The 72089-nt window shown below is 34.0% G+C and overlaps 1 protein-coding gene and 3 long non-coding RNA genes across 24 annotated transcripts; all 4 read left to right on the top strand.

Annotated features, from left to right (window-relative positions):
• The first annotated feature begins 13568 nt into the window (after positions 1-13568).
• LOC131644471 (uncharacterized) lies at positions 13569-18936 on the top strand. Of its 16 annotated transcripts, none has more exons than XR_009296498.1 (12): positions 13569-13902; positions 14079-14298; positions 14376-14401; positions 14484-14735; positions 14847-15012; positions 15158-15682; positions 16051-16335; positions 16460-16564; positions 16664-17082; positions 17187-17295; positions 17597-17749; positions 18041-18936. It is a non-coding gene; the product is annotated as an uncharacterized LOC131644471 (long non-coding RNA). The 16 variants fall into 16 exon arrangements; XR_009296511.1 differs by lacking the exon at positions 14376-14401 and having other exon boundaries at positions 13570-13902; positions 14847-14887; positions 14978-15012; XR_009296504.1 differs by lacking the exon at positions 14376-14401 and having other exon boundaries at positions 13571-13902; positions 15158-15416; positions 15600-15682; positions 18041-18935.
• A 23909-nt stretch (positions 18937-42845) lies between these two features.
• LOC131657499 (uncharacterized) lies at positions 42846-44078 on the top strand. Its single transcript, XM_058926890.1, has one exon. The coding sequence runs from the start codon at positions 42846-42848 to the stop codon at positions 44076-44078; it is 1233 nt and encodes a 410-aa protein (XP_058782873.1).
• A 4228-nt stretch (positions 44079-48306) lies between these two features.
• On the top strand, positions 48307-58490 carry LOC131644469 (uncharacterized). Of its 6 annotated transcripts, XR_009296494.1 has the most exons (11): positions 48307-48819; positions 49122-49235; positions 49428-49764; positions 50780-50948; positions 51043-51651; positions 52004-52135; positions 52285-52390; positions 52479-52555; positions 57355-57511; positions 57640-57728; positions 57935-58490. It is a non-coding gene; the product is annotated as an uncharacterized LOC131644469 (long non-coding RNA). The 6 variants fall into 6 exon arrangements; XR_009296489.1 differs by having other exon boundaries at positions 52285-52555; XR_009296490.1 differs by having other exon boundaries at positions 52285-52555; positions 57932-58490.
• On the top strand, positions 54102-56409 carry LOC131644470 (uncharacterized). The gene is made up of 3 exons (XR_009296495.1): positions 54102-54827; positions 55011-55751; positions 56206-56409. It is a non-coding gene; the product is annotated as an uncharacterized LOC131644470 (long non-coding RNA).
• Positions 58491-72089: the final 13599 nt, after the last annotated feature.

Here is a 72089-nt window from a genome sequence, read left to right as displayed (position 1 = left end):
TTATTCTAAAGAAACAAACTATCCACCAAAAAAAAGGAAAATATTATGTTTGACTTTTCCAAATTCTCTTAACAAGAGCCAACGTGATATGGACAAGTGGTTTCTTAATAAAAAAATTAAAATAAATAGTGATAATAACCAAATATAACAAACAAAAAAAATAGAAAACTCAAAATAAAACCCTCTTTCCTTTACTCGTTCATCTTCTCTTTCACCAACATATCAACAGTAACAAATTTCGGAAAATCAAATAACACCATGGGATCGATTTTAGAAATCACAACAAATAAGCCAACAACAACATAAAAATCGTAAAAAAGTGAAAGCGATTACCGGATCCGTGGATGCGCGTTGGGGTCGGAAGTGGGGGCCGGACAGAGGCTGTGATCTGCGCCGTGGCGGCTGATCGATCACTCTCGTCGGAAGCTTGAGGCGGTCTCGTCGAACACGGCGGTGGTAATGCTAAATCGAGGCAACGTTGGAAGCGGTTGTTGGAATGTCAACTACGGGCTTCCGCGGATTCCGATGGTGAGGTTGTTGTGGTTGTTCTATGTTGAAGGGCAGAGTCACGGTTGCGAGGCTGAAATTGTAAGCTTGCTTGTAACCTGAAAAAGAACACAATAGCAATAACAAAACAATTATAGCAGCAAAGGTTAATCTTCAGATTATATCATGAATTCATGAAGACTTTTCTTGTTTGTGAATTAGTGATTGAAATTGCTTACAAAATTAGTATGAAAATAAAATAAAATTGTACGTGATTATTTTGTGTGTAAGAAAAGTGTTAATATTCTTTACAGCTTGGATTGAAAAACGGTGCAATTGTTATTTGTGAATGATAGTTTTTTTTATGATTTGAATCAATTGGAGTTTTTGATGGAGAATTGGGGAGAAGTTTGGTTAATGGTGATGAATAAAATATTTACAGGTTTTAATGTAAAAGCAAGAGTATGCGAATTTGTGTGGTAGAGAATAAGGGTTGGCCAAAAAAAATTGTTAGTCGTGTGAATGGCCTCACCTTTTTGTGTGTGTTGGGATTGTTCTTATGGTGAAAGAAAAATGCTCAATATGGAATTGGACCAACTAATTTATTACATCAAGAGTCTTGTCCCATGATTAATTCCCTTCAAATTTTTGAAGATTTTGTCTTGAAGTTGTTTTGGAAGGTCATTAATATTGTCTTGTATGTGTTTTTTTTTTTTTTGTTGTGATTTTTGAATGAAAAATGAAATAAAATGATGGTTAATTAAAAAACGAAAATTAAATTGAATGATTAAAAAAAGCTTATTTTTTGTGATTTTTTTAATATAAATAAAAATAAAAATAAAATTAAAATTATAGTTAGAAACAAATAAAATGAGAAAGTGTTAGAAGTGGGGTTTGAACTTGGAACCTTATACTTACAAACCTTACTTTCTTACCGACCGGGCTATGTCAATTATTTGAAATAAAATGACAAGAAAATATATGCGGGCAAATTTTGGGGTATGACAGCTGCCCCTGTTCAATTTTCTTAAACCTGAAGATGTAGAGTGGTTTGTATGCCAGTTGGAATCTGAAGGTGGAAGAGGATTGAACACCAGAATACCAAGAAATTTGCCCTTGCTGAGGTAGGGACTTTTGTCGGAGATGGGCTTGAAGATGCCATCTGTCTTGATAAGTTTTTGAACGTCAGAATGAGTCTCACGTTAGACTATATCTGAACTTGGAGTGTTGAGAACCAGTTGTTTGTATGTTGATCGTATAATAGATGAATTAAATTTTTGGAGAGTTGGTCGTGTCAGCACCGTTCGTAGTCACTGAATTAGACTTTTGGAAGATGATCGTGTCTACACCGTTTGTGATGATATAATTAGATCTTTTCGTTGTGTCAGTACCATTTGTAATAACTGAATTAGACTTAGGAAATAGTCGATCGTGTCCACACCGTTCGTGATGATGGAATTAGATCTCTGAGAGTTGATCGTGTCTACATCGTTCGTGATGATAGAATTAGATTCTCTTGTCGTGTCAGCACTGTTCGTAGTAACTGAATTAGACTGGGAAGGTCAGTGATCGTGTCTACACCGTTTGTGATGATAGAATTAGATTCTTTGAAGGTTGATCATGTCAGCACCGTTCGTAGTAACCGAATTAGATCTTGGAGAGATAATCGTGTCTACATCGTTCGTGATGATAGAATTAAATTCTCTTGTCGTGTCAGCACTGTTCGTAGTAACTGAATTAGACTAGGAAGGTCCGTGATCGTGTCTACACCGTTCGTGATGATAGAACTAGATCTCTGAGAGTTGACCGTGTCAGTACCGTTCGTAGTAACCGAATTAGATCTTTTGTCGTGTCAGTACCGTTCGTAGTAGCTGAATTAGACTTAGTTGGTGATTGATCGTGTCTACATCGTTCGTGATGATAGAATTAGATCTCTTGAGTGTTGACCGTGTCAGTACCGTTCGTAGTAACTGAATTAGATCTTTGAAAATGACCGTGTCATTACCGTTCGTGGTAAATGAATTAGATCTTTGAGCGTTGACCGTGTCAGTACCATTCGTAGTAACTGAATTAGATCTTTGAAAGTGATCGTGTCATTACCGTTCGTGGTAAATGAATTAGATCTTCGAGCATTGACCGTGTCGGCACCGTTCGTAGTAACCGAATTAGATCTTGGAAAGTTGGAGATTTCGTTAATTTGCCGGTACCTTTATCCTGCAATAGGTATAGTTAGCCTTTATGCAATGTCATGATGCATGTATTATGTAATGAATCCCTCAAAATAAATGAGGAACTTTGTATGTTATGGATGAGTTCATTATGAGGTAAGGTAAATATGTTTATGACACATGATATGTGAATATGATTTATGTTATCTTGATTGAGAAAATAAATCTCTATGCCTTTGTGATTTTGATGTCTGATCTTGTTTTGAAGATGCTCAGCTGGGGGGTTTATGATTTCTGCTTGGGGATGATCAGTAACTTGATGCTCCCTGATTGGGGATTAGAGATATTAATAAACCATGTTGGAGAAGAGCAAAGTTTTGGAGAACCGGTAGTGTTGAAGATGTAAACTCTGTTGGGGAGTCCTGTCTTTGTCGAGACGAGTATGTTTGAAGATATCTTCTTGAGAATTGCTCTGTGGGGATAAGATCTTGTGAAATCGAAGCTGTAGGAAGGCATGGATGCCTTGAACATTGCCCCCAGTATTATAGTAACTATCATTCCTGGATTTATATTGATTGGGACACACCAATGAGTGTTGATCAAAGCGTTGAACATGCCTTGCATTGCTTTGCCCCATCTATTAGGGAATTTGAAGAGACTCGCGTTGCGAGGACCTTATGACATGTGTACTACGGGTGACATGCCCCTAGTACTTAGCATGATGCCCCTGATTGTTTTGACATCCTTGAGAGATTCTCGAAATCTCGACTTGGTTAACCCAGATTGATTGGGAAATAGTTTGAAACCCGCTTGGGATGTATGCCTTTGACTATTTGGCATTTGAGGGATTATTCGAATCTTGACTTGATTTCCCCAGATTGACTGAACTATTACTCAACGGAGTATCCAACTGCTTTTGTGCCCCTGAGGGTGATCAGAACTTGAGATATTCTCGCTCAAACTCAATGGAGTTCTGAAGACAACTTGTCTCTTGAAAGGATTAAACTTTTCATCTGCAGTTCATGATGGAAGCTTTCCTGGTGTCAAGTACTTGTTCATATGCAAAGAATGTTTAGAATGAGAAATATAATTCTAATGCAAAGTTCATGTTTGTCTAGAAATTTGAAGAAGATTTTTTTTTTGAAAGGATGTCAAAACATTGATTTTTTGTGAAAGATGGTGTGATACCAACTCAAGCGTTTTAGCAGAACTCCTAGGAGTCAGGTTACCGTATTCTCGTTACAGTATGCTTTCGAATTAACCCTGCTTCAATTAGGACTTTTGAGGGTTGTAACGTGGCCAGGTTCACGGTTTTAGAAAAAAAGATTTTCAGGCTCGAAATTTTATTGGTGCCCACCCCCTTCGTGATGTTCTCCAACCTAAGTTCAGTTAACTCGATGCGAGTATCCATCATTCAAGAGGAGTCTGAGACGACTTAGGAGTCGATGAGGTGTTTGGACATGACAGTCACTTTACCTTTTGTTCTTGGTATCTGATCACACGATCTTGTTCTTTGAATTTATAGTCACACGACTTTGCCCTTTTGTTGAGGATCTCTTTTTTGTTTCCCTAACTTTTGCCTGGACAAATTCTTTTTATTTTGATGTCCAGCGGGATGCCCTAATTTTTGCCTAAGTCGCTGGTTTTCAAGTTTGTTGACTTAGCGGGCTTTCTTTTCTCTCTTTCTTTTCGATTCATTTTTCTCTTTTTTTTTTGAACAAGTCGTATGAGACGTCTTCAATTTATTATCATTGGAAAGATTGTGACTGCCTCATTTCTTGGTTGACGAGGGATAGTCGTTGTTGTACCGTCATATTTTGACCTCCTATTGTGCGAGAGATGACCATTGCGGTCTCGACTTTTTCTCAATCTTTTGAAGGATAACCATTTTTGTTTCCTTAGGTGCGAGCTCCTCCTGAATTTTGAACACCCAATCAGGTTAACTGAACACTACCCTGCCCCTAGGTTAAATGTGAGGGTTTTTTCGTATAGAAAAGAAACTCCTACTTCAAGGCTCAAAAGGGGTTGGTAAGGGATTAACTTCCTTATATCTCCAGTGTTTAGGATTTTGAAACAATGCCTGTACATCATCAACAGGGTTTTACTCGAAAGTACACCATTTGAGATTATTGGTATTATGTGTTCGTCATTCTCCCTTCAGAGTCATCATGCTTTATCACTGAGAGTTTGGTATCATAAGCAAATAAAAACATATTAGAGCGAGAGCGAATGAATTTTTTCAAGACAAACATATCCAATGCATCATTATTATAGTTCAAAAACAAACAAGTATTGCGTATAGACAATATTGAACAAGAACAAGAAAGATTACGCATGAAAATGCATGAGAAATTACGAATTGCCAATATTGAGGAGATTTTCTCCGTATGGACTTATTGCTTCAGAAGGTCCATTGAGTCAAAGGAGAACTTCAAATATGGCCTGCAGGTGTGAATATGATAGCCTTTGCATCAATCAGGTCTTGTACCTTATCTCAGACTGGTTGGCAATTATCGATCGAGTGACCAACTGCCACAGAGAGGAAACCAAACCAAACGTTCGTATCTGAACTACAGATTACTTCCAAGAAGAAGATTCTGACGAAGCCACAAAGGAGTTGTAAGTATCAAGCTTTAGGGATTTGAGGTAGAAAATGAGAAGCTCGTTGTCTGGAAACCTGTTATGCAATGATATGTATGCAAATGCATATGCAATGCTTTCAAGGATCTTTTTGGAACCCAGTTTGCAACATTGACATGTAGTTGCAGCTTTGTTGAAGAACTTCGACTTCCGTCTTTGAACGTCCTTCTTTAAGAATCAGGCTCACCATATCCAGTGGGTCATAGCCTCTGATTCGAGATACCTGTACTTCTGAATTTGAAGGTATATGGCTAAAGGAAAGTGAATCCTCTTGCCCCTTGATAGGAACTGTACCTTTGAGTTTGAGGATGCATGGCCAGAGGAAAATAAATCCTCTTGCCCCTTGATAGGAGTTTGGCTCTCGAGGATGGCACCTGGAATTGCGCGCCCTAAATACTTGAGATCCTTGAAAAAGGTTAGTTAGGTAAAGAGTTCAAGTTGTTAGCGTACACAAAAATCCTGCAAGGAAACCAATCGGTTAGGGTATAAACAAATCCAAACGGTTAGTGTATAAACAAATCCTGCAAGGAAACCAAACAGTTAGATAATGAATACAAACAAGTCACACAAGTAGCCTTAGGTTTAAAGGCTTGCATGAAGTTCAAAGGTAAGTACCCTCCCCACTGAAGTTTAGTTGGTTCAACCTGTCCTAGATAAAGATCGGGTTCTAGGGTGCTCATATCATTGATCTTTCTCGTGGGCATTGTCTCAACATAGCACTCAATCGGCCAGCCAAAAGCATCCCTTGAGTCCAATCTCAATGAGTGTAGCATCGAGTATCAACCGGCTTCAGTCAGGAATCCAAAGCCAGCTATCTCGCTACTTCCTATAGGCCAAAGTCAAGTTCAACTAAGGTTCTAAGGGCGAATTAGTGCTTGTGACACCACGCAATAGCCAAATGTCTCCTCGATCATATTCAAGGGCCATCAGGACAAACCAAAGCGTCGCACTAACGGTGGCCACCAGTTCAACCATAACGATACATGTCGTACAGTTTCCCTGGTCTCATGCCACATACTTAAGGTACACTAGATCCGGGTGTAGGACCTTTCACACAATAACAAACCCAAGCAATTCCCTTAAAAATAAAGCATACAAACAAACAATTAAAAACATTTATAATGAACTAAGCCCTAAAGTAAACCCCTCTTAAAGAATCCCCAGCAGAGTCGCCAGTTCTGTAATTCGGTGAACTGACTTTTATTTTTATTTCGCAAACAATGTTGCGGTGAAGCATGAGTCGCCACCGACTTTTATTTTGTCCAATGTTAGGAAGGGTAAAAAGTACAGAAAAAGACCCTTTTTTTAAAAGAAACGGGCTCGGGGGGTAAGTTATGAAAAGGGAAGGTGCAAGCACCCTTTTCATCCGTAGTTTTCTACGGGCTCTTAACTTGCTTAGCTCATGTTTGTTTGTTTTGACTTGAAAAGAGACATAAGGACTTTAGCGTAAATGCGTAGCCTTAGTTTTGTTTTTTTTGAAATAGTATTGAAAAGATATTTTTATATTGAGCCAGGCAGGTTAAGAGCACTACCCTAACTAATTGGTCTTTTTTCTATACTTTTTACGGTTCCTAGGATTATCCATACTATATAGGAGTAGGAAATCCTTATTTATATTGGACGTACGGGTCATCGAAGGGTCATCGAGGTCGTTGAAGGCAACAGGTAGAGGTACCCTTAGCAATTTCGAAGGGACGATCATCACTTTCCGTAGGCAACAATCGAGGGACAAGATCATATATTCGTAGGCAACATCGAGGGGCATCGAGGGACTTATGATCTTTGTGATGATTTTTTAATCGAGGGACATTGCTTTAGATACCTCTATATTCGAGGGACTCGACCTTTATTCGTAAGGCAACCAAGAGGGGCGTACCCTAGAGGTGCGTGAGTGCGAGTGTGTTATATTCAGATATTTATCTTGATGTTAGTGGGCTAACGGTTGATTTTAGTCTTGCCATACACACCCTAATTAGCATACATCTAAGCAGTTAAGTGGTGCGGAAAGTAAAAGCAGAAATTAAATCCTAACTATTACATGGCTTCGGGGATGGGGGATTACAAATAAAAACCGGGAGTGCGGAAATTAAAGGTCCTAAGTTAACTATTACAAACCAGAGCAGTTACATAACTTATAAAAATATGAATAAATAGTAAATGTACAAAAAATTAAACAAAAGCTTGTAAATGTCCATGAAAATAATTCGGAGGCTTCAAGATTAGTACCTCGCAAAAGAAACAAGAAAGTGGTAGCAATATAACAATGCATAAAATAATATATGAGAGAAACAGTAAAAATATGAACAAATGTTAATCAAAAGAGAAACTAAGGCTTAATACCTAAAACAAATATTTTTTTGTATTTTTCAAATATATGAATAAAATATCTAACTTCAAAGTCTATTTCTAATATTTTTGAATTTTATTTTTTTAATTAGTTAGTGATTATGTACAAGAGAATAAATGAAAATACTTGCAAATTAATGGTACAAAAGTGTTTCTTTTTTTTTTTGAATTTTTATATTTCTTAATAAAATAAAATTAAGCCACTATATAATTTAATTAAATTAATAGTCTAATGTAATTATCCTAATTAAGTGAAATCTAAAATAAACAATAGAATCAATATTAATTAAAAAGTGAAATGAATGAAATAAATATAAACAAAAAAAAATAGAATAACATGGGGATGTCCGCCCCATTTTTATAGTTAAGAGATTATTGTTATTTCTTTATTCTAAAGAAACAAACTATCCACCAAAAAAAAGGAAAATATTATGTTTGACTTTTCCAAATTCTCTTAACAAGAGCCAACGTGATATGGACAAGTGGTTTCTTAATAAAAAAATTAAAATAAATAGTGATAATAACCAAATATAACAAACAAAAAAAATAGAAAACTCAAAATAAAACCCTCTTTCCTTTACTCGTTCATCTTCTCTTTCACCAACATATCAACAGTAACAAATTTCGGAAAATCAAATAACACCATGGGATCGATTTTAGAAATCACAACAAATAAGCCAACAACAACATAAAAATCGTAAAAAAGTGAAAGCGATTACCGGATCCGTGGATGCGCGTTGGGGTCGGAAGTGGGGGCCGGACAGAGGCTGTGATCTGCGCCGTGGCGGCTGATCGATCACTCTCGTCGGAAGCTTGAGGCGGTCTCGTCGAACACGGCGGTGGTAATGCTAAATCGAGGCAACGTTGGAAGCGGTTGTTGGAATGTCAACTACGGGCTTCCGCGGATTCCGATGGTGAGGTTGTTGTGGTTGTTCTATGTTGAAGGGCAGAGTCACGGTTGCGAGGCTGAAATTGTAAGCTTGCTTGTAACCTGAAAAAGAACACAATAGCAATAACAAAACAATTATAGCAGCAAAGGTTAATCTTCAGATTATATCATGAATTCATGAAGACTTTTCTTGTTTGTGAATTAGTGATTGAAATTGCTTACAAAATTAGTATGAAAATAAAATAAAATTGTACGTGATTATTTTGTGTGTAAGAAAAGTGTTAATATTCTTTACAGCTTGGATTGAAAAACGGTGCAATTGTTATTTGTGAATGATAGTTTTTTTTATGATTTGAATCAATTGGAGTTTTTGATGGAGAATTGGGGAGAAGTTTGGTTAATGGTGATGAATAAAATATTTACAGGTTTTAATGTAAAAGCAAGAGTATGCGAATTTGTGTGGTAGAGAATAAGGGTTGGCCAAAAAAAATTGTTAGTCGTGTGAATGGCCTCACCTTTTTGTGTGCGTTGGGATTGTTCTTATGGTGAAAGAAAAATGCTCAATATGGAATTGGACCAACTAATTTATTACATCAAGAGTCTTGTCCCATGATTAATTCCCTTCAAATTTTTGAAGATTTTGTCTTGAAGTTGTTTTGGAAGGTCATTAATATTGTCTTGTATGTGTTTTTTTTTTTTGTTGTGATTTTTGAATGAAAAATGAAATAAAATGATGGTTAATTAAAAAACGAAAATTAAATTGAATGATTAAAAAAAGCTTATTTTTTGTGATTTTTTTAATATAAATAAAAATAAAATTAAAATTAAAATTATAGTTAGAAACAAATAAAATGAGAAAGTGTTAGAAGTGGGGTTTGAACTTGGAACCTTATACTTACAAACCTTACTTTCTTACCGACCGGGCTATGTCAATTATTTGAAATAAAATGACAAGAAAATATATGCGGGCAAATTTTGGGGTATGACATCTAGTCAGATACTCCATCATGAGCACAAATAAAAGGGGGGAGATAGGATCTCCTTGTCTAATCCCCCTTTTAGCCTCCATTCTTCTAGTATATTTCCCATTAATGTGAAATCTATAGGTAACTGAAGTGACTGTCACCATGATCCATTTGATAAACTTAGCAGGAAAACCAAATTCCTCTAAGATTCTCTCAAGAGCCCTCCAGTCCACCATGTCGTAGGCCTTTTGCAAATCTATCTGCATCATGCACTTAGGGGTAGAGTGCTTCCTTTCATATCCCCTAATGAGTTCATAAGCTAGCAGGACATGGTCTTTTAACTGCTGTCCCTTCACAAATGCAGCTTGGTTCTTGGACACAAGATTTGGTAACACTGACCCTAATCTAGCAGTTAAGATCTTGGAAATAATCTTGTATATAGTGGTGCAGCAGGAGATAGGTCTAAAGTCTTTAGCAGCCTGTGCCAAATTAGACTTGGGAATAAGAGAAATCACTGAAGTATTAATGCCTTTGTGAAGTCTACCCCGAGTAAAGAAATTCTCAACAGCTTTGTGAACATCCACACCTACAATATGCCAAGCATTCTTGAAAAATTTGGCTCCAAAACCATCAATTCCAGGAGATTTGTTATCATTAATTCCCTTCAGGGCTTCTATGACTTCCTCTTTAGAAACAGGCCTGATGAGGAAATTCCTTTGGTCAAGAGACACTTGGGGACCATCTCTCATGGCAGCACAATTTACTTCTACAAGGTTGTCAGCAGCAGTGCCCATTAGAGAGGTATAGAACCTCAGAACCTCTTCCTCAATGTCTCTCTTCTCATGCACTATGCTTCCATCTTCTCTAGTCATACATCTTATGAAATTCTGTTTTTGTCTCTGCTTTATGGATGCATAGAAATATCTATTGTTGCCATCCCCAGCCCTAATCCAGTCAATTTTAGCCCTCTGGGCAATGTCCATCTGTTCCATCTTAGCAAGCTTCAGAACCAGCTCAATGTTCTTTTTCACCTTAAGGATAAGATCTGGGTTCATCCTATCAACAGATAAGAGCTTCTGAGCATCAAGGAGACTGCTCCTAGCGTCAATCAAATTATTCCGCAGACCAGATAAAGGTTTACTAAAGTTTCTCAAGATAGGAATCAATCTCTTCAATTTGTGCCATATAACAAACATTGGGTTACCTGAAATATGCTGCTGCCAACTTTGGAAAATAATCTGATGATAGCCCTCAATTTGAGTAACATTATTTCTGAACTTAAAATGTATGTTCCTCTTCCTCTCATGACCTTGTCTACTGAGGCATAAGAGAGTATGATCAGACACATGAGGTTCATGGACAGTAAAAGTTGAATCTAAATTAGCAGTGAGCCAGTCTATGTTGCCCAGAACATGATCTATTCGAGAATAAATCACCCCATCAGAATGCTTGTTAGAACATGTGTAGTAATCTCCCACACTATCCATTGTTGCCAGCCCTGTTTTGTCCATCATATCAATCAAATCTGTAAACTCAGCCTCAGTGACAAGTCTGCCTCCTACTCTGTCTTGGGGCTTAATCACATTATTGAAGTCACCTATCAAGCACCATGGCCCATTCTAATTTGCACTAAGCCTTTCAATATCCCTTCATAAGATTTTCCTCTTTTCAAGTTGGTTTAACGCATAGATGGCAGTAATCCACTGTAGGAAGACCCCTCTATTATCATACATACCACAATGAAGGAGGTGGTCAGTCAATTTTATCATCTTTATAGTGTACTTCTGATCATTCCAACTTAGCCAAATACGTCCATTATAGTGTTTCTCATAGTTGTCTAAGTAAGAATCATGGATCCTCAACTTATTTCTCACACTAGTCGCCTTATTCTGTTTTACTCTAGTGTCAATAAGCACTAAAATATCAGGATTAAGATTAATGAGACGGGAGCGAATCTCTGAAATCTTACCTGGTTTATTCAACCCCCTGACATTCCACGAAATCAACATCAACCTCCTTGGATCACTAACCCCTCATTCACAAGAGTTAGTGGATCAAATAAGTTATCCTAACTAATCTGAGTCGATCCTTCACTGAAGATACCTTTACCCTTTCGTTGTCTTTCAATAGTAGTCCACGTCTCTTCTTCATTTGCAGTTGGTTGTGGTATCTCAGTTGTATTATCCTGAGCTTCAGTCTGTTCCACTGTATCTACTTGTGTATTCTTTGGCTTCCACTGCTTGATTGGTTTCTTCAGGGTGTTCTCAAGGCAATTGTGACCAATTCGTTGACATCTTTCAAAAAATTTGGGGCGCCATTCATATTCCACCAACTGTTTACGTTTATTCCCTTCTGCATCCCTGTAGATATTGATTTCAGATACTAGAGCTTTAGTAATATCCATCTCCACAAGTATGCGAGCATATGAAACTCTCAGTTTGTTTGCTGTGCACTCGTCCGTGACAATCGGATTACCCAAAGCACTACCTATCTTGCTTAAGCTCTTCTGTCCCTAGAGGTGAAGAGGCAAGTGGGGAAGCGTAACCCATATCGGAATAGTACGAAGCATATCGTTCTTTAAGTCAAAATTCGGCTTCCAGTCAGTCAAAAGCATGGGCATGTTGTGTATGGTGTATGGGCCCTTAGTAAGAACCAGATCCTTATCATCCATGGTGTGAAACCGCAAGATAAAATATCCCTCGTCATTGAAGTACATATCAGGTAGCTTGGCGAAATTCCAGTTCCTAGTCATGAACTGCTTGACCGTATTCATACTTAAATCTCCTCCAATCACGTACATGATGAGGGCAGAGTCCCAATACCTAATTTCTTAAGCAATATCTTCCTCGTCAATCTCCACTTCAATTTCTCCATTAACAACCTTTGGAGCCACAAATTCCATCTGTAAACCATTGGAAGGGTTTCTATTTCCACTAATCACATTGACCCATAATTTCTTCGGACTTCCTGGATTCTCTCCTGGTACTAAGATTTCAGCTGCCATGGTTTTAGGTTTATCGACCTTAACATGACTCGGTGTTGCCTCCTGAATAACCTTCGTGCCTTGCTTGCTTTGCTCTTTGGTCCCTGAATTGTTGCTTCCTTTCTCTGTTTCAGCCTGAGAAGACGTCGTTCCACGGTTCGCCGGAGGTAGTGAGGCCTTCTTCGGCCGTCCCCGCCCCTTGCCACTCATGATGAGGGAAACCCTAGTAGAGCACTTTTTGATCTTCTATTTGTTAAAAGAGTTTTTAATCCTAATCCTTAGATATTGAATAGTTGAATTATCACAAAAGTATTTATTTCACACATTTGTTTTTAGTGCAGAATGTGATTGTAATTAGTTATGCAAAATAGCATTTTTGTGAGTGTATCTTGATTGAATTCTCAATCTCAGATTTATCAATGCATTGATTTTAGTGGTGGCAACCCGGCATGCCCGTCCGGCTAAAGTCCGTAAAAAAATGGTGTGGAGCAGGGCGGGCATATTTGAGAGTGCAGGTCTAAAACATTGCCCCGTCCCAAAAAAAAGTGAAGGCGGTGCGGGAAAAATATGCGGGCATTGAATCTTTTAGGCCTAAAAATAATAAAATTGTATAAAAAAACCCATGTCCGCAAAAGTCCGAAAAAAACGAGACTGTGCGGGACGGACATATTAAAGGGAGTGGGCCTAAAATCTTACATGCCTCTTAAAAAAATACGGATAAAACGGACTTTCTCCGCGAGCCGAGTCCATTTTATCACCTCTAATTGAGTTGATGAATCAATCTTGAATGAAATTTATTTTAGTTTTTTCTTTTCTACTGTGCCTTTTTGTTGATAGGTTCCTTATAGTAAGATGATACAAAGAAAAAATAATGGTAATATGGTAAATAAGATATCAATTCTACTACGTTTCAGCTATTGAAGTGGTTGATGTAGAAGTTACTGAATTGATATAGTTATTGTATAGTCATTTTGGTGCAATTTGAATTTCATCATATTGTCTAATTCAATATAAAAATTAATTAGCTATTGATGATGCCTTGAATCTATCATATAAGAAAAGTCTACCATTTGGGACTTTCTTAGGCTATCCACATCAGCAACTCTTCTCTCAATTTTCCACGTCACTTTTCTCAATTTTATGCTCATGCTACGACGGTTACACTTCTCAAATTGCAGTTACTTAAGTATCCTCTTTCTCCTATTCATTTCACGTTACAAACTTTCTCCAAATTCTCTTCATCAATTCATTTCACGTTACAAACTTCCAGCGGTTACTACTCTCCACATTCATCTTCCCCAAATGCTAACCCTAATTCAAATACTCAGTACTTCACACAACCTTTCATCAACCCTTATCACAACCATTACCACAAATTCATCATTGGACCGCAACAGATTCACAACGTGCGGAGCACCGTCATCGGTAACAAATCTTCTTCTTCTACAGCGGTTTCGCAAAAACCGTTTCTCTTTCAAATGCTATTCTCTCCCTTTTCCCATTATCAATCGCATCGCTTCATAAACCCTAATCCATAATTTGTTTTTGTTTTTGTTTCTCACTCGATTCTTTTCTCTCCATATTCCATTCAATTGCATAAGGTGAAAAACAAACCATGGAGCACGGTTGTGACATCAGATTCACGAACAACAATTTGCGGATCCGTCAACAAGCTTCCATTCGCACACTGATTGAAAAACAAACCATGGAGCACGGTTGCGACATCAGATTCACGAACAACAATTTGCGGATCCGTCAACAAGCTTCCATTCGCACACTGATTGAAGCAATTATTGGGTTTTGTCTGAATTTTCAGATAAGGTTTGTTTTTTGATGCAGATTAGATAGATTCCTTTCATGTGCATTTTCTGATCGGTTTTGCTTGAATGGGAAAATAGAGGGAAACAATGTTGGAATTTTGAAGGTGAGATTAATATAGGTATGAATTGGTTCGTTGATTTATTGTTTTTCTTATTTGATTGTGTTTGTGTTTTTGTTAATTATAGGACGGGAACGTGGAAATTGGAGATGAAACGGAGAAATTGAGAACATATAATGGTCCTGTGAAGGATAAGAAAGTGAAACAGCCAAGTGGTAAAGGTGTGAATGCAAGTTTAGTGAGAAAGAACAAAGTCGGGAAAGATGAAGAGGTGGCAGCAACAGCGGCTGTTTCGAATGGTACTTTGAGTTTAGACTCGAATCTGAGGCAGGCGGTTAAGAGCAGACTGTTGAATGACAAGCACACTCGATTGAACAAGGTAATGGTTTCCTTTGATTGTGATTTCTCGGTTTGTTCTTTAGCTTTTTCGATTTGTGCGGTGAAATTGTAGTGTTGGCGTTTACTGATATTGTTTTGCACTTTCTCTCAGCAAGCGGGAAAGTCTGATGCAGTGTCTTCTGAAGCACCAATGTATGAAATGCTTTTTATATTCGTTTTGAATTGTTTGTAATGTTTACGTGCGTTTTTTGGTTTCTTCATTTGCAAATAAATTGGTGAAAGAGCAAGCATCGATGAAGACTCATCTTGATATTGCGGTATGAATATGATATGATTCTAATTTGTGATTAGGCGTGTGTTTTAAGATGTTGAATGCGTGAATGGTGAAATGTATGATGCTTAGGGTTTCGTTTGGCTGTTATATTGAATGATAATTTCTTTTTTTCTTCTGTTTATGTGAAGAATACTAAGCTAAAGAAATCTATGGAGCATATTCGTGCATTAGAAGAAAAATTGCAGAATGCATTCAACGAGAAGACGCTCCTTTGGCTGAGCCTTTTAAATCTAAAGGACTAAAAGTCGTTTCTATTCTGATTAGTATTGGTGTCATTGCTGGAATCAAATAAGCATATAAGAATGGTTTGAATTTAAGTATATTTCATCTGGTGTTTTTGTTAACATTTCATATGCAAGTTTCTTATTTTTCTACTATGGACTGAAGGTACAGTTACCCAAGTCTTTTGATTATTTTCCCTCACTTTCACAGATCTGTTAAATTTTATTTTGTTCATTTTTTTATAATAAGGAATTCATGGTTGGTTTGCAGAATCATGGTTTTTAATTTTATGGTTTACTTTATGCCTTTTGATGTTTAGGGTTCGGATTATTCTTTTTAATTCTATAGGTTCGGATGAAGAATAGTTGAAGGTGTTAACTTTCCATAGGAATGGGTGCGCGTATCAGCCGATGGTTTGGTGATATTTAATGGTAAGAGCATTTTATGGAATTTTGAATGGTCTATCTATTGATTGAAACTGACAGTGTTAATGTTGTCAGCTTTGTTTGTGTGATTCACTGTTAAGGAAAAGGTTGTGATTATTCCAATCCAATTGTTTTAGGCATGATAGCTCTCATAATTTTACTTTGTATGTTACTGTATTATAGTGTTCATAAAATAAATAAATAGATCATGTTGGGGTTTATGGTGATGTTGATGCACACCTTTGATTAAAGCCATGTTGATGCATTTTGAGTAAACCATTGATATACTGCAAATTTCTATATATTTTTTAATCGATGATTTTGAAGGTGAATATTAAAGGAGGTATGGCTTATTGAAATTGTTAACGATGCAGGGAACTTCGAAGCTACTGATGTTGCCAATGCAGTTCTGGATGGAACAGACTGTGTGATGCTTAGTGGTGAGACAGCTGTTGGAGCTTATCCAGAACAAGTGAATGTCTCGGGTTTAACCCCGTGACCCTACCCCTGATAATAACTGAACTGACTTAACATGACGATTATTGTTGATGAATGACATTGGATATTTGAATTTTACAGTGCTGTGACTAAATTGAAATCGGAGAAGAAACCGAAAACCGAAACTCCTAATGCTATCAGATTCTCCCTCCGAACCAGAGGTAATATTTTTATTTTTGTAACAAATTATAACCAACTCTTTTAAACAATATTCATCAAGCAACATGGCTCTGTCACGTGCTCTTTTCCTCTTTGCTATCATTGCTGGTGTCTTCTCAACCATAGCCGTGGCAACAGATTATGTAGTTGGAGATGAAAAGGGTTGGACACTTGGAGTTGATTATCAAGCTTGGGCTGCAAACAAGGCCTTTCATCTTGGAGACACACTCAGTAAGCTCATTCTATTTCTTTTCTATTCATGTCTCTAATGAATATAATGAATTAATTTGTGATAAAATGTTGAATTTAACTTGCATTGCATCATTCAAGTACGTTGCTGGTAAGGACAGTGTGGTGAGAGTAAATGGAAGTGATTTTCAGAGTTGCTCATTTCCTTGGGCAGCACCAGTGTTGGGTAGTGGAAATGATAAAGTGGTATTGACAACATATGGAAGAAGATGGTACATTTCAGGTTTTGCTAACCACTGCAAAAATGGACAAAAGCTTGTCATAACTGTCTTGCCATGACAACAATCACCTTAGTCTCCAATACCTTTACCTTCACCTTCAGCCTTGCCTGTGCCTGCCCCTGAAGCTGCACCGACTCCTAATGCACCATGGACCGCCACTGTTCCCCGTCGATCCATGCTTCCAAAGAAGCTATTCAAAATGATTCACAGAAATATGATGGCTGTTTGAGATTGGATGTTACCTGAAAGAGGGGTTGTTTTTGTACTGTAACTTAAGAGGTATTTTGACATATAACTTAATTTGAAACTTATTTGGTATTAATAAATAGGCTTATGTGTAAATGATTATAATGTAAATTGATAATATTTTGTTTTTCTTTTAGCAAATTTCAGCCTCTTTTGCATTTGTTGGTGCGAGCCTGAATGATTTATTTTCAGGACTACATCATGTGGAGTTTGTTAGAAATTTGTCCGGATAAGTTCACATCTGCTGTAAGTATTAAAGGATCGTTCTATTGTCATTTTTCTTTTAAGTTGCTGCATTTTTGGTAGCATTCAAGAGTAACATCTTTGTAACTCTAAATCAAAACTATACCTCTAAAGTGTTGTTGATAAACCTGTGCTGATATAACAGGTAAAATCCTTAAATATTTTCCCAGTTCACTAAAATTTTATTGAATGTTTCCTTTTTTCTTTACATGGACGGGAAGATATGTGGTTGTATCAGCAATTTTTAAAGAGATTCTATTTCCCTAATATACATTATCTTTCTTGATGACATATTTGCTTGCAGCAGGTCTTTTGGGACTGGTGTGAAGAGCTTCGGATACGGCAGGTTATTTTATTTAGACACCAGTTAGCATGATGTATATGGCTGCTGAGATAATGTGACGGTCATTGAATCCGAATGGAATCGTCCCTGTTTCGATTAATGTCTGAACTGAGTGTATGTGTTTATGAGTTTTTCCTTTGGAATGTATCTGTTGTATATGTATGTTTTTGACTTGTGCATAGAATCTCTGCACTGATTTTAGACAGTTTAGTATATTTGGATATTTTCGAGAATGAATGGAGCTGCTTTAGGATTGAATTGGTGAAATAAGTTTGATGTTTTGTTCTGTTATAAATGAATGAATAGGATTTACAGTGTATCTTTGGTAGATTGTGTAGATTGAAGTGATATCGACATGGTCTTTATGATTTCGATATGATGCTGATATGGTTTTGTATATAATAGTGCAGAGCGGTTCAGCTGGGTCTGGAAATGTTGCCGCAGGATTCTCGGTTTGATTTTTGCGCTGCAACTTGGCTTCTCATGTGCCGGTTCATGGTCAACAATGTTGGAGAAGATGAAAATATCGCCGGCATTTTGGCTGTGATATGCAGATATTGATTTGGAAAAAGTTAAGGAGAACATACTCTCATTACCAAAATATTCTAACTTTTGCATGATAGAGTTTTCTGATATCAGTGGTTCATGAAGATTTTTAGAATCCACAAGAATATTCTTGCAAAGAATGTTAAATGTTCAGTGTGATGCAAAATGTAAGATGTTTCTCTTCACTAACTATCATCATGAATTTGAAAATAACTTGATCAAACTAGCCTCACATTCTTCAAAAACAACTGAAAAGGAACAAATGTGCTAACACACAATCATTTATGCTCTTTTCATGATTTTGATCGGAAGGAGAGCAACCGACTAAGACCACCAAATACATTAATCATTTCCATCCATGAACGTGTAATTGATAATTGCACCACTGAGTGAAGACTAATGGCGTATTATAAAACTAATATCCTACTTACCCCAGTTCTTTGTTGGTTCAGTCCTCCACTTGCTGCAATAAGCAAGTAGCCATTTCACATGCGCTTACGTATAGCAGTTGCATTATCCAATTACCATTGTGAGATAGAAAGTGACATGTAGAAAAATTAAATGATTCATTCCGATATTAACAAATTGTCTAGAGGTAACAAAGTATAAGATGAAACACTTAAATTTTCTCAGTCATCTAATGGAAGGGGCCATGAAAGCCTCTTACAACTGGAACAATTATACACACGCTATAATTAGAAAGAAACATTCATTAATCAAGATATATTTGATAAGTGCTAAAGGAATAAGGACAACTCTTTGCACTTGATCTTTTACATGTTTGTGAAGAAAAAAACGTCGTGTTCTCACGTAACCATTTTTTCTTAAATTCACTCTTAATTGTATTATTAAATCTACAATAATATCAATATTATTTTCTGAGTTACTTTTTATTTTTACTATTCAATTTTTTAATATTATTATTTGTATAACTTTTCTTCTAAATTAATTTTTTTTATTAATACATTTTATTTTGCTCATTTCAAATGCACAAAACGGACGCGGATTGTGTTTTACAAGAAGTTGGTTTTCTCAAATGAAGAAAGTTTTTAGTCATGATTAGACAAGGTTAATTTCATAAATATTTAAATAAACAAACAAATTATTTTGTCTTCTAATTTGGTTGATAAAACGGAAATGTGGTACATGTAAATATTTTAGCATTCAAATGTGGTATATGAAATAAAATGTTCTGTATATAACCAACCTAATTTGCACATTTATTTATCTCATTTATAAGTTGAAAGTTGAATTTGAGATGTCCTTTTGAGTCATTTTTATACTTCCACAATATTGATTGTATAGTCTCGCATATGACTACAAGATTTGTTTCTAAAAGTGCTACGGGACACAACCTGTTAGATATACACAAGAAAAATATTCATACATATCATTTTCAATGTATATTTGAGTATAATTATATCGTACAAAACAATAAGAAACGATAAAAAGTAAAACTACAGATAAAAATCTTTAATATTAATGGAAACATAAAATTACTCATAAAAATATTGAATATTAACGAGAACATGAAGTTACCGATCAAAATATTGAATAATAACATAAACACGAATTTACTGATCGAGATATTGAATTTTAACGAGAAATTTACTCATTAAAATATTTAATTTTAACGAAAATATTAAATTACAGATTAAAATATTAAATATTAACGGGAACATGAAACTACTGATAAAAATATTGAATATTAACAGGAACATGAACTTACTGATCAAAATATTGAATAATAACATAAACATAAAAGTACTAATCAAAATATACCCCAATAATGTCAATATGAAATTATTAATATATATATGAGGAGGGATATTCTTACTCCAAGAGTAAGTTATCCAGACTTACTTCTCATCATGACCATTGATTCTTTTCAATCTAATGGTTAAAATTAATAAGTAATTAAATGTGGAGAGAGAGAAATAACACTCATTAACTTTAACCATTAGATTGAGAAGAATCAATGGTCATGATGAGGAATAAGTCTTGATAACTTACTCTTGAAGTAATAATATCTCTCTCTCTATATATATATATATATACTAGTGTGTATACCCGTGCGAGGCACGGGTTTAAATTTAGTAAGATTGATTCCGATCAGTATGACTATAACGAAATTCAAAATAATTATATAATGATTAAGGATATACTCATAAACTTGGATCGTCTCTGTGCGAGACACGGGATAAAAGGATTTAACGAAATTTTATACATAATAAAAATATTTTCTCTCATTTCAAACGATTCAATAAAAAATATTTGATAATTCATTTATTTTTCGAAAATATTGACTTTTGAGATAGAATTTTTCAAATATTAAAAATAATCTTTATTTATTGACTTAAGTTTTAAAATTAAGAATTGTTTTTTACAAAAGTACAGAAGATTCATATAGTATGAATTTACATTAACAAAAAATATCATATGAATACAAAATTCATATATTTTACATTTACATTTATTCATCTTTCTTATAAATATTTAATAAATAATGAAATAAATTAAATATAAAATTATCCATTTTTTTTATGAGAAAGTTGTGATTTCTATACATCATAATTATCTTACATTTTTTTGTTAAAACAAATATTATATTAATTTTTAATATAAATGTTACAATTTTAAAGGACTCATGCACCATAGAATCTCCACGTTATTTTTTAAATCTTTTTCGTTTGAGTTTGATTTTTTAACTATATTTTATTATAAATAATAATATGTAATAATAGTAATATTAATATGTAATAATAGTTTATTTATCGATAAAAATATATTATTTCATTCACTAAAACAAAATAAAAAATACTTATTATGAGAGTACATTAACCATTAAAGTAATTCACTATTACAATTAATAAATAGTTTTGTTACAAATAATATTTTTGTATACTCGTGTGAGGCACGGGACAAAATTCCTTAAATTAAAAAATATTTTATAATTATTTATAATTTACAAATAAAGTTATAGTGACATTAAAATTAGTTGAATAATTTAATATTTTTGTTAATTGAGAATAATATTAAAAAAATTGTACATTAACCTTTAATAACAAAGGACTATTAAGATACTAATAAAATTTTATTTAATTTCAAATACTCTATAAATAAAATGTACATAAAAAATGAATCCTGAATAAATTAAATAACATTTAAATATTGAATACAAAACATTTAAATAGTCATCAATAGAAAAAGAAATATATATTAATAGTTGTTTTACTATAAAAAGCACAATTTTATCAATAAACAAAAAAATTTAAATAAAAATAGTACATTTACATGAAATAAAAGTGAAAAGTGAATATTAATGTGAGCAAAAAGTATGAAAATTTAAAACTATAACTCCAGCAAATCAAAAGTTCAAGATTATCTAAAATTTCCTACAAATTGAATAAGTTATCACAACTCAAAATTATGGACATTATCTTGATATTGACACTTAAATTTACTTTATTAGTTTTTGTTTTTCTTTTATTCTGTTTCTATCTTAGAGCAAGACAAAACTTATTTTTCTACAATATTTTATTTTTCAGAAGAAAATTCTACAAAAAGAAAAGGGGCGCTCAGAGTTTTAAAAAGCCGGATCATTATTTTGTTATTATTTTTTTTAAAAGGAATAAAAGAGACCAAATCCAAAAGTATTATGGTTTATTTATTAATCAAAAACTAAAACTTATTAACAAAATAAATAAAATGAATAGAAAATAAATAAAACAATATATAATTTTGGATGTTAACAAAAATCTTACATCATTCATATCTTAAAAAAATGTTTGTTAAAAATAATTTTTATAATTTATTTTAGAAAATTATCATCAATGATAAATCAATAATTTTAGTTTTAAATTATTTCTTATTTTTCTTTTGTTTTATTATTTTAATTTCTAACCATTTCCTTATTTTTATTTCAGTTTTTTTTTTATTATTTTAATTTCTAACCATTTCCTTATTTTTATTTCAGTTTTTATTTTTATTTTCTTGTATATAAGTATTATATTATTAAGTAGAAGGATTATTATTAGTATTATTGATTGTTTTTATTTACTATTGTCGCTATCTATTAACCATAAAAAAATATACCAAAAACCTTTCAAATGCACCCTTAAACATTCATAAATTAGAGCCAATTATATATAATATTTTCTATTACATCTAATCTTTCTATATATATAAACTTCAGCTTCAAGATAATGAATCAAATTCTAATCAAATCTCCATAATTCTAAAACCAATTTGAAAACAGAATCAAATCTTAACCAAAAACCACACAAAATCATAATCACAAACTTCAGTCATATTTAATTATGTGACCTAATTCTTTTTATAATAAAGACATTGAAAATCATAACATAGGGAAGACAAGAATAACATATTTCAATTATTATAATAAAGTTTCTCTTTTTATTAAAAATAAATTGTAATAGTGGTCATGAGTAAACAAATTAAATTTTTCAAAAACAATAAATGAGATGACAAATTAATTAAAACTACTATAAATAAATAAAAAGTACGAAATAATTCTTAAATTTATTATAAATTTAAATTTGAATTTGGTTAATTATGTTTTAATATCAATTTAAGTAATATATGTCATAATTTTAAAAATAAAAAATGAAATATATTATAAACTTATGTTATTTTGTTGATGTTAATGGTAGAAAATAGATTTTTTTAATCAAAATAATTTACTAATTTAATAGTTTTTGAACAAAAAATAATTTAATAATAATTTAATAAATTTAGTTGTAATTTTAAAATTAATTATTTGTAACAATAATAATTAAAAAAACAAAGTACTTTAAACACCTTTTATCTTTCATTGAAAGATATAAAAATATAAAATATAAGTATCAATTAATCTCGCATTGAAAGATATAAAAATACAAAAATATAAGTATTGGGAGAGGAATAAAACTTGACTGCAATTAATATAAAAATATAAAAATAGAAGAATATAATAATATAAGGGTATGTTTGGATATCACGAAATGAACGGAGCGGAATGGAATGGAGCGGAGTGGGATGGAGCGGAGTGGAACGGAGCGGAACGAATGTACCATTCCATTGTTTGGAAATTTTAGAACGGAATAAGACAAATTATTCATTCCGCCCAAATTGGAGGGGAAGGAATATGGTGGTAAGTGATGGAATGGAATGGAATCCATACCACTCCTTTCCGCTCCGCTCCATCCGTTTTTAAATTATCCAAACAACGGAATATCATTTTATTCCATTCCATTCCGCTCCGTTCCATCCGATTCCATCAATCCAAACAAAGCCTAAGTATCAATTAAATCTCGCATTGAAAGATATAAAAATATAAGTATCAATTAATATTAATTGGGAATCCAAACATAACTATTAGGAGAAGAATAAAATTTTTAAACACCTTTTATCTTTCTTCTTAAGCCTCATTGTCATTTCATCTCCTAAAAATCTTACAAAACAATTCTTAATTATTAATTACACAATTGTTTACTTTCTTCACGGTTCTAATAACATGTTATCTGTGTCAATACCAATGCTACTAATTTACTGCTAGTATCATAATTATCAATCCATTGCGTAATACTCAATATATACAAACTCAATGATTCATAAAACATAACTGCAATCCCGCCATTCATCCAATTTGATTTTCCACGTGCATTTGGATGTAAATGACTTGAAGCACCTTGAAAAGTAACCATTGCCAAAGCCTGCACAAGGGACATTGTTATTACCATGGTGTGAAACGATTTTGAAACTATTTTATGTTGTTTATAATATTACAACTTATCTGAACTTATAAGAAACCAAATAGTTAATTTATAAGTCAAATGTCATTCATTGATGGGGAGGAACCAATTGATAACCGCCTATGACCAATCACGATGTAGAAAAAAGAAAAATTTTAAGATCTGTATCATATCTTCTTCTTCATGCACCCACCAAACCCCCTTTGCTTCATGTTTTTTTTACCAAACATTATTGTAATGCAACATTTTCATACCACCCAAACCTCCTTTGTATATGAATACCATATCTTCACCATCATACAACTTATGATTCCATTAAACCACAAACCAAAATCAAAGCCGATATTCCATCATTCAAACATAAGCTCACACTAATCTTGATCCAAAACAAAACTATAACTTTCAATCCAAAATAATTTGCAAGAGAAAGATTGGAAGAGATAGCAACAACAACGCCACTGAAGCAGCATAAAAAACGCATCAGTAATTTCATCCATCATCACCTTTTCACCGACAAAAGTTGCATCCATCACCATCGTCGCACAAATAGAATCGACTCATCATCAAACGCAACTTCTCATTCCCGGCAAGCCACACAACACGATAGCATTTGGGAAGATCAGACGGTGGAGATGGAGTAGGATTAGCATTTAGTTTTGGATTGGGACCGGTGGAAAGAGATTGAGAATCAAAGTGAACTAAGAAGATGAAAAAAAATAGTGAACGAAGAAGATGAAGAAAAATAGTTTTGGATTGTTGTCTTGTTGGTTTTAAGAAAAATGAGTTTAAATAAAGATGAAAAGTTGGCGGATAATGAAAAGTTGCATTAAGGTTAGAAAATGGAATTGCTAAGAAACCGAGGTTGGAATGAGGTTGGAATGTGAAGGGGAGCGTGCCAGTTGAAACTTCCCATATGACCCAAACAAATTAAATTTATGAGATGGTGGCCCACAATGTTTATATGATTTATTATTTAATAAAATAAAATAAAATAAAATACTTTCCTTTTATAGAAAGAATAAAATATAGAAGAAAGCATGAGAGAGTGACAAGTGGCAAACTTGCCAAAGTACTCATCTTGCTTTTTTCTATTGTATGATATATATATATATATATATATATATATATATATATATATATATATATATATATATATATATATATATATATATATATATATATATATATATATATATATATATATATATAAAAGTCAATTCCATCTAAATACGAAATAATATAGTATGAACACACGGGTAGTTATATGGTACGCGTATATGATACCGATATTAACACATTTAACTAAATATTGAATAATAACAAGAATAAGTTTACTATTGATTTAAATATTTTTATAGATAATTCCAAAACAAAATTATTTATATATAGGAATAATTATGCAATTGATTCAAATATTTATATATATGAAATAATATATTTGATTTTTAAATTGATTTTAAACAATTAATATTAACGGGAACATGAAGTTAGTGATAAAAAAATTGAATATTAACGGGAATATTAAATTACTCATCAAAATATTGAATATTAACGGGAACATGAAGTTACTGATCAAAATATTGAATAATAATGGAAATATGAATTTACTAATAACAGGAACATAAAGTTATTGATAAAAAATATTGAATATTAACAGGAACATGAAGTTACTAATCAAAATATTGAATATTAACGGGAAAATGAAGTTACTGATAAAAATATTGAGTATTAACAGGAACATGTAATTACTGATCAAAATATTAATATTAACGGGAACATGAAATTATTGATCAAAATAATGAATATTAACGGGAGCAAGGAGTTACTGATCAAAATAATGAATATTAACAAGAACATGAAGTTACTGATCAAAATATTGAAAATTAACGGGAAGAAATTTGAAATATTGACGGGAATACGAAGTTACTTATCAAAATAACGAATATTAACGGGAAAATGAAGAAATTGGTCAAAGTATTTAACTAAATATTGAATAATAACAAGAATAAGTTTACTATTGATTTAAATATTTTTATAGATAATTCCAAAACAAAATTATTTATATATAGGAATAATTATGCAATTGATTCAAATATTTATATATATGAAATAATATATTTGATTTTTAAATTGATTTTAAACAATTAATATTAACGGGAACATGAAGTTAGTGATAAAAAAATTGAATATTAACGGGAATATTAAATTACTCATCAAAATATTGAATATTAACGGGAACATGAAGTTACTGATCAAAATATTGAATAATAATGGAAATATGAATTTACTAATAACAGGAACATAAAGTTATTGATAAAAAATATTGAATATTAACAGGAACATGAAGTTACTAATCAAAATATTGAATATTAACGGGAAAATGAAGTTACTGATAAAAATATTGAGTATTAACAGGAACATGTAATTACTGATCAAAATATTAATATTAACGGGAACATGAAATTATTGATCAAAATAATGAATATTAACGGGAGCAAGGAGTTACTGATCAAAATAATGAATATTAACAAGAACATGAAGTTACTGATCAAAATATTGAAAATTAACGGGAAGAAATTTGAAATATTGACGGGAATACGAAGTTACTTATCAAAATAACGAATATTAACGGGAAAATGAAGAAATTGGTCAAAGTATTTAACTAAATATTGAATAATAACAAGAATAAGTTTACTATTGATTTAAATATTTTTATAGATAATTCCAAAACAAAATTATTTATATATAGGAATAATTATGCAATTGATTCAAATATTTATATATATGAAATAATATATTTGATTTTTAAATTGATTTTAAACAATTAATATTAACGGGAACATGAAGTTAGTGATCAAAAAATTGAATATTAACGGGAATATTAAATTACTCATCAAAATATTGAATATTAACGGGAACATGAAGTTACTGATCAAAATATTGAATAATAATGGAAATATGAATTTACTAATAACGGGAACATAAAGTTATTGATAAAAAATATTGAATATTAACAGGAACATGAAGTTACTAATCAAAATATTGAATATTAACGGGAAAATGAAGTTACTGATAAAAATATTGAGTATTAACAGGAACATGTAATTACTGATCAAAATATTAATATTAACGGGAACATGAAATTATTGATCAAAATAATGAATATTAACGGGAGCAAGGAGTTACTGATCAAAATAATGAATATTAACAAGAACATGAAGTTACTGATCAAAATATTGAAAATTAACGGGAAGAAATTTGAAATATTGACGGGAATACGAAGTTACTTATCAAAATAACGAATATTAACGGGAAAATGAAGAAATTGGTCAAAGTATTTTTCTATTAATTATGTATTTTGAATGAATCATTATTATAAATGGAGTTTGTAGTGGTTTCTCATTGGCCTACAAGAGAGAGCTGATCGTTTGAGATTGGGCTGATAGTTTGTAGTTATAATTGAGCCAAAATAACTAATTTTCTCCTTAGCTAGCAAAAAATAATCGATTCTCCTTAGCTGATAGTTTGAGATTGGGCTAATAGTTTGTAGTTTAATCAATTATATTAAATAGTTATCACTAATTGAATTATATAATTTGATTGAATATTTCTTCGTTATAATTTGTGAATTTGAGATTTTAAAACTTTTCCATTATAATTTGTCAAATAAAATATTATTATTTTTATAACTTTTTCAATTTTACCCAAAACTTAATCTTTTACTAATATCTTTTATTTTTCTCAATCACAATGCGCGAAAACGACGGGTACCCGTGCGAACGCACGGGTAAGACACTAGTTATAAATGGAAGTTGAAGTTTTTTTTTATTTTTTTGTTTTTTTTTACTCTAGCTTAAAAGATGTAGTAAGATTAAAGTACAAGTATATATAATTGAGTTTAAAAAAAAAATATAAGATGATAAAACATTTCACGGTTACTATCATTATAATATTATTTTTAATTATAATCAACAATTACTTTCATGCCTAAATTTTTTATTAACTTTAATTTCATTTTAAATAAATAATTTAAAATATAAATTCTTTTACACGTGCAGAAGCACGAGTCTTCTACTAATTTAAACATGAAATATATTGAAAACAACAAATAATTTTGTTATTTAATATATAATTAAATATATTAAAATTAAATAATGAGTCCGTTTGTTTTGGCTTTTTTTAAAAATAGTTTTTATAGTGTTACATAATTTTGTGAAACAAAAATTTAGATTTTTTTTTTATAAAAACTTCAAATGAAAATTTTGTTTGAATAGTTATTCTTAAAATGTGATTTTATGTATTTCATCTATTTATAGAAAAAAAATTGGATATCAAAATTTCAAAAAATCACTTAATTTTGAAGCTATTTCAAATAGATTTTCATAAAAATCATTTTTGAAATACAACCTTTTGAAAAAATTGCGATTTTGACTAAATTTTGGTCTTCAATAACATATGTTTATGTTACAGGATGTCAAAATTAGTGTTTCATTTTTAAAAAAACGAATATAAAAAAATTGTAATATTTTAAAAAACGGTTTTGGAAAATCTATTTTCAAAAATACAAAAAAAAAATTCATTCTTATGATTGATTAAAAATACATTACCCGATTTTTGTGATGGGTAGAAAAGTTATCCCATTAAAAAAAAGAGATAATAAGGGTCTGTTTGTTTCAGCTTTAAAAAAATGGATTTTTTTCTTTTTATTTTTGAAAATAGATTTTTCAAAACCGTTTTTTAAAATATTACAAGTTTTTTTACATTTGTTTTTTTTTAAATAAAACCCTAATTTTGATATCCTATAACATAAATATACATTATTGAAGACCAAAACTTAGTCAAAATCATATTTTTTTTCAAAAATTTGTATTTCAAAAATGATTTTTATGAAAATCTATTTGAAATAGCTTCAAAATTAAGTGATTTTTTTAAAATTTTGATATCCAATTTTTTTCCATATATTTTAAGAATAACTATTCAAACAAAATTTTCATTTAAAATTTTTATAAAAAAAAATTGTAAATTTTTTTCTCACAAAATTATGTAACACTATAAAAATCATTTTAAAAAAAGCCAAAACAAACGGGCCCTAAGTGGTGTAATGTTATTTCGTTTATTGTGTGCTCTTCCTAATGTTTCTCTAATCAACATGATGTAATGTTACTAGGGTCTGTTTGATAAAAATAACGGTTGATTGATAAACTAGCTGATAGCTTATAGTTTATGACTGCTGGCTGATGATCGATGACTTATAGCTTATAGCGGATGGTTGAGACTGATAGCTTATAAGCTCATTGAAGTATTTTGTAAAATTAACGGTTCAATTAACTTATAAATGTAAAATGACATAAAAGATATTTAATATATAATTATTTTTTTAAATTAAAATAAATTATAAGGGTTAAAAATGGATTTTAATTGAAATAATAAGGATAAAAAAGGAAGAAAAAGTAATAAGCTATAAGATATAAGCTAAAATGCTATTTGAAATAGCGTCTAGAAAATAAGCTATAAGTTAGTAAAATAAGCTATAGGCTCGTGATGAAAAAACCGTTATCAAACGGGTCTAAATTATCATATAAACTTATAAGACATAAGGCATAAGACATAAGCTATAAGTTCAAAAACATGTCTTATCAAACAAAGCCTTAGTTTTTAGTTTATTGTGTGCACTTCCTAATCCTACTCTAATCAACTTGATAAGCGTGAAATTTACTTAAATTTCATTATTAATTTCACACACTTTATTACCTTATTTGTAGACAAACCTATATGTAAATTCAATAAACTTTGCATAATATGAACGTTGTCATGTAAAAAATAAATTGATCATATTTTATAACCTTTTGAATGGAATGAGTTTCTTGGGTGCAAAGATATATGACAGGATAAAAAATTAAGGAAAACAGCAAGTGCCCAAGGACTTTAATGACAACTTGTCATCATGTAATTTTATCAACAATTTTTATATTTTTAGTAGTAATTAGTGGAGAATGTCATGGTTTTAGTGTGAAAATTGGTAATGTGTGAGTTTAAGAGTAAAGCTGTCAAGAGAAGAGAAAAAGAAATTTGAAAAACAAAGCTTGCAATTGAAAAAAACGGTCGTGCAATTTTGAGCAATTGTCGCACAATGTTAAGTAATCTTCACACAATTCTGACAAAGTTTTGCAAATCGCCACACGATTTCTGATGCGCTTTGACTTATGTAAAAAGACAACTTTCAGAATTTAATGGGAGATCAAATTTTAGAAACTTGGACGGCTACAATGATTTCAAGGGCAAGAATTGAAGGTTTTTCGCTATAGAAGATCAATTTCCGACTATGTATTCATGGATCATTTTTTAAAACTTTTGGATATATGAATAATTTAATTATGAGTAGATAAATTTCTTTAGATTAGATCTTTCGAGATGAATTTATTTTGAGATATTTGAACCATATTTTGAATAATGCTTTTTATATGTTGACAGAAATATAAATTAGACCTATGTTTTGAATGACCAGTGACCCTAACTTTTGAGATCTAATCTAAATTGACTGTTCAAAATTTGTAGTTACTTTAGAAGTTAAGGATTATAATTTTTTGATAAAGAAATTAATGTGCGATAAAACCTATTTTTATTTCGATTTTTCCCAAGGGAAAGGGGATTACCTTTAAAAGAGAGGACTATATACCAAGGAATTAGGTATATCTATTTTGTTAATTTATCGTAGTAATTGAGGAGCAATTATAGGAAAAAATGTAATTATCAAATAGTGAGAAATAAAGAATTTAAGAAAGACCTGATTATTTTTAATCTCTGATAATTTTCATCTTTTTATTTTTTTAAAATTAAAATTTTCATAAAAACCCCTCAACTTAGTACAATGGTATTGTAATGTTGCTATTAAGAAATCCATGTGTAACCGAAATTATTTGAAATAATATTACTTGACGACAATATAGCATACTTGCTAAATCATCCATCATGTTTTTGGCGCCTCTGTAAATTATTCTTGATTAATTTCAACAACTCGATTAAATTGTGCCTTAGATTTATTTTTAATTTTTTTGTTATTTTCTTTCTAGTGTTTGTTTTCCTTTTAAATTTTTGTTATTTTCTATTTTACTTCTTATTACTATTTTTTTATATTGAATGGTGCTACTGAGGTATCTCTTTTTCTGATTTATATACGAGGTAACAACTCTCAAGTATTACTATTTTATTTTGAATTTGAAAAAACAACAAAAGCATATCGGAAATAAGCTTAGTTAACACATTTAGCAGAAGAAGCACGAAAATAAGCTTAGTTAACACATTGAGGCATATGGGAAGCCATGAAGCCCACTTGAGGTATCAGAAATCTCACTTCTTTGGAAAGAAACAAAACCCTAGTTAGAGACCTATTGCTTAGGAGAAAGATAGGCATGCCCAATTCTTGTGTGGCCTTGAGCATCTAGAGATCATATGGGCCAAAATATCTTGAAATATGATGGGAAAATTTTGGGGTATGACATTTGGCTTCTGATGAATGTAGATGGCTTCTGATCTTTGATTAACTTGAAATTTCAGAAGACTTTTCACCTTTTTAGATTTCTGAACAGGATCATCATACTTTGAAAAGTTGTAATTCTAATATTCTTTCTTCTGTTCAAAGAGATCAGAAGGAACAACAACATAGAAAACTAAATAAACGATTTACAGACTGTGTTTGTATGTTTTAGATTCTGTAGTCTTTTGAGTTATTACAGCATCCTTAACAACAAACACTTATTACCTTTGATTTCATAGTCAGTAATCTTGTCTTTCTGATTACCTCTGAAACCAACAAGATCTCCAGGCCTAAGTTCCAGATTTCGGAACATACACCTTTCTTCCATTGTATGTTGCGAACAAACATTCTTCTTGATTGTCAGAGTCTGATGCATCTTCAGTTATCAGTTCTTCCTCTGAGAATACTTCATATCAAGACGAACCCTCATACGCCTTTGCATAACATGTGTACTCCCTTCTTTGAGAGGTAACCTATGTACAACAATATCTGAATCTAAACCTGGCATGTCACAGTAAGACCAAGCAAACACCTCTGCATGCTTATGGAGAAGCCTGATTAAACTCATTTTTACATCTTCATTCAAAGTTGCCCCAATCTTGATTTCCTTCGGTTCTTTGTCTGTTCCCAAATTTATGATATCGGTTGCCTCCTGGGGAAGCATGCTTTTTGATTCTCGTTCTATTAACCTCGTTAACACTTCAAGGAGTTCATCGTCTTTCTCATCCCCTTCTTCGGCTTGATTAATATGAGCCTCAAGTTTACATTGAGTTTCAACAGTATCGTTATCGGTGGGGTTAGATGGTGATCTTCATATTTTATCATGTTTTGGTTCATTTAGTTTGGAGATATGAAAGTGCTTTAGAAGAAAGTATTTGCCATTTTTAATAAATAAGAAAAGTCACGGGGTTTTGTACCAAATGCAAAAGACAACTTTTATTAATTAATAAACTAGATTTGAAAACATAATGGGGCCTTACAAACTACCTCTATGCTTCAGGAAAAGCATGAGTATTCATTAAAAACAAAGAATAAAAATTACTTTGAAAAGGAAAAGATCTTTGGTATCTCCAAGGTCGTCCAATTATGGAGTTGTTCTCCTAGAGCACATTCACGGATGAAGCTGAATGCGCTTTCATTGATACCTTTGTTGGATAACATGGATACTTGTTCGTTATGCTCATACCCGCCTATCGCGTATGTCTGTTTTAATGGCGGAATTTTTCGTCCCTCCTTTACATCCTCTTTGATCGCAGATGGTTGATATCTCAAACCTAGGCGATATTTCTTTTCGGGGACTTCAATTATCTTGCCCCATTTTTCAGGATCTACATCCTGCAAGTCTCTCCAGGATGTTGTTGACTTCTTTACTTTCTCTACGAATGTAACATCGGTAGAAATCTCCAAGGATGGAACGCAGTTTCTGTTCGGCCTTCCTCGGTACTGATATATTTGTAAGACTTTAGATGACTAAAAAATATATCTTCCTTTCCATTGATGATAACTATAGAGCCTCTGTTTACAAACTTCATTTTCTGGTGGAGGGTTGATGTGACTGCCCCTGCCGCATGAATCCAAGGCCTTCCAAGCAAACATATGTATGCTAGTTTTATTTCCATAACTTGGAAATTAATACAGAATGTGTATGGCCTAATGACAATTGGAAAATCCACTTCTCTAAAAACCGGGTTATGTGACCCATCAAAAGCTTTAACTATCATATGGTTGGGTCTTATAACGAGTCCTTCCATATAAATTTTCATGAGTGTTGTCTTTGGCATTACATTCAGTGAAAAACCTGTGTCAATTAGAACCCTAGACAGGTGAGCTTTTTCACACTGTACGGAAATGTGCAAAGCTCTATTATGTTACCTCCCTTGTTGTGGGAGTTCATGGTATCTAAACCTAGACATGCCCCAACGGTAAGGTTGGCTTCCATTCCATCGAATAGGTTTAGAGTTATGACCTTCGTTACATGGGCCGTACTCAGAAACCTTCATTAGATAATCTCGATGCTTTTGTGAATTCAGGAGTAGTGACATGAGAGATATCTTGGAGGGTGTCTGGTGTAGTTGGTCTACCACCCTGTAGTCACTTTTCTTTATTAGAGCTAGGAACTCTTCGGCGTCTTTGCTAATATACTATTTATCCACTGGAGTTACTTTGCGATCCGGCTCTATCATAGTTTTTTCTTTGGAGTGTCCGAAGGCTTCGTTGTGCTTTTGTTTAACATGTGCTGACTCGAATATACGACCGATGCGTGTCATAGCTCCTAGACCTATTATATTGGTTACAGAAGGTTCTCCATTGGGAATAGGTCAATCATTTTGTTTTTGACCGTTGGCGTAAGCCGTAGGATTGTATTCCCAAGGTACTATCTTCATATTCTCGTGAGGGGATGGAGATGATATTAGAATCTTGACCGTGTCTTCCGGGGACGTTGGGATCACCACAGGTGGATTTTGTCGAGGGATACTTAATGGTTGTTTTGAACAAATAATAACCAATGGTCTCCTTACTTCTTGGCGAGGTATTACCAAGGGTTCTTTCCTTTCTACCATGGCTATATATTCTTCTTCAGGATATTACCCCAGTTGGACTAATCCCTGATTCACAAGTCGTTGCAAGGTGTCCTTGAAAGCTTCGTTGTATTCTAAGAGGAACCCCAACTTGAATAGATGTCTCTTAAGGGCATTTATGAGATTTATCCTTTGTGGAACCAACTCTTGCTTGGTGAAGATTCTTATTGCATTTACTGCTCCATCATGAGGAGGCATATGGTTTGTTTTGACATTAGGTTTGTCAAAAGTAATAGCTCCTGAATCTAACGAATCTTGAACTTTATGTTGAAACGCCCAACATTTCTCCAGCGTGTGTCCTGGTGAATTAGCATGGTACTCACATCTTTCATTTTCATTATATCGGGATGGAAGTTCTCCAACATGAGGAGCGAGTGGCTTAGGTTCTATGAGTGACTCACTTAGTAAGTATTGTAGTATTTCATTACGTGTTATAGGAAGAGGGTCAAATTTCCTCGGAGGTCCTTGAAATTTACTTTGTTGTTGAGGTATTGCCACAGGTGTTTAGCCTTTTGATGTATCACCGTATTGGTCTCTCCTTCCTTCTTTTTCGAGAAGCTCGAAGTAGGCGACGCTCCTTGAATATTTCCATTCTTTATTACATTTTCAATCCGTTCACCTATACCCACCAAGTCGGAAAATCTCGAGGATACGCTCCCCACCATTTTCTCATGGTATGGCCCTTGCAAAGTACCTAAAAACAGGTCTACATGTTAACACCCAAGGGGTGGCCTAGAGGTGGAGGCTTGGGTCTTGAGAGTATGCTCCTCTCAAGGTCCTGAGTTTGAATCCTGCTAGGTGCTATCAATTCTTGTGTTAGGCCAGTCCATACAAAACTTTGTCAGTTTTGGCTTTAAACAGGGCCCCGCTAGTGGACGGTGGGATTGGTTCCTCTTAGATTAGTCGATCGCAAGGCTGGATACCAAGATTTAAAAAAAAAATCTCTACAAGTTCTATTTCAAGTAGCGGGGGTTGAACACATGCATCTATTTCCCTCAATCTTTGAGCATACTCTTCGAACACCTCATCTTTCAATTGAGACATGTTTTGTAATTCTAAGCGTTTAGAAGCCATATCCAAATTGTACTTATATTGCTTTAAGAAGGTATAAGGTCAGTCCAATTCCGGAAGTGGGTTTTCTCCAATTTCATAAACCAGTTGATGGATGCCGTGATTAGACTGTCCTAGAAGAAATGTACCATTAATTTCTGATTGTGGGCATAGGTAGCCATTTTTCTGACATTCATGCGCAAATGATTTCTTGGGCACGTAAGTCCTTTATACTTTTCGAAATTAGGGACCTTGAATTTGTGAGGGACAATCAGGTCCGGGACTAAGCTCATTTCAAGAGTATCAACATCGAAGGCATCATAACCTTCTACTGCTTTCAGTCTTTCCTCTAACACTTTAAACTGATTAACATCTTCAGGATTTTCCATAGTCTGGTGAGAAGATAACTTTGCCTGTGATGATCGAGTTGTATTATCCGCTTCTTGGCCTCCGTATTATAGGTCTAGATAATCATCCTCCGTAGGAAGATTATTGACAAGAATATGTACCGTGCGGGATATCCCTTCCTTATGTGGATGAGGAATAAATCCTTCTTGAGAAGTGTCACCTTCCTCGGGGGATGGTGCGACTCTTTTGGAGGATGGTATATATGCCCCTGACTGAGAATGTTTGTCCTTGGATGGACCAAAACCTGGGAGATACCCTAGCAGTGGGTTATTGTCCCTTGGCATGTCATCAGTTTGATCATTAGTTTCTTTGGCTGGGATCTCTTTGGCCATTTCTTGTTTCTCCAAGAGATCTTTCATAAAGCTTAACATTTGGGCCATGCCTCTCTTGATTACGTCCACGTTGCTCTTCAACTGATTTACTTCTTCACGAAGAGAAGCTTGATTTTGTTCGAGTAATCCATTGTCCTTTTCTATTGTGCTCTTGTTTGATATGGAGGTTGAAAATGTAGTTTGTCTTTTCCAACGGTATCACTGGAGAAATTTCATATATAAAAAATGAGAGTTTTTTTTATGATGCGATTATGGTATGTATGCGATGAATGTATGCGTATGCTAACATTGTGCTATGTCTTATCTACATAGAATTATATTTTTTGTATATGTTTTTCGTAGGTTTTATTTTCATCGGCTAGTATTGTAAGAAAACGAGTAATACTGAAACAAAAACTCTTTATTGATGTAAATGAAAACCATGCAAAGGAAAAACAATTGAAAATTTTTCAAACTGAAATTCAAAAATTGAAATAACAAACATAAAACTGAAATTAAAATGAAACTAAAGTTGTCTAGAGACGCCTACGCACATCTGCCATAAAACCATCCACCATTGCCCAACAAAGCTTGAGGAAGTCTCGATGAGGTTATTTCACAAAAAAAACCATCTTCTCGTGCTTTTCCTTATACTTTAGGTCATCCTTGTAGAGTTTGGGAACCATACTGACATGTTCGCTTGCCTTAGCGATGATCGCATATTGCTCTTTCGAATGTTCTTTTTCATCCCATGCTTCTTCATAGATATCTCTTTGAGGGATGAAATTTTCCCTAAGTGCTTCCAAATTTTGGAGGGAACTTTCATATTCAGAGGTATGCTTTAAGAATAACTCTTTAGAGGCTATCCTCCTAAGTCGTTCCTTTTGTTCTGAACTATGGCACTCTTGAAGTTCAGCAGCAAGGTCTCGTATTTTCCCTTCTTGTTCCCGAGTCTTATCTTCAAGCTCTAAGACTACGGATTCTAAGACTTCTTCGACTTCCTTATTATCTTAAACGGCTTTGTCATAATATTCTATCCATTTTACAATCTCCCAAGATACTTATTCCAACTTTTCATTATGCGAGACCAAGTGTTAATTATCACATAACATACCATTCATCGTACGTTTCCTTTTACTCATCTCCTTCTCTTCATGTTCCTAAGTGGCTTGAAGTTCTTGGTCTCTATCCTTGAGCTCAAGGCGTAACTAACACCTTTCGTAAGTTAGTTGTTGAAGATTAAGCTCCAAACCTTCCTTCTCCTTTCGGGAAGCCTCTAGGGCTGCCCTAAGCTCTTATACCTCTTCCACGGATAAAAGACCTGGGTCAGGAATGTCAGGCTTATACGCAGGATAAACTACAAATGGTAGCTGATTGTTTTCAACCCTCTCAAGAACCCATTGGGTATAAGGTTCCCTTGATATAGCATTATTTTATCCCAAATTTTTCTTTTGAACATGGTTCCACGCTCGACTAATCTTTCTTAGTAATTTTGGATCACCTTTCCCCATGTCATGTAAGACTAACTATTGGATTTGATCTTCAGAAATTTTTCCATTCATAGGGTATCCAAGCTGACGTAAAGCTAACACAAGATTATAATTAATGTGACCATGTTTCCCAATTAGAGGAACATTAGAAAAATCTTCGCAATTATAAACAACCTATTCAATATTAAGTTTCCTTGCATACCATAAGACGGAATCAGCACTATGAGTCCCTAATTTTTGAGACCACTCACGTCTTGTCAAGTCCTTAGCTAAATAGTTTTCCTAATACAAATGGGATATCAACCAAGAATATATGATAGGGATACAACAAAAAAACATTCCCTTCCCTTTCTCATGGCGAGTGTGAATGGCATAATAAATATTGGCTAGTATTGTAGGAGTTGGATCAGCACCCAAGACCTTTAAAGTCCATAACACATTGATGGCAGCAGGGTCCACATAGTCAACAACTCTATGAAACAAAATCCCCCAAACATCAAAAGAGCTAAACAATTCCCGCATGTCTCCCATTGTTTCTTTTAAGCATAAGACAAAGCTTGTGACTCTAAGAAAGATCTTTTAATCCCTTGAACATCACCACCAGTTTTGTAGTTGAGTGTCAAGTCTGTGGAGGGTATTCCTAACTCTTTAGCCAAATCAGTGACCTTAACTACTTTCCCAATTTCTGTATAGGCCCCTTTATTAGTTCTGGAAAATCCCATAATCCTGTCAAACTCTTCCAAAATCCTGTCATACTACTTGGCCAATGGGGACTAGATCGCCTACGAGTTTTTGTGACAATTCCACTCATAGTGGGTTGAGTTCCGGGAAATACCTTAGACGAGGCTAGACTTTGTCGAGGGTAGGATCTTGAACTCAACTAATGGCTCTAAGAACCTACCCCTAAAATTCGAACCTCGTGGAAAGACCTTGTAGAACCTAAAATAAAAGGTTTCAGGTTGCAAGAGGGTTCCATGAGACCCTTAGAAATAAACCACCTTTGGGAAGGATAGAATACCTATACCATGGTCATGAATTTATAAACCGAGGGTTGTTGCTTTTATCACTTCCATAATATTTACATCTTGCATGAGCATTCCTTGTTTATGTCTTATCCATGGGAATTAAAAGAATAATAATAAAAAGGTTTCGGTGAGTATCTTGAAGATGAGTTCAAGCAAGAAACAAATCCTCCGTATCAATGTCGCCTTGCCCGATGTGAAAAAATTAAAAATGATTAAGCGAAAGCTACCAGATAAAGCGTTATAGAAATTTGTCAACTGCCATGGGGATATTCTTGAGTTGTTAAAGGTCTATGTCCAAGTAGAGGCCATCACTGCTCTTGTTCAGTTTTATGATCCTCCGCTAAGGTGTTTCACTTTCCAAGACTTTGATGGGATTTTGAGATTTTCAGAACTAAGAAAGAGGCCTATACGGGAATTGGGAAGGTAGTTAAGGTCGCTAATTTGGCTAAAGAGTCAGGAATACCCTCCATAGACTTGACACTCAACTACAAAGTTGATGGTGATGATCAAGGGATTAAAAGATATTTCTTAGAATCGTAAGCTTTATCTTATGCTAAAAAGAAACAGTGGGAGACATGCGGGAATTGTTTATCTCTTTTGATGTTTGAGGTGATTTTGTATCCCATAGTTATTGACTATGTGGACCCTGCTTCCATCAATGTGTTCTGGACTATAAAGGTTTTGAGTGCTGATCCAACTCCTACAATACTTGCCAATATTTATTATGCCATCCACACTCGCCACGAGAAAGGGAAGAGAATGCTTTTTTTGTTGTATCCATATCCTGTATTCTTGGTTGATATCCCATTTGTATAAGGAAAAATGTTTGGCTAAGGACTTGACAAGACGTGAGTGGTCTTAAAAATTAAGGACTCTCAATGCTGATTCCGTCTTATGGTATGCAAGGAAACTTAATATTGAAGAGGTTGTTTATAATTGCGGAGATTTTCCTGATGTTCCTCTAATTGGGACACAAGGTTGCAATAATTATAATCCTGTGTTAGATTTACGTCAGCTTGGATACCCTATGAATGACAAACCTTCTAAAGATCAAATCCAACAATTAATCTTGCACGATATGGGGAAAGGTGATCCAAAATTACTAAGAAAGATTAACCGGGCCTGGAATCATGTTCAAAAGAAAAATGTTGGATAAAAGAATGCTATAGCAAGGGAACCTTATACGCTATGGATTCTTAAAAGGGTTAAGAGCAATAAGCTACCATTTGTTGTTGATCCCGCATATAAGCCCGACACTCCTGACCCAGTTCTTTTATCCGTGAAAGAGATAGAAGAACTTAGGGCAGCCCTGGAGGATTCCCGAAAGGAAAGGGAAGGTTTGGAGCTTAATCTTCAACAACTAACTTACAAAAGGAGTCAGTTACACCTTGATCTCAAGGATAGAGACCAAGAGCTTCAAATCACTAAGGAACATGAAGAGAAGGATAGGAGTAAAAGGAAACGTACGATGGATGGTATGTTAAGTGATAATTACAACTTGGTCTCGCATAATGAAAAGTTGGAACAAGCAGCTAGTGAGATTGTAAAATGGAAAGAATATTATGACAAAGTTGTTCAAGATAAGAGGGAAGCCGAAGAAGTCTTAGATTCCTTAGTCTTAGAGCTTGAAGATAAGACTCGGGATCAAGAAGGGCAAATACGAGACCTTGCTGCCGACCTTCAAGAGAGCCATAGTTTAGAACAAAAGGAATGACTTGGGAGGATAGCCGCTGAAAAGTTATTGTTCAAGCGTACCTCTGAATATGAAATTGCCCTCTAAGCTTTGGAAGCACTTAGGAAGAATTTCATCCGTCAAAGAGATATCTATGAAGAAGCATAGGCTGAAAAAGATTATTGGAAAGAGCAATATGCGATCATCTCTAAAGCAAGCGAACATGTCAGTATGGTTCCCAAATCTACAAGGATTACCTAAAGTATTAGGAGAAGCACGAGAATATAGTTTTTTGTGCAATAACCTCATTGAGGACATTCCTAGAAGTTTGAAATATGCAAAGTCTTCATTTGTCCCGCTTCCTGAAGTTGTCGAAGACTTCCTCAAACTTTGTAGGGCAATGGTGGATGGTTTTAGGGAAGATGTCCATAGGCATCTCTAGGCAACTTTAGTTTCATTTTAATTTCAGCTTTCAGTTTGTTATTTCAATTTTTGAATTTCAATTGGAGCAATTTTCAATTGTATTTCCCTTTGTGTGGTTTTCATTTAAATCAATAAAGAGTTTTTGTTTCACTATTACTCGTCTTCTTACGATACTCGCCAATAAAAATAAAACCTATACAAAAATATAATTCTGCGTGGATAAGACATAGCACAATGTTAGCATACGCATACATTCATCGCATATATACCATAATCACATCATCAAAAAAAATCTCTCTCATTCTTTTATATGAAATTTCTCCAATGATACCATTGGGGAAGACAAACTGACTCTCTGACCTCCATATCAAATAAGAGCATAACAGAAAAGGACAATGGAATTACTCAAACAAAACCAAGCTTCTCTTCATGAAGAAGTAAACCAGTTGAAGGGCAGCGTGGACGAAATCAAGGGAGGCATGGCCCAAATGTTAAGCTTTATGAAGAATCTCTTGGAGAAACAAGAAATGACCAAAGAGATCCCAGTCAAAGAAACTAATGATCAAACTGATGACATGCCAAGGGACAATAACCCACTACTAGGGTATCTCCCAGGTTTTGGTCTATCCAAGGACAAACATTCTCACCCATGGGCATTTATACCTTCCTCCAAAAGAGTCGCACCATCCCCCGAGGAAGGTGAGACTTCTCAAGAAGGATTTATTCCTCCTCCACAAAAGGAAGGGATATCTCGCACGGTACATATTCCTGTCAAAATCTTCCTAAGGAGGATGTTTATCTAGACCTACAATATGGAGGCTAAGAAGCGGATAATACAGCTCGATCATCACAGCCAAAGTTATCCTCTCACAATACTATGGAAAATCCTAAAGATGTTAATCAATTTAAAGTATTAGAGGAAAGACTGAAATCAGTAGAAGGTTATGATGCCTTCTACGTAGATACTCTTGAAATGAGCTTAGTCCCGAACCTGATTATCCCTCACAAACTCAAGGTCCCTAATTTCGAAAAGTATAAAGGACTTACGTGCCCAAGAAATCATTTGCGCATGTATGTCAAAAAAATGGCTGCCTATGCCTACGATCAGAAATTAATGGTACACTTCTTCCAAGACAGTCTAAGTGGGGCATCCGTCGACTGGTATATGCAATTGGAGAAAACCTACATCGGGAATTGGACTGGCCTTGCTAATACCTTCTTAAAGCAATATAATTACAACTTGGATATGGCTACTAATTGCTTACAATTACAAAACTTGTCTCAAAAGAAAGACGAGGCGTTCAAAGAGTACGCTTAAAGATGGAGAGAAATAGTTGCACGTGTTCAACCCCTGCTACTTGAAAGAGAGCTTATAGACATGTTTATGGGTACTCTCCAAGGGACATACTATGAAAAAATGGTGGGTAGCGTATCCTCGTGATTTTCTGACTTGGTGGTTATAGGTGAAGGAATTGAAAATGGCATAAAAAATGGAAAGATTCAAGGGGCGTCGTCTAACTCATATAGTTCAAAAAAGCCTACTCCAAGCCTCTTGAAAAAAGAAGGAAGGAGAGACCAATGTGGTGATACATCAAAAGGCTAAACCACCTGTGGCAATACCTCATCAACAAAGTAAATTTCAAGGACCTCCGAGGAAATTTGACCCTCTTCCCACGACACGTAATGAAATGCTATGATACTTACTAAGTGAATCACTCATAGAACCTAAGCCACTCGCTCCTCCTGTTGGAGAACTTCCACCCCGATATAACGCAAATGAAAGATGTGAGTACCATACTAATTCACCAGGACACGCGCTAGAGAATTGTTGGGCGTTCCGACATAAAGTCCAAATTTGTTAGATTCAGAAGCTATTACTTTTGACAAACCTAATGTCAAAACAAACCTTATGCCTCCTCATGACGGGGGCATTAAATGCAATAGAGATCATCACCAAGAAAGAGTTGGTTCCACAAATGAGAACTCCTATAGATGCCCTTAAGAGACATCTGTTCAAGTTGGGATTCCTCTTAGGATACAACGAAGCTTTCAAAGACACTCTGCAACGACTTGTGGATCAGGGATTAATCTAACTGGAGCAATATCCTGAAGAAGAATTCATAGATATGGTGGAAAGGAAAGAACCCTTGGTAATACCTCTCCAAGGGGCAAGGAGACTATTGGTTATTCCTTGTTCAAGCAACCATTAAGGATCTCTCGATAAAATCCATATGTGGTGATCCCAACGTCGCGGGAAGACACAGTCAAGATTCCTATACCATCTCTACCCCCTTACAAGAATATGAAAGCAGTACCTTGGGAATACAATCCTACGGCTTACGCCAACGGTCAAAAATAAAATGATTGGCCTATTCCCAAAGGAGAACTTTCTATAACTAGTATAATAGGGCCAGGAGGAATGACACGCAACGCTCGTATATTCGAGTCAGTACCGGTTCAACAAAAACGCGACAAAGCCTTGACACATTCCAAAGACAAAACTGTGATAGAGTCGGATTGTGAAGCAAATCAAGTTGGTAAAGATCCTTTTAGCAAAGACGCCGAAGAGTTCTTAGCTCTAATCAAGAAAAGTGACTACAGGGTGGTAGACCAGCTTCACCAGACACCCTCCAAGATATCTCTCATGTCACTACTCCTGAATTCAGAAAAGCATCGGGAGTCTCTAATGAGGATTACGAGTGCGGCCCATGTGACGAAGAACATAATTGTAAACCAATTTGATGGGATGGTAGCCAACCTTACCTCTGGGGCATGCCTAGGTTTTAGTGATCATGAGCTCCCACCACAAGGGAGGTCACATAATAAAGCTTTGCACATTTCCATATACTGTGGAAAAGCTCACCTTTCTAGGGTTCTTATCGACATGGTTTCTTCACTGAATGTAATGCCAAAGACGACACTCATGAAAATTGCCATGGAAGCCCTCGTTATAAGACCCAGTCATATGGTAGTCAAGGCTTTTGATGGGTCACAAAGCCCGGTTTTTGGAGAGGTGAATCTGCCAATTGTCATTGGATCACATACTTTCTCTTTCAATTTCCAAGTTATGGAAATGGAACCCACATACACATGCTTGCTTGGACGGCCTTGGATTCATGCGGCAGGGGCAATCACATCAACCCTCCACCAGAAGATGAATTTCGTAAACAAAGGCTCCATAGTTAACATTAATGGAGAAGAGGATATATTTGTCAGTCATCTAGAGTCAAACAAATATATCGGTACCGAGGAAGGCAACAGAGAAACTGCATTCCAAGCCTTGGAGATTGCTACCACTATTACATTGCCCGTAGAGAAAATAAAGAAGTCAGTAACATCCTGGAGAGACTTGCAAGATGTAGATCCTGAAAACTGGGGTAAGATAATTGAAGTCCCCGAAAAGAAAGATCGCTTGGGTTTGGGATACCAACCATCTGCGATCAATAGAGCCGTAAAGGAAGGACGACAAATTCCGCCACTAAAACAGACCTTCGTGACAGGTGGGTATGAGCATAACAAACAAGTATCCATGTTATCCAACAAAGGTATCAATGAAAGTGCATTCGACTTCATCCGTGAATGTGCTCAAGGAGAACAACTCCAGAATTGGACGACCTTGGAGATACCAGAGATCTTTTTATTTTCAAAGTAATTTTTATTCTTTGTTTCAATAAATACTCATGCTCTTCCTGAAGCATAAAGGTAGTTTGTAAAGGGCCCTAATATGTTTTCAAACTTTGGTTTATTAATTAATAAAATTTATTTTTTGCATTTGGTATAAAACCCCGTGACTTTTCTTGTTTATTAAAAATGGCAAATACTTTCTTCATAAGCATTTTCATATTTGCATACTAAATGAACCAAAACGTGATAAAATATGTGATCGCCATCTAAACCCATCGATAACGATATTGCTGGAACTTAATGTAAACGTGAGGCTCATATTAATCAAGAAGAAGAAGGGGATGGGGAAGATGATGAACTCCTGATAAGTGCCAAAATGTCGATGTTTTGAGTATGTAAATAGTGGCACTTATCGATACTTTTGTTAATACCGTTTGAATAATTCCCCGTTTTATGTATAAATACGTATACTTTGTAAATAGTTGTATACTCATATACTTTTATGCCATTTGATAGTTTTTCTTTGTTTTTATAGGTATTCATGTTTATTGGAGCCTTCATGAATAAAGTGTCAAAGGCACGGCTTCGATTTCGCAATTTTGGTGAAAGCCCGCTTAGCCACCATCAAGCGGACTTCCAAAGACTCAAAATAAGGATGATCAAAATCATCAATTTGGTCTCCATTCATTCATTATTATATAGAGCATTGAATAAGCTTTCCAAGGCTTCGAACCGGGCGCAATTCGGAGTTACGGTTCTCAACTTATGGCGAAAACAAGATTTCACTTTTGCTGTCAGTCCGCTGAGCGGAGCTCCAGCGGAGCAAATCAGAGTCTGGATGCAATTTTGAGTCCGCTGAGCGGAGGGGGTCCGCTAAGCGGACCTGCTAAGACAGCAGCTCGTTAAAAGGGGCCAAAATCACATTTTTAGGTTATGGGTTGAGTATTTTTGAGTCCCAACACCATCAACTTCATTCTTAGAGTAGAATTGGCTTAAAAAACAACTTCGGAGGTTGCATAAGGATGATCGGGGGTGGATTGAGCGTCGAACAGAGCTGACAAACCGGGAGATTTTCGGTTCATTTCTCTTCTTCTTTGTGTATTTCTCTTTGGTTGGGTTTTGTTTGTATATTTACTTGAATCTTATGTATATTTACCGATTATAATGTTATGTTTAACTTGTTTTACAAATCTGTGTTGATGTTATCCTGGATTTTTGCTCTATGCTAGGGATTTGGGGTGCTTTAGAGATAAACTTCTTGAATCCTTATCTAGGATGATTATCTGTTAGTTTCTGAACTCTAGAGATAGATTTAGAGCTAGCATTCACTGTTTGTATCTGTTCTTAATGCTTTCGTGTTTGAGCGGCGCGCGAGAGATCGCCGACGCGAGAACACGGATGTTCTCGTGACTTCGCGTTAGAGATAATCTTAGTTGTGAGATGATCTCGTTTGTGCTCCAGAGATGGACGCTTATGTGAGAGATATGTGATGACATAGATGAGTATCGTAGGTAGAGTATAACGGGTTGGTAAGTGTATGTTTTTGAAGAGTGAATATATTTACATTCCTGATAAGTTCTTTCTCTTCTAAGAATGTGTTTATTCTTTTCCTGTCTATATCTTTGTTTACTTTTTGCTCATTCAAACCAAAGCTCGAAACCGTAGAAACTGTTGAATGGCATCTCTCCATCTCCGAGGACGATAATTCCCGGATCAATATTTCCAAATCTTTTGTTGCTTGCCCTATACCGCATTCAACAACTCCCTTAAGTGTTAATGAGGTTAATAGAACGAGAATAAAAAAGCATGCTTCCCTCAGGAGGCAATCAATATCATAAATTTGGGAACATACAAAGAACCGAAGGAAATCAAGATTAGGACAACTTTAAATGAAGATGTAAAAACAGAGTTAATCTAGCTTCTCCGTAAGTATGCAGAGGTGTTTGCTTAGTCTTACTGTGACATGCCAAGTTTAGATACAAATATTGTTGTACATAGGTTACCTCTCAAAGAAGGGAGTACACCTGTTAGGAAAAGGCGTAGGAGGGTTCGTCCCGATATGAATAACAAAATCCGAGAAGAAGTACTCCAACAATTTGACGCATGATTTCTAGCCGTGGTTGATTATCCGCCAAGGATCGCCAACATAGTTCCAGTTCCTAAGAAAGACGAGAAAGTATGCATGTGCGTAGATTATCGTGACCTAAACAAAGCAAGTTCCAAAGACGACTTGCCATTGCCACACATTGATGTTCTAGTGGATAATACAACTCAAGCTTCGATATTCTCTTTCATGGATGGATTCTCCGGGTATAATCAAATCAAAATGGTACCCGAAGACATGGAGAAAACCACCTTCATGACATTCTAGGGCATATTTTGTTATAAGGTAATTCCCTTTGGGTTGAAAAATGTAGGGACAACATATCAACGAGCGATGGCTACACTATTTCACGACATTAATCACAAAGAAGTCAAAGTGTAAATGGATGATATGATCACTAAATCCTATACAGAGGAAGAGTATGTCATTCATTTAAAAAATTGTTCGAGCATTTGAAAAAGTTCAAACTGAGGCTAAATCCAAACAAACGTACGTTCGGCGTAAGATCAGGAAAACTGTTGGGGTTTATTGTGAGCTAAAGCGACATAGAGGTAGATCCCGATAAGATAAAAGCCATACAAGAAATGCCAGCTCCAAGAACAGAAAAAGAGGTTCTTGGTTTCTTAGGTCGATTGAACTATATCTCGAGGTTTATATCGCACTTAACCGCCACGTGTGAACCAATATTCAAACATCTCAAGAAAGATCAACCAATCAACTGGAACGAAGATTGCCAAACGGCTTTCGAAACTATAAAATATAACCTGCAGGAGCCACCCATTTTAGTGCCTCTTGTCCCTGGTAGGCCATTGATCATGTACCTCATAGTTCTCGAAAGATCTATGGGATGTGTATTAGGGCAACAAGATGAGACCAGTCGAAACGAACATACAATATACTATCTAAGCAAGAAATTCACCGATTACGAATCGCAATTTTCACCATTGGAGAAAACATATTGTGTCTTAGCATGGGCCACCAAGCGTTTGAGACAATACATGCTAACTCATACTACACGGTTAATAGCTGTAGAAACCTGCCTTAAAATTTTAGGAAAAGAGTCGCCACCATTTATTTTTATCCTAAGGGAAGGGAATTAAGTGAAATACCCTAAAGTCAGAGATTCAAGATTCGTGAGTCAGTGAAACGGCAAGGGATCCCTTCTAGATTTAGGTTATTTATATATTTAAATTAAGATACAGTAAACGTATACATCTACCTATCTTATAAATGGTTTTATTGATATTTAAAATAAATGTTTATTTTTTTATGGTTTTACTTGCTAGGATTTCAAAATCCTATGCCTACGCATCCTCTAGTACAATGAAAAAGTCAGATTACCGTAATTCATATTTGTTTGGTTAGTGTTTTTTTATGGACTGTGGAAATATTTTAAAAATCCCCTTAGATTATTGTCTGATTTTTAAATAGTGTAGTTGTAGACCCAATTCATAATTAACTTTAAAAAGTATGTCCACAATCTTTTTTTTTTTAAATGAAATTGAGTTTTAATTAAATTGGTAAAAAGGAATTTAAATCAATTAGTTGATTTAATATTTAATACATTTATATATGAGAATTGAATAATATTAGTGAATGTATTTAAAATAGAGATTAGAAATTAAAACAAAGAGTTTAATATATTATTTATTTTATATCATAAAAGCATTTGTTTAATTATTATAGAGTATATTATTTATTTAATTACCTTAAACATTACTTTTACCCCAAATACTATTTTAGTTAAGTAGTTTTTATAAATAATAAGTACTTATGAGTAATATATATTTGATTTAAATAATCAAAATTATTATAATATATATTTGGGGTCCATGATGCCGGGAGTACGTATTCAAAGTCGGTTGAGGGGTGTGAAAAGGAAGGGTAAGGCCCAAGAATCAATTGATAAAACCCTATGTTCTAACTAAACTTATTATTATAATAATAATAATTTATTAAAAAATATAGAAATTGAAAAGAAAAAAAAAAAAAAAGAAGACAATAGTAAGCATTATATAATAGGGGGTGCCCCCTTTCTACTCACGTTTCTTTTACTGAATGTTAAATTATTGGCAAATTTGAGATTTCCTAATTTACTAAATAAATAATAGTAAGCATTGTATAATAAAAGCAAATGAAATCTATCATATAAGAGGAGTCTACCATTTCCTCAATTCTCAGGCCTGTCACATTAACAATTGCTCCCATAATTTTTCACATCAGCAACTTCATCCCCTCTGTTCTTCAATTTATTCTTCAATTCTTTCACGTTAAATTTCCAGCGGTTACGCCCCCTCATTTTCTCCACGGTTACGAAACTGATTTATCATTCAGCAACCACTTCCAATCTTCTTCTTCTACAACGGTTTCGCAAAACCGTTTCTCTTTCAAATGCTATTCTCTCCCTTTTCCCATTATCAATCGCATCGCTTCATAATCATACCTTCTCAATCAAATTTGTTTTCTGAATTCTTCAATATTCATGAAATTACCTGCACAATTTCATTTTCCTAATCGATCGACGATTTTTCGTTGTTTGTTCGTGTTTTCATTTTCATTCTACGCCATTCCGAGTCAGTCTTCCTCTGCGCGCAAATCTGCTACTCTCAGTGATAGAATCGGTTTGTGCTATGTCGTCAAGAATCGTTTAACTTCTTCTAACGAGGTAATGTTTCGGTACCCAGAACCTTTTTATAATTCGCGATTAGAATGGTAAATTTGAAATGCACTATACATGTTTGTATTATGATCCCTAAGAAGAGTGACTGTATTTGTTGGTTATGTAGTTGAAATCCCTATGAATAATCGTATCATTGAAAAACTTTTCTTTGATTAATTATTCGGTTTATCGGTGCCTAATAACTTGGTATTGGTATCCATATTTTCAGGTTTTCACTTGGTAGTTTAATGAAAAAATTATTTACCTCTGTTTTGTTCATTGATCATTCTATGTTTTTTGTTCTACAGGGTACTGATCTCAAACTCTCGGTGGATCTCTTGGAAAAAGAAAGAGACTTTTGCTTTTCAAAACTACGGGATATATAGATTCTTTGTCATGCATCAGAGCTGGAGAATGAACCTGTAAGAATTCTGGCTTGAGTTTAGTTGATTTTACTTATACTTATCAACATTGAGGTGTTTTCCTTTCTGATGTGCTTATGGTCATGTCTATTTCTATATGCTTCGGAGTTTATCAAATATATCCTATTCTATTTTCACATGCTTAAATGAATATTTTGTTATGACCATGACATGTATATTTATGTGCTGCAGTTTCTGTTTCGTCTTCTCCTCCTACTGTGCAGCAGAGTTTGCGCGGAGCGCCATCATCGGTAACAAATCTTCAGCAGCATATTAAACAAATCGTACAACTTCTTCCGCTCACAACTAAACACACGCGGGAACTTCCGACTCGCGACGCACCTTCATCGTCATCTCGTGAGAACAACATCTTCAGCCACACGATTGTAACCTAATATACAACGACATCACCAGAAAAGCACGGTTGCGACATCAGATTCACGAACAACAATTTGCGAATTCGTCAACAAGCTTCCATTCGCACCCTGATCGAAGCAATTATTGGGTTTTGTTTGAATTTTCAGATAAGGTTTGTTTTTTGATGCAGATTAGATAGATTCCTTTCATGTGCATTTTATGATCGGTTTTGCTCTGCTTTTGTTTTTGTAAAGATTTGGTTTTTAAGATTGTGGTTGATTGTTGTGCATTTAGATTGATTCCTTATCTGAATTTTGACCATCATTGATTGATCAGTGATTTGTTTGTGGTTCTTTGATTTGAATTGAATGAGAATTCTGAGTCCAAGTGACATGCAAGCAAGGGAGGTTGCCGAATTCTTGATCTGTTTCTTTTCTTCTATCATGCTTGGTGTGACAGTTACTGTGAATCATATGATATTTCCCTTTCAATGCGAGTGCAAATATTAAGGTGACTTCAGTATGTTTGAAATTTGAACTTTTTTGTATTAGTTTGTTGGATTTGTAGCTTCTGCTGTATCTTAGCTGGCTGATGTTGATTATCTGCTGACTTTGTATGTTAGTTTTTTGAAGATAGTATTGATCAATATCTAATCCTTCAGCTTCATTTTGTTTCTTAATATGTCTAATCTTTTGTTTCTCGGAGATAGTATTGGTGAATCTAATCCTTCTCATTCTAAAAACAGGTTTTTGTCTCATTAACACTCCAATTTAACTTAAAATAGTAGTCAAAGTTGCAGCACATTTCACAATATCATATGGTGCATTTTTTATTTCCGTAATCCGAAAATATTATCATTAGAATCCTCTCTTTTGCACCATAAATATCAAATTTCCTCACTTTAGACTGTATTAAATATGTCACGTACTTGTGGAATTGCAACTTAATTTGGCCACCTTCAAAGGTTTGATGTAGAACTAGGATATAGTATGATTACTCAATCCTTTATCGTTATTAGAATCTGTCAAATTTTATTTATTTAGTATATGTTACTCTTTTTTAATATGCCAAAAGGTTTATTTGAAACAATTTAATTGAATTCCATTGACAATTAATATGCAAAAAAAGTATATGTTCTATTGGATTTGCATTAATATCAGTAGATGATTGATAAAAATTATTTTCAGGTCTAGCCTAGGACTAATAGCTAACAGAACCCTTGGTGTAAGTGCTCCCAGTGGGGCTATCACTTCTATTCCTTCATGGATTCAACTACGGCGTATGCTCAAGACCGGGACATCAATGTCATTTCCACCAGCTTGTGGAGGAATTGCATTGCTCATAAGTAAAATGAAGGTTCTAGGATTTCATTCTTATTTAGATTTTATGGTTTAGTTAGTCGTAAGTTGCACGTGTTTTCATAATGCTCTGATATGTGATCCACATGCAGACAGAGGGAATTTTTGTGTGTCCATATGATCTGAGGAAAGCCCTGGAGAATGTAACTGTTCCAAACGGCAATTCATCGGAGGATAAATTATCACTGAGCCAAGTTAACAAGTTTGATATTTTCTCTGTCCAACTCTTCAAAGAATTTTGTAGTAAATGGTAATATTATAAGATTTGTTATAGACTTGAATTAAGAAGCTTGATGTCAAACTCAGTAGATACAAAGAACAGATCAAGAAAACAAGGTATGGTCCTACTCTCGAAGCTATTAAATCTAGAGCCATGCGATTTCTTAAATAAAAGAGAATGTGAGTCTATTGTTCTTTGTTTTCTTAGTTTATTTGTCGTTGTTGAGTTGTCACATTGTACACACACTAACAATACTTTGAGTTTTTACTTTAAATACGCTCAACTACTTTATCATGCAGCTAATAATCTTCCTTAGCTCAATACATTATACATGAAGTGAATATTATATTGTTGTTTTAATATACCAATACACTATGCTTTGATCAGGTATGAAGGTCAACGCGACATGTTGTACAATCAGACATTTAACCTCGATCAAGTTTAATTTGCTGCTGGGGGAATTAAAGATGCTCAACAAATTGTATGTATCCAGGAGCTTAGTTTTCTCTGCGTTCCATGTATTGATTTAACTCTTTTCATGGATCCATTTGTATGACATCTTTATTTATACCAGTCTTTGAAGATGGTTTTATTCATAAAGAAGGCATATTTTATAATTTTATGCCTACTTATTCAGTCAAACATTTTTTGGCATAACTTCATCCCATCCTCTCAAATAGCAAGTCTTAAGATTTGATGCTTTTATAATTTATTCTGAAGGAAAACTTATCTGTGATTTTAGAAAGGGAAAACTTAATCAATTTTGTGTTTCATAATTTATTATGAGGGTGAGCATTGGCTAAAAGGTGCTTCTTTGGTACCTGTGATCACAGATAAGGTTTCCACCAAGTCGAAGACTTTTAGGTCTCCGCAACGCATGGCACACCGCAGAATCAAGGATCTGTTGTCTTCTAAATACTGGAATGTTGCTCCAAAATTGAAGTTATGCCAACTATCTAGATCTGGTAAGAGTTAAATCAATTGCATACAAAATATATCTTTGAGTTTCTTGATAGTTTTTAATCGAAAATTACTGAAAATTATGGCTCTTCTTTTTATACTTGATGTAAGTTATATTGGCTATGCAAATGATGATAAGGTTGTGATTTTGTAGGTGCTGGCTGAATCAGATATTAAACCATGTTGCATGACTGCTGAACTGAAATATTACGACTGTTGTACCGAATGATGCAGGGACTGAACCGAATCATACAGCTGCTGTACTTAAAGATTTTCTGTAGATTGATTAAACACTTGATTTCAATGTTGATGTTTCAACCTCTCTTCCCTTGATGACTTAAATTTCAGGAAAGAAGAATTGTTACGAATTTTGGATCAATTGCTAAGAGACAAGGATGATATAATTATGGCTACACCTTATACAGGTTCTATTTTGGATCAATTACTAAAAGACAAGGATGATTTTAGTTGTGTTTTCCTTATCCATATTGAATTATATATCAATTGCTATATCGATATTATCTTTTGGGGCCTATATCAAGCTTAAAAGATGTTGATTATATACAGCTAACACGAACAATATTAAAATTATTGCAAGAATGGTTAGTGGAAAAGTATCTTGATTTTGTGGAATCAATATGGCCACATTATTTTCGGATGATCAGATTTTTGATGTCGTCTAATCTTATTCGAGTTTGAATGCATTCTTAAAGGTACTGTTCAGGAGAGTTAAAGGGAGTTTGATTGGAGGCGGTATTCTATAGCATAGAAATTTTCCATTGAGATGTCGCCAATCACATTTTATCCTCTGGGGTTTGAGCAAGTTAATGATAATGAGGAAACAAGTTCCTAATTCATGTTATCTTGAATTGATTTTAGGTGAAGGATAACATGGTGAAGTTGAGTTATTTCTCCATCATGGTGAACTACTAAAACAACCATTGATTTAATATTAAACAAATTCAATGGACATGATTCATTGTGGGTGATCTATTGGTCAAATAATATGAAAAAAAATATATACAATTATATCCAAAGTATATTTTTTAACTAGACCACAAAATTTAAGACAAACTACAATAATAATTTTATTAATTAAAAAGTTAAAATGATATAAATGTTAAAACAAGCTCTAATATTAGTAATAGTTAAAAGAAAATACTATTATAATATATTTATGTAAAAATTAATTAAATTATTGAAGTAAATGAAAATTTTAATAACATTCTTAAACTTAATTATACCAATAATAATAATTTATCTATTGCATCTCTGATTAGTATTCTTTTTTATATTATTCATAATAATTAATTATGATTTAAGTTTAACCATTAAACAGTATAAAATTAGTATTTTATTTTTAGATAATATTTTGATATTCTCTCTCTCTCTCTCTCTATATATATATATATATATATATATATATATATATATATATATATATATATATATATATATATATATATATATATATATATATATATATATATATATATATATATATATATATATATATTTCATATTATTATTTTTAAATAAAAAATTAAATCAATTTTCACTAAAAGTAACAAGAAACAGTATTTAACCAAAATTTATTTATTTTTAATAAAATAAATAAAAATTCATTTTTTGGAATAATAAAATATTCCTGTAACAACCTACGGCTACCTATGCTTTATGTAATATGCCAAAATGAATGAAATATACAATTTATAAGTTACATGAAAATATTAAGGCACAAAATTAGATAAACTAGTTAACCAAATTCGCCATAGTTTATTTTTTAAAAATTTTATTATTATTATTTATTAATTTTGATCTATCTTTTATTAATTAGTTATTTTATCACAAATGATAAAGGTTGTTATTTTTAATCTGTATAGTTTCTAACTTTTTTTTCTTGTTTATATATGTTTTTAATAATTTCCTATTCACTACTAAAAATAAGACATTTGATTAAAGGATTTTACATCAGCTTTTAAGATATATGATGTGAAAAATATTTGTCAAGAGATTTTACATCAGACCTTTATTTCCACTGATGTGAAAAACAACACGGTGGCAGTTTGGTAAATAAAATGAAATTTTGTTATAAAGAATTTTACATCAGATCTTTATGGGCACCGATGTAAAAAGTCCATTAAAAAATAAAATTACAAGGTGGCAATTTCGTAAATAAAATTACATTTTGTTATAAAGGATTTTACATCGGATTTGGATTTGCACCGATGTGAAGCATGACCAATTTCAACAAAACCCTAATTTGCCTTGCAAAATAAAAATCATTTTGTTTTCGTTCTCCTTCTGTTCGCTCCCTATGTTCTTCATTTTTCTGCCTCCGCCTTCAATCTCCCTCCGTCGTTCGATCTCCGTTCAGTTTCCCTCCGCTGACCGCCGTTCGATCTCTTTTCTGCATCACCCTTCGCAATCGACGACGGCCCCACCGCGACCAGCCACTCGACCACGCCCTTCAGACCTCCCCGCGCCGTACGACCACCGTGAGATCTCCTCCCTCCGTGCTAGCAACCCGACCACTTCGTCTCCCTTTCCAATCTCCTCCGCCGTGAGTAATCTTTGATTGATTTTTATTTTTTTTCTGTTTTGCTTCACCTACTTTTGTTTCAAAAGCGAGGACAACCTTTCATTCCATTGCGGCGAAAGCGGAACGTGTTCTCCTTGACTTCAAATCAGATCGAGGTTGGTTCTCTTCACGCCACATCATATATTTTACTTTTTCTCTCTGTATTCTATTTCGTATTCAATGGATATGGTTTGTTTTCAGTTTTTTGGGGCTTTTTTTTGGGATTTTTTGTTTGATTTTTTGTTGAGATATTAGTTTTGGGGATTGGCATTGATTTGATTTGTTGATTGTTTGAGAAGATCAAGAGAAGCAATCTCCTGATAGCTTGACGAGGCAATCTGAAGTTGAATCTACAAGCAGCGAGAAACAGAGTAAGGTAATTAGGATTGGAGTTTTTTTTGTTGTAGATTTTCCTTATTCAAATTGTTGTATTGAACATGGTGAAAATGTATGTACTTTGGGGTTAATGCATTTGGATTTTGATTAGGATTTGGTATAGGGTTATGAAATGAAAGTGTATTAGTTTGTTTCTATGAATCACAGGCAGTGACACCGAAATGAAAGTGTACTAGTGTGATATATCTCATATTAAAGGTTAATTTCTCATCTGAAAGTTAATCTCTTTTCTGTGTTTTAATGGTTTGTCAGGTCTTGTAGGAATTATGAAATATTATGGAGATTCTTCTAGATTGTCAAGATCTTGTTCTCAAGAATATTTGTTTTTTCTACTGATTTAATTGAATGGGAATGTAAGTTTTCTATGCAAGGAAACAAGACTGGATGCTCAAACTTTTGCAAGGGCAAGTCACAATCAACTTTTTATAAGGTATAAGGTTATGCATAATCATGTGTGACTCTAGTTGTCTCATAATTTTAGATTTTTTTTCTCTAAATATTATTATGTTCATAGAGTGTATCAAGATTAAGGGAAGAACTAAACATATTGTTGTTTATGGAGGCATCGTTGCTCGCCGACGCTGATCAGTGTAGGAATACCGCAGTGTATCTTGACAGCAATACAAAATGTTTCTGAAACAGAGGTAATAAATTTATAATGTATTACACTTCTTTCTATTCTAATATCATACGCATCATTAATTTCTTGATCAAAGATATCTATATCTATAGTATTTATGCAGAGTTTGCTTATATTAGTTTGGTAGTACATTGCTGTTTGAGTGGAGAAGAATAAAAAGGCTAATTGCATGTCTTCTTTTTGCATACACTCAGAATCAAGAAAACATGAAAAATTAGCAAATAGAGCTTTTGATTCATTGAAAAGATAACAAAAGATCTTTTGAGAAAATATGAAAAGTTAGCATATATTTTTAACATGATTAACATGATTGAATGATATGTTTGTTGAATTTTTTTTTTTTTGTGGTTGCGGGTTAATTTTTTTATTGGATAATTTTTAGATGACAATATTACTCTAAAATTCTATTTGTATCTTAATTCAATATGTTAATTTTGATTGATTTATATTTATTTCAGGTTGAAGAAGGGAAATTTTCAAAGAGGAGGCTATAGATCCGTAACTTATTAAGACTTTAAATATTTAGTTAATTTACATTAATAATTTACTTGATTTAGTGGGTGGTAATTATTAATTACTTTGAAAATTTGATATTTGAAATTTGATTTAGTGTATTAGTTTGTTTTGTTAGGTTATGGTTGAAAGTTAATCAAGGGAAATTAGAGTTGGATAATGTTTTTGGTACTTGTTAGGCACCATTTTTCTATGTAATAGTTGGTAATTATTAAATATTAACTACTTGAAAATTTGATATTTGTAGTGGGATATTATTATCGCAGTTTTGGGTTAGTTCATTTGGGTCTGCGTTATAGAAAAATATGAAAATAGCGACCTAAATGTGGTATGTGTGATGTTGAAAAAATATGAAAAATTAAGTACCAACAAAATTAGCTATTATATGTTTAAAAGCAGAAAACATATTACATCGGGCAAAAGGAAAACCGATGTAAAAACTTATATATTACATCGGGCAAAGTGGGAAACCAATGTAAAAACTGTCTATTACATCGGGCGGACAGAAAAACCGATGTAAAATATGGCATATATATTTTTTTTATTAAAAAATTGTATTATTTTTCACATCAGACGATTGAATTCAACCGATGTGGTATGTTAATTTTCACATCGGGTTTTGGCCCGATGTAAAATGTCTCTGACTTATTACATCGCCTGGCTTTACATCGGACCCAAACCCGATGTAAAAAGTATTTTTCGCCCGATGTAAAAAGTACTTTCTGCACTAGTGATTTTTCTTTAAAAAAATATTTTTTATGATTTATATTTAAAATAAATGAGCTGATAAATAATTTTATAATTAATTGGGGTTTTATATAAATTATAAAATACAAAAATAATTAAAGAGATTATTGAACAATTGTGTAAATTGTTAGAAAACCTATGTGACCTATTATAATATGTGTTTTAGTAGTTCACCATGATGGACTAAAAATTTTACTTCACCATACTAACTTGCACCTTGATTTTATTCTTAGATTAGGTTGGAATTGATTTTATCATTGAATGGTTGCTTAGTTTTCAAGGTTCTATATAAGATTGGCAGTCGACTCATACAACTGAGTTTTAAAAAATCAATTGACACAATGCAGGCTGCATTGCAGTGCTTTCAACAATGGAAACATTATCGTAAAAGTCTTTGGTCAGTCGGTGCGGTTAAGAAAGCAGTGATACATTGACGTTTAAAGAGAAAAGGCTTTCATGCAAGAAGATTACATGAGGATGAAGTTGGCACCCAAGCAAGCAAAGGTAATATCTAATTTTATTCCATCACTCATAGAAATAGAAGGATTTGCTTTTGCACCGCGTGTGCATATGGACATGGATTTTCCTTTGTAATGTGATATTGTGATGTGATATTGTGATTTATGATGTAGCGTGACTATAATGTGACCATAATTGAGGTTGCACAGTTGTTATTCTATGCAATATCGAGAGCTGCGACCTCTGCTTCCAATGCATTCAGGTTCTCACTCTCTTTCTTCTTTCACTTTCATGTTTTGTTATTAGATTTAGTATGTACAAATATGGTTATTTAAACAATGGCTTCCCAAGTATTTCATAAATATGACTTATAAGAATTTAAATTTAATTGAGAAGTTCTCATGAATAGGTAATTAATTTAAGCTGGACCTAATTTGATGATGTGTTTTTTGGAGTTTCACTTAGCAGATTGGTTTTCACCTAGAACAATGAAGAGAAAAATGAAGAGGATACAAGATCTACAAGGCAGTATAGTTCCTTCAATCTAAGTGGGATCAATTCCCATTAAATCTAACTTATGTGTTGGTAACCTCTAGGGGTACCTGGACTATGTCAACAGAAAAGCAAAACTGATAACATCAGAGTAAGACTTCTTAATAGTGTAAGTTCACAGGCAGGCTAATGTTAGTCTCATACTTTATTTCTTTTTACACGAACACCACTTCTCAAAAACAAGGAACAAGAAAACTGCAGACTGCATAAATTCTTGAGATTGAATTGTGGCATCGGATACGCAACAATCATCATCAGCATCATCAACATCTAATATTGAAGCTGCACATGGAGCTCTATGTAGCATAATTTGTACTCAGCCTAGAAGAATATCTGCTATATATGTTTCTGAAAGAGTAGCGGCATCCATGAGCTATTTTGTTAGCATGCTTTTGGTTTAGATTTTACATTGTCAGTGGAGTATACCGGATATAGTGGTGTGAAAATTTTGATCTCTTTTATTTTCTCATTATTTGCTCTGTAATGACTATTTATGCTCTACACGCCTGGATCTGTTGGTTTGTCTCTAAATTTGTATGTAATCATTTCTTGCTTACTTTGCTGACATTGTTTTTCAGTTTACGGTAGAACTTTTTAATAACCACCATTATAGCTGCAGCGTGAATTTTAACAATAATCCCCAACATTGTAAAGATGACTATGAATGGTGTCTTGAAAAATAATTTCTAGACATTTTCTGAAATACTACTAATCTTCTAAAATACTTATTGAGTAGGTTTAGTATGTGTAAATACTAAGTGTTAATTGAATATAATTGAAATTCCAACAGGACAATTGAAATGTTTAGTTATATTACATATTACAATTTGCTGAACTTATATCCTCATCTTTGAATTTAGTTTAAATGGTTCATATCTTATATTTTCTTCTTAGAAGAGCCGAAGAGATTTGCTTAAGATATTTTAAATCGGGACTGACAGAATTATCAAAGAATTATCAAAGATAGAATAGTAATACCAATTATTTACTTAGTATAAAATTAAACATTAATTAATTAATGATTGTTATTATAAATTATTTATAACTTTAAAAGATAATTAATTTGAAAATGAATGCAAAATAAATAGATGATTTTTAAAAGATAATTTTTAAACACACCATTTTTCTTTATCATAACCTCTAACCTAACTTGTAATATTTTTGTAATATTTTCTTAAAATTTATGATTTCTCTAAACTCAAATGCGCGGAAACGACGGGTACCCGTGCGAACTAGGGGTGGCAAAACGGGCCGCCCGCCCCGCCCCGCCTTATGCCCGCCAAAAAACGAGCGGGGTGGGCATGCCCGCCAAGTAAAATGGGCATCAAAATCATGCTCGCCCGTCAAGATGGCGGGTTGGCGGGCTTACCCGCCTATTTTTATTTATATTTTTTTAATAGATTAATATGCTTTTTTTACCTTTTAATTAAACTTTTCACTTATTTTTTAAAACAATTTTTTATAAAAGTAATTTTTTAACAAATTTACTCTAAAAAATATTAGATATATTTATAAATAAATGTATAAAATAAACCATGAAGAATTGCAATTACTAGAATTAACTAAAAAAAGAGTGAGTTTTGGAGGAATAGCGGGTTTTGGCGAGCGGCGGGCTTTGGCGGGGCAGGTATGGCGGGCGGCAGGTTTTGGCGGGGTGGGCTTTGACGAGCGGTGAGCCTAAAATCCCAACCCAACCCGCCATTTTTTGGCGGGCGCGCAGGCGGCCCAGCGGACCCCGGCCCGTTTTGCCACCCCTAGTGCGAACGCACGGGTAAGACACTAGTTATCTATATAAAGTGATAAAAACCATAGTAAAGGGGATAGAAGTTGGACTATTCCAAGCTTCCAATCAAGATCAATAGCACCGTGACACTTGCATTAGAAATGTTATATTAAAATTAAAACACACAATAGGTTTAATAAAATCAGATATAAGAACAAAACTCACGATGCTATTCTCTCTGGTTTCCTGGATTTTCTCTTCTTCATCTTTAAGGCAAAATAAACCAGTAAACTCAAGCAATTAAAGTATGAAAGAAAGAGGAACCGATCGAATCATGGAAGAGGAAGCAACAGTGCGGAGGATGATCTGAGATGGGTTTCCTGTGAGGGGTTTGCGGCGGATATCGGGGAGCATCCAGTGAACGTTGGAGACTCGCGGTGGTGGCCGGTTGGGTGGTTCGTCGGTTCGGTTGTGTATGGGAGACTGCGACGCGGTGTTGCGTTTTGCAGCAAACTTTTTTCGGTTTTGATTTTCAGCCTCCCCCTTACTGATGAAGTCTTTTGTTTTTATAAGGAAAAGAAATGTTTTGCAATTCATTAGTGATTAATTCCAATTACGTGTGAATTGATTTCATACCGGATGATCCAATTGTGAATTTGGAAAGATTTTGATTTTATATCTTTTGTAATTACTCTGTCCATTCTTGTTTATGTACGAAATTCAATCCTTGTTTATGTATGTGATTTATGTACGTGATGAGGTGATCAAACTTTCTCTTTTCATTCTTGATCTGGTTTTAATGCTTAAGGAATACTCCCACCGTCTCATAATAAAATAAGTGTTCTATTTGAGTTTTCACGGTTCTTAAGAAAATGATTGGATGTGTTGGTTTTAATGATAAAGTTAATATCATTTACTAAAGTACCCTTATTTTTTATAGGTAGTAGAGTAGTTGAAAAACGTGAAAGTTAATAAATAGGGGTATAGTAGTGGAAAAAATTAATAAATATTGCATTGGTTTTCTAAAGAGACATTTATTTTGAGACATGAAAAAAGTGCAAATGAGACATTTATTATGAGACGGAGGGAGTATCTTTTTGCTATTTTTTTTTTGTTATTTTCTTGACCCACACTTTGATAATACTGAAGCCAATGGGTAAGAAGAGTGAAATAATAATAATAATAATAATAATAATAATAATAATAATAATAAAATAGTAATAATAATAATAATAATAATAATAATAATAATAATAATAATCTATCATATAAGAAAAGTCTCCCTTTTCTTGATCAATGAGACTGTCCACATCAGCATTTCACTCTCACAAAATTCCACATCATTCCCTCCTCATTGTGTGCACATCATTCCCTCCTCATTGTGTGCTGCGGCAGTTATAAGTAGGGGTGGCAAAACGGGCCGACCGCCCCGCCTTAAGCCCGTTAAAAAACGAGCGGGGCGAGCATGTCCGCCAAGTGAAATGGGCATAAAAATCATGCCCGCTCCGCCAAGATGGCGGGTTGGCGGGCTTGCCCGTCTATTTTTTTTTCTTCATTTTTTTAATAGATTAATACATTTTTTTTACCTTTTAATTAAATTTTTCACTTATTTTTTAAAACAATTTTTTATAAAAAAAACTTTTTAACAATTTTTACTTAAAAAAATATTACATATATTTACAAATAAATATATAAAATAAACCATTAAGAATCGTAATTACTATAATTAACTAAAAAAGAAAGAATTTTGGAGGATGAGCGGGCGGCGAGCATTGGCGGGCGGCGGATTTTGGCGGGGCGGGCTTTGGCGAGCGGCGGGCCTAAAATCCCAGCCCGCGGGCCGGCCCGACATTTTTGGTCAGCATCAACATTTTGAAACCACATTCATCATTTGATCAATAATTGATCATGATTCATCAAGGAAAGCTTCAAAATCACTAAATGCCTAAGTTTCTAAAATTAGGGTTTTGGACTAAAAGTCAATCCAACTTTGACCAGCCATAATTTTCACATGGAAGATCAGAAATTTCCCAACCAAAGCCTATTTTGAAGGAAATTAACTTCTCTGCAACTTTATCTCTCTAAAGCCAAGGCAAAAAATGTATCATTTGAGAGATATGAGCCAAAACATTACAGGTCCTTCTAGAAGATCGCAAAAAGCAGTTTTTTTATCAGAAGCCATATCATCAAGATAAAATCCTCAAATGCAAAATATGTTCCAAAGTGGACTATAGAGGACATCTTGGGCTTTCTAAAAGTCCTAGATAATCTCCATATGATAACTGTTGAATGAGTTATGACTTGCACAAGTTGGTCGATTTTTGAGAATTGCATGAAGCCCTAAGTGATGAAATTTATACTTTTGAGTATTGGGCCCATGAATTTGTATTATCCACGTGATTCCAAGCTCAATAAAGGCCCATTGGTCATATAAATTTTATTTCATGATTTTATTTTATTTACATTTGATTTTATTCATTTAAATTCAAATTAAATCAAATAAAATCATATTTTAATGAAATAAATTTTATTATTCGTGTTCCAAATATTTAATCAATCAAAATCCCATCCAATGGCCAAGAATTCATGAGAAATATGCATGAAGTAGCATGGAGCTTAAATTAGAAAGATTTGATAAAAAAATCATATCAAATTCTCCCTGGATGAATGATTGATTCTTTTCCAATCCTATTTGCCCTAACTGCTTGATATATATATATATATATATATACAACAAGGGCAGGCCAAGAAAGGACGAAAATGGATAAAATAAAAGTCGGTGGCGACTCTTGCTATCCGCAACATTTTAATAAAAGCCAGTTCTCCCACCGTATTACACCAAGGTTGTGGCTGAATCTAGTTAGGGAGACATTATTTTCTACCTAGTACAAAGCCCAAGGTTGTGGCTATATGACACTGGGGAAGAAGCTAGGGTTTGACATAATTGAGGAAGAATTCTAAGGGTTGACACAGCTGGATGAATAGACTCAGAGGTTTGAATCCTCTGGACTTTGTTTGGGGAAACAAGATATGGATGATAGAGACTTTCCATGTCTCTTCATTCCTGAGGGTTGAATGAACTAGGGATGACTGAAAATTTTTGAGAGTTAAGACTTTCCATGTCTTTTGCTCTGTAGGGGAGAAAACTCAATGATTGAGATTGAATGAACACTTGAATGATTGCGATTGTGAATTTTAAGGATTTGGCTTCTCACAGGGGTAAAGGTGACTAAAGACCTGTCCTATGCTTTTAGGAAGCATGAGGGTCCTTGTATACAAGCTCAAGAGGAAGCTGAAGGGATGCTTATAAGAAGCCTGTGGGGCAACCCCGTTTTCACTAGTCTATGGTATGGAAGCTGTGTTACCAATTGAAGTTCAGATTCCGTCTCTGAGGATCATGAAAGATGCAGAGTTAGACGAAGACGAATGGATTCAGACTTGACTAGATCAGATAAATCTGATTGACGAGAAGAGGCTTGCGGCTGTTTGTCACGGACAATTATATCAGAAACGTATGATCAAGGCATTTAACAAGAGAGTCAAGCAACAAGCATACCAAACTGATGACTTGGTCATAAAGAGGATTATTCTACCACAAGGTGATCCTAGGGGCAAGTGGACTCCCACCTATGAGGGACCATTTGTAATCAAGAAAATCTTCTCTGGAGGAGCAATGATACTCACTACTATGGACGGAGAAGACTTTCCATAACCTGTGAACGCAGACATAGTAAAAAAATACTACGCATAAATACGACCCGCTAGGTCGACGTACCTAGGCAAAAGTAAGGGCATCCCGGCGAACCAAAAGGGTTCGGGCAAAAGTTAGGGATATATATAAAAAATGTACACCCGACAAGTTGAAAACCTGAAAGGGCGACTTGGGCAAAAAAGGGTATCCTGGTAGGCTGAAAACCTGAAAGGGCGGCCTAGGCAAAAGTTAAGGATTAAAGCGTACGACTATGTCTCGTTCAGATCATCCATCATTCAATTCCATCAACAATATCAAGTTCAAAGGGCACGGACCGGTTCAATCATCTTTCTCCAACAAGCAAGGGATGAGACGCTCGAAGACATATTAGCAATAGTAGAATTGAAACTCAATAGGATTATTTCCGCATAGCTATTTTTCTTTTATTTTTCTTCTGTACCTTTCAAAAACACACAATATGTTCTCTATTTTTGCCTATTCATGGCTTTCTTAATACAAGTTAATTTTATTCTCCTGAAGTTTCTTTTTCTTTTTCGAATACGCAAACGTCCAATGATAATTCTGAATGAACATATGCATATGAACATGATTATCATTTATCTTTTCTTTTGCAAAATGTCCTATGATCGGTAATAAGGTAGGAAAGGCAAATAGACAATGTCCAAAGTAATCCACAAGTCCTCCCTCAAAGTCAATAATATGGAGGAATCCCCACAGAGTAATTATTAAGAAGATATCTTCAAATACTCAAGACATAGCTCCCCAACAGAGTTTACATCTTCAACACTGCCGGTTCTCCGTCACCTGGCTCTCCTCCAACATGGTTTATCAATATCTCTCATCCCCAGTCAGATTACATCAAGATCAATCATTCAAATGGTCATCCCCAAGCAGAAATCATAAATCCCCAGCTGAATATCTTTCAGACAAGATAAATACATCAGGGTCCCGATCAAGATACTTCACAAGATATAAATCAAGATCATACATCACATACATATCCATACATTTACACATAATATCTCATGATAAACTCGTGCATGACATACAAAGTTTCTCATTTATTTTGAGGGACTCATCACATAATACATGCATCATGACATTGCATAAAATTGCTATACCTATTGCAGAAAACAGGTACATGAACGAAATCTCCAACTTTCCAAGATCTAATTTAGCTACTACGAACGGTACTGACACGATCATCTTCCAAGATCTAATTCATTTACCACGAACGGTGGTGACACGATCATTTTCAAAGATCTAATTCAGTTACTACGAATGGTACTGACACGGTCAGAGATCTAATTCCATCATCACGAACGGTGTGGACACAATCAAATACCTCCTCAGTCTAATTCAATTACTACGAACGGTGCTGACACGACAAAAGGATCTAATTCCATCATCATGAACGGTGTGGACACGATCAATTATCCCCTAAAGTCTAATTCAGTTACTACGAACGATGCTGACACGACAGGAGATCTAATTCTATCATCACGAACGGTGTAGACATGATCATCTTCCCAAGATCTAATTCAGTTACTACGAACGGTACTGACACGATCATCACGAACGGTGTAGACACGATAATCTTCCCAAGGTCTAATTCAGTTGCTATGAACGGCACTGACGCGATCAACCTTTAAGGATCTAATTCAAGTACTACGAACAGTACTGACACGGCCAACTTTTAAGAATATCATTCCATCATCACGAGCGGTGTGGACACAATCAACCACTTCCTAAGTCTTATTCAATTATTACGAACGATGTTGACACGACCAAATCTCAAAAATCTAATTCATCTACTAGGAACAGTAATGACACGATCAACATCCAAACAAACTACTTCTCAAACACTTCATACATAGTCTAATGCATGCTCACCTGGATGGTATCTTCAAGCCCATCTCCGACAAAGGCAAATTTCTTGGTATTCTAGTGTTCAATCATCTTCCACCTTCAGATACCGACTGGCGTACAAACCATTCTACATCTTCAGGTTTAAGAAAATTGAACAGGGGCAACTGTCACACCCCAAAATTTGCCCAACTATTTCTCCTATTCAAATTCAAATCAAGGTACAAAGCTCAAAGACACCCTCTCCTAAATAAGACTCAAAGAATTAGGGTTTTATTGTTCTGAGAGAAAACTAATGAACCAAAGGCTCCAAGGCATCCCATATGGTCTATGATACCCCACACTACTTCCATGACAAATTTCAGGTCTCAATTCAAAAGATTGATCACTCAATTGTTTAGAAAGTCAATAGTCGACTGGTTTGACTTAAAAGTCAACTGTGGTCAAAGTACAGTCAAAACTCCTGATTTTTTGTCAACATCCTCATATTGAAGTATCATTCACCATTTGATCAAGAATTGATCATGGTTCATGAAGGAAAGATCAGAAATCAACAAATCCAAAAGTTTCTAAATTAGGGTTTTCATAGGAAAAGTCAACTGAACTTTGACCAGCCATAACTCCTACATGGAACATCAGAAATTTTCCATCCAAAGCTCATTCTGAAGGAAATTTGATTCTCTACAATTTTGTCTCTCACAAGCCAAGTCTAAAAATGCTTCATTTGAGAGATATGGATCAAAACATTATAGGTCCTTTTCAAAAGTCAACCAAAAGTCATCTTTTTCAAAAGAGCACACAAGGAGCATGGAAAATTATTTTTACATGAGACCAAAGACACTGGTTAGAGGAGTCTTTAAGGTTTCTAAAACATCCTAGAACTCCTCCATATCTCAAAAATTGAGGGAGATAGGTCTTGTCAAAGTTGGACCATTTTGAAGGGAAAAATATGAAGAAAAAGGATTCAAAATGAATATTTTTACAAAGAGGCCCAAGTTTTTATGATCCAAGCTTGATCCACAAGTCATCCAAGGCCCCAAGTTTAATTACCACTAATTTTTAAGATTTATTTAATTTTATTTGAATTTTCATTAATTTAAAATTAATATAATTCAAAAAAATTCAAAGTAAATATCAAAGATTTGATTTCTCCTCAATTTCAATCATCATTAATTATAAAAATACTCAATATTCAATGCCAAACTAGTGATAAAAGAAATTGGATTGAGAGAGATTGAAATTGGTCTAAAATAGAAACATATATGAATCAAATTTTCTCAATTTACAAATCAATGATTGGATTGGATTTTATTCAAGTTTGTTGACCTAAACTCCTCTCTTATATAAACACAACCAATAGCAAGCCCTAGGACACGAATTTTCTGCAGCACAGGAAGCCAAACCCGAGTGAAAAATTCCAAGAAAACTTCAAATTCGATTTCCAAGTTGCAGGCCTATTCAGGAGTTCTCTTTGATCCTAATACGTTCCAAGGACTCCACTGAACGATTTCAGATCATTACCAGGCTTCCTCACATCAAGAACACACTCCATACAAGCCCACGGTTTGTGTTTTTTAAAAGCTTCGATTACATTGAATCATGCATCCTTTTCATAATCTAAGTGCATAAATATGTTTGTGGTGGTGTGTTAACCGTTTCTGGAAAGTTAATTATGTTTTGGTACGTGTTTGAACCGGATGCCATAACTAGGTTTTTCGAAGCTTTTTTTAGGGCTTTTTGATGCAGGTATTTGTTGACCAAATTCAGGTCATAATAGGATTCGTGAGAGTCATACGAACTCAACGGCACCCTCGCGAAATATTTCTTTGTCCTCTAGGTCCTATTCGCTATTTTGCAGGTGTAAAAGGAATAAGATTTTACAGCGTACCTGCAGCAAGCGCTGTAAAAAGCTTGTTTCAGAAATTCCAAGGAAGAAGACGATACGTGTCTCCTCCTGACTGGCCAGGTTCGCGCACGTTTTTTTAAATTGGAACAGCTGGATCTAGTGGATTAAGACGCACGCGGTTATGATGCTCCCTCTCATTCCAGGCCACTCGATTTCATTAATTCCAAATCTAACGCATGCGAAAGTGAAGGTGCATCATACGTCATACACGCTAGCCACACTGGAACGAAAGTTAAGTATTTTCCAAATTTTTTTTATTTTTAATTATATGACCCCATATTTTCTTATTTAGTGTACATATATATATATATATATATATATATATATATATATATATATATATATATATATATATATATATATATATATATATATATATATATATATATATATATATATATATATATGTTTTAATAATAGTTTTTTTTAGTAATAAACTTGTTTTATTTATTAAATCTTTTTTTCATAAACATAAAATTTATATTTTCTTATTTTTTTATTATTTATTTAATTATTTGTTTTAAATTATTTTCTTTTATCCAAATAATTTTATAAAGTCATAAATGATTCCTTTTAATTAATAAAATCGTGGGAATGTCGTATACTTAATCAAATTTAATTTTTCCTTCGATTTAATTAATTAGGTTGAAAAACCCATAATTAATTAAACCGATCGTTTATTCTTTTAATTTCATTTTATTCGTACCCTAAATCAGATCAAATCAAAAAAAGCTAAGTCCTACTTCATATTTATTTTAAATATTCATTCTATATTTTATTTTTTTATTTTCTTTTGCCATTTTTTATTAAATTAGGGTTAGCTTTATCTGTCAACGAATTGATAATGCACTCACCCCTTTGTGTTTGTGTTCTTTTTCCTAATTTTCAAGGTTTGCCAACCGCCAAAGCTCGATAGTCGGTAACCCTAAAACCTATCTGATTTACTTTCTTTAAGTTATTATTTATGTCAAACCTCTTGCACTGCTGGTCCGCTGGTTTCTTTTTCCCCTTCCCCATAGTATTTTTGTAACTGCTTCCAGGCTGTATTGTTTAGCCTTGAAGGCACTTAATATTGTTCATATTATTGTGTGGTTAGTAATTCTAGGGAGTGTAACCATTGAATTGAATTAGAATAATTAATTATAAGATAATTTATTCTGAATCTGGTCACGTGATTGTTGCACACACGCACCTTTTATGGTACCCCTCTTGTTTCCTGTTTGTTGCCTGTTGCCTCGTGTTTTTAATGCAGAATAGCCAAAGTCCCTCAAATACGAGGATACCTCAGCAATGTTGCCCTCGGTTCATTCAAAGGTCATAATTCCCTAATGATGCTGCCTTCGATTCGCCAAATATGACCTCGTCCCTCGAAGTTGCCTACGAAGTGCTGAGGTATCCTCTGGTTGCCTAAACGAAAAAGGCTATTCTGATCTTTCCCTTAGACTACCTGCCTTCTCTATGGCTAGGGACAGTCTTATGGCGAACGATAATTCGACGACCCTTCAACCTCCAAATCAAAGGACTTCCTTACCCTCCTATGGCAGGGATAGCCCTAAAAGGCTAAAGAACATTTTTCATCTAACCAGGTAATTGCTCCTAATTGCCTTGCTCTAAAAATCTTTTTCTACTCTATTTTCTAAACATTCTCAAGGCTACGCTCATTTACGAGCTAAAGTCCTTGTTTTCTTCTTCTTCTACTTTTTTTTTTCAAAAGAGCAAAGCAATTAAGCGCCCATGGAAAACCATGGATGCGAAGGGTGCCTTACACCTTCCCTTTGCATAATTACCCCCGAACTCAGTTTTTATTTAAAAGGTTTTTCCTGTTCTTTTAGCCTTTCTGATATTTGGATAAAATAAAAGTCGGTGGTGACTCTTGCTTACCGCGACATTTTGATATAAAGTCAGTTCACCATATTACAGAGGGTCCTTGTTATAGCACAAGAGAAAGCTATGTTGGCTTTCCTAATTTGGCTGTAAGCAAAAGGGGTAAGAGGTTTCACCGGGAATAATTCCTCTTGGGTGGATGTGCCCTATTGTACTTTGCTTATTTTTCAACAAGGAATCCAATGGTGGCCTCAAAATTCATTTATTCTTAGTGTAGATTAAGAATTATATGGATACGCAGTAAGAACCCTAATTCTTAAAAACAAAATTAAATGATGATGCTAATGAATAAATGGATGACGATAGAGGGATTTTAGTCCTCTTATGATGCAGAACAAAATGGTATCGAGTTATAACAAGATAGATGCAAGAATCATAGAGATAGAGTTTGAGAACCTACCTCTGAAATTGAAGGTCGATAGCTATGGTAGAGGACTCCCAACAATGATTTGATGATTGCAAAAGCTTCCTTGTACCTCAGGGATGCTAAAGGGACCTCTATTTCACCTTTGATCACCTTGAATTGCCCAGCTCGACTCCTCTTGCATAAGCTCCAAGTGAAAATGAAAAAAGTTGATTCTGCACTTACAGATGTGTTACAGACATCTGGATAGCTTCCTTACACCCTAAGGAAGCTGTTGATACACTCCAATCAGATTGACACCTTTTGAATTTCTCAACTCGACTCCACTTGCATAAGCTCCAAGTGAAAAGTGACTATGGTGCTCCAGCTGCTACAGAGCTCCAATGAAGGTCTGGATCCTTTCCACTCAACCTCCTTGAGACGTTAGAGCACTCACTTTCAATGTTTAAGATCAGGATTGAATAATAGCCTCTTTCATCCCAATAACTTTTTAAAAGTGAGCAAAAGAGAGAGATTTTTAAGAATGTAAGTATTGAAGTTGCTTTGATCTGATTTGAACTAAAATGAGGCCTCAATTTATAGGAAAAGGATCTGAGTAGTGAGGGATTGAAGTGAGCCTGGATGAGGTCACTTTGAGAAACTTGGTGGTGAAGAAATTTCAAAAATATCCAAAATGCAATGATGGAAATTTTGATTCCACTTGATCCAAGCCCTAGGCATTGATCTTGTTTGATATTAAGGACATAATTATGATGCATAGAGGCTTCCTTGATGATTACTTAATCACATGGCCTTGAATTTTTGAAACTCTTCAAATCTTCTTGCAATGATTCAAATGATCCTATTTGATAAATTCATGTATAATTGGAGTTTTGATGCACCAATTAGTAGAGGAACTTGCACAAAATTGGCAAAAACCAAAGTAGGTCATGCCTTGAAATTCACCTTTGAATGCCTTACTTTGATCATGCATAACTCTTTAAAAAATTTGAATTAGAAAGTGATCCAATACTTTTTGGAAAGCTTGGAGGATGTAATTCAATCCACTTGTTTTGTGTTTCCTCAAAATCATTAGGGATCTTGGTGAAACTTTCCCATGAAGTTTGAGAAAAATTAGGGTTTTCAACACTTTCAGTGTTTTGCAGGAACTTTGAGAGCCCATATCTCTCAAATGATTGACTTTTTGAAGAAATTTTATAACTAACAAAGTTGTTTATCGGACCAAAATCTACAACTTTCATGTTAGAATTTTTCTTCAGTTTGTACTTGAAAATTGAAGTTATTTCCCCTTGAAGTTTGGACAAAAACACTAAAAAACACTTAGAAAAATTTCTAAGTGTTGAAATTTCCAACTTTCACTTTTGTTGACTTTTTTATTATTGATTGATTTTCTTGGTTAAATAACTTCAATAATCATATGTTGATGATTTTGATCTTCAAAAATCCATGGTTGACCAAAATTTCAAAAAGTCAAAGGTGACCATGTACAATTGACTTTTCCTGATGAACTGTGCTTCTGGAGATTTCAAATGAATCAAGCTCTATTCTTTAAATGAATGATATGAGTGGATCATATTGAATTATTAGAGGATCTTGAGCTATGATTCGGGCCATGGGATCTTGTCTTGGTCAAAAGTCAACTTCCTAAGTGAATTAGGTTAAAAAGCATAATTGTGGACAAAATGAAATTGATAGTTGTTGAACTTGAATTGAGGTACATCTTCCCTTGGATATTGATTTAAGGAATATTTGAGGATGTTGGGCTCCTTGGATCATACTTTGAAACTCTTTCAGTTTTCCCAAATGAAAGCCCTGATTTCAGCCTCTGATAGGCTCAAAACCTTAATCTAGTGACTTTGATGTATCTGAAGCTTGATGCCTTGAGATTGGAGGTCATGGAGATATAAATGAAGTATCCTGACCTTTGTGATTTCATTAAGGATCAATTCATTCATTGATTGGTCCTTTGCCTGAATCTCCTGACGTGAAAACCCTAATTTGAGTATTTGGTGAACAAGTGACTGCTCTGGGTGTCTCCTTTGAGTTGATGGAGTAGTTGAAATGTGATATCTCAGGGAGGGTCAAAAATTAGGGTATGAAAGCTTCAATTCACAATTGGGAAGGAAGATTGACCACTTCACTCTTGAGATTATTCTAAAGAAAAGAGGCAAACGCCCATATCTATCGTCTTGTATTAGTTGGTTGAAGATCAACCATCATATCCTTGTATAAGGGGGTTCGTGAGTATTTCCTACTAAAAGCTCTCAACATTTATTGGAAACTCTCAAGATTAATTCTTGGAGTCATTTTTGGCTGAACTTATATATCTTAGTGTTCTTCTTCTTCATTTAACTTTTTAATCTATGCAATTTATCTTTTGTTTTTTATTTTTCGCTACTAGGTTTTTAAAATATTTTTAAACTTTGATTTTATCTTACAAAGTTTTTTATAACCACGTAATTTTCAAACCATACAATTTACTCTCTTGTGTGAAATCTCAAGTTGGGGTCCCAACACTCGAAGCATGTTTAAGATTGTTTCATGTATCTTAATGACTGTCCATTCATGTTTATTGATAAAATTGTAACTTGTGAATTGATTATCTTAAAACTATGC

This window comes from Vicia villosa, linkage group LG1 (assembly GCF_029867415.1).
Source record: "Vicia villosa cultivar HV-30 ecotype Madison, WI linkage group LG1, Vvil1.0, whole genome shotgun sequence".
NCBI lineage: Eukaryota > Viridiplantae > Streptophyta > Magnoliopsida > Fabales > Fabaceae > Vicia > Vicia villosa.
The sequence above is the reverse complement of the archived record's forward strand: the minus strand, read 5'-3'. Positions and strand labels throughout refer to the sequence as shown.

Excerpts from the sequence above, each read along its gene's own strand:
- LOC131657499 (XM_058926890.1), top strand. The coding sequence starts at position 42,846 with ATGACACGCAACGCTCGTATATTCGAGTCAGTACCGGTTCAACAAAAA.